The sequence below is a fragment of the Schistocerca nitens genome, chromosome 4, assembly GCF_023898315.1.
Source record: "Schistocerca nitens isolate TAMUIC-IGC-003100 chromosome 4, iqSchNite1.1, whole genome shotgun sequence".
NCBI lineage: Eukaryota > Metazoa > Arthropoda > Insecta > Orthoptera > Acrididae > Schistocerca > Schistocerca nitens.
In genome coordinates this window covers 591,293,484-591,365,572 of record NC_064617.1, presented here as the reverse complement: position 1 = coordinate 591,365,572, position 72,089 = coordinate 591,293,484, and positions in this window count along the sequence as shown.

The following is a 72,089-nucleotide window of genomic DNA, read 5'->3' as shown; positions in this document are numbered from 1 at the left end:
ACAAATATTAAAACAATTACAACATTTAAAGACACAGAAATGTTATATCTTCAGGTAACAAAATAAGGAAAAAATTATGGTACAATAGATGGAAATTGGAGGATATGCATTTCCGGCGTTACACGTGCCCCACATTGTCTGAGGATGTTCGTGTAACCTAAACAGACTCAGATAATGTCCCAAGAAAGAAACAGCGGAAATGCATATGGTCAAAACATATGCATTCGTCTAATTAAGCATAAATCAATTTTTATACCATAATAATTGAGTGGAGACACTCGTAATCTTATTCCACTCTGTCATCTTGCACAAAATAAAACAGGTTGACAACATATTAAAATTCATATAAAATAGAAAATGGTTTAGCTATTCTAAAATCGTCAAAATTCGTAACACTATCAAGAAACGGAATATCATTTACAAAATTAATCAGAGTATATGGCCATAAAAACAGGTATATCAAAATACGCAAATTAATTATTAATTACTTAGAATACACATTTTTATATAACCTTTTCATAATTAATATTCTCGTCATGAGAGTCCAATTAAAGCTAAACAAGAAAATAATATTCAGCAGATCGACAAAAACATAAATATTGAGAGCAGAATTCTTTCACATCAGCTGTCCGGGAAGAAAAACTATTCCGCCTTTCGTACCCGCAAGTACAAAGAATGCCGAGAGCGGCACAAGAGCCGACAGCGGTTCCGCCTCGCCAGTATTGTTGCGCTCGCCTGTGCGGCACGCTTGATCTCACTCGCCTGTGTAACGGCATTTCCAGAACGTCCGTTTCACTGAATTCTTTGGGAAAAACTCACTCCTGAGTAATCTCAAGGAGTCCATTAACACTATCACAGTGGATAACTCGGAACTGTCCATCATCACACGCATATACTAGCCTGAAACGCAAGACAGCGTCTAAGTACATCGGCAATGACTAGTAAAACACATATTCATGAAATCTTACAGCTAGTTAGAAAATCATATTTACATTGCTTATCTACTGTGACTCAGCTGAAAACTTAAACTAGCAGCTTGGATGTTTCAATTGATAAATAATCACTCTCTGTTAAATCACTTAGTACAAGTTAATTACTTATTAATTACAACTTGTTTAATGTCCTCTTGGTCAGGCAAACGCATGGCAATCTAGCAAATCGTTTAAATCTTACACTCTATATTTACATACTGTACAAATTACCCATTCTGTGGTATTAATCAATCCTATGTTGGTACAATTTCAAGTCTACAATGTTCCGCATACCTAATCGTTTTCCAGAGCTTGGATACTATAAGCAATAAGCATTTGTGTGAGGTATACCAATGACGTTATATGGTCCATTATAAACAAACTTAAATTTAGAGATTTCGTTGTCTATCTCGCTCGATTTCTCATGAGCTTTTACAAGTACTAAGTCTCCGATTGCAAACTTAGCAAAACGCGCTTTAGCGTCATGACGACGTATGCGAGCATCGACTTTTAGCTTCATTACTTCTCGCAAACGATCTTTTTTCACACAAACACTAATGTCAATCCGTGGAGGGAATTTGATTCTCTTCCAATTCACTTTCTACACTTTTGTCAATGCCGAAATTCCTCACGTTACGGCAGTTCAAATTCATTCCTACGTCAATGTCATCCGGCCTGTTAACAATGTGTATAGGCTGGTATTGCCTATGCACACCGTCTCCTGCCTTGTCAAAACCAACTACCATTGTTTTATCTAGTGACATACATGTCAAAGTTTTGCTTTCGCAGTTAATCACTGCACGGTACTTTAATAGCCAATCTAACCCGATAATTACTTCCGTAGTTAAGTCTGGCACGACGACAAACTCTTGTTCAAATCGTGCCCCACATATCTCGAAGTGGACAATAATCTGTTTTGTGACCGGTTTACTGGCCTTCCCAGTAGCACCGATAATTTTTACTCCTGTTACTGGCATGAGTACGATACCAGGTCTGTCTTTCAGTAACTCAAATATTTTCCTAGATACAGCACTCAATTCTGCACCGGTGTCAATCAACACTTTTAGTTGTAGGTCGTGCATATTAACAGACACTACTATCTGTCTACACTTGTCCTCGACTGTTTCTTTATTTTCCCACAGTAAATTCTCGTCTATATCCAGGTCATTCCAGAAAAAACCATCCGGCTTTGATCCTAAATCCTGCTTATCTGGCGGCTTTTTCAGCCTCTGTTCACATATAGTTTTAATTTCAACACGATTGTCCTGAGGCTTAGTCTGTAGTTTCGCCTCCAATACCGAAACCTTTTCCTGTAACTCGTCATCTAGTGAGTGTTGCTTTGCTATCAATTCACTAATTGTCACCTTCGTTGATTCCTCTTTGGCTAGATTGATCTCATCTGCCAATCTACCTGGAGGAATGTGCCCAGTAGTATCTGCAATTACTCTCTCTGGATCTGCGCAACCCACACTGCTACCGTCCGACCGTATAACGTCAGCTCTAACCTCATACATGCTGTAATCTATGTGCTTTTCTGCAAATCGTGTCCGGCTATCACTAAAATTTTCGTAATCTTTCTCCTTAATACTTTCGCAATTTTTAAACTGGGGTTTTGCGTCGGATGGGTCGGCCACTATAACTTTCGGTAAAGTCTGCCGGTCAGGGCGAGAACTTTCCGTTACTACTTCAACATCCAACTCCTGCGGGACGAAACACGACGAATCTTGCTCGTGCTCCCCATTAACATCAACTATTTCTGGTAAAGTCTGCCGGTTAGGGCCAGAACTTTCTATCACTTCACAAACACTATCTTCCTGCGGGACGAGACGCGGCAAATCCTGCCCGCGCTCCCCATAAACACTTCTCCCGTACAGGCCCCTATAATCTCTTAGTTCGTCGTATAAGCGACGGAACTGCCTGAACCATACCTCATCCCTCTCTGCATCCCCTCGCTCAATGACGGACATGTTATCCGACATCTGATCTTCTCTCAACAATTGCGAATCATTCTTAAACTCAATCTCCAGTTCCGCTGTGGGTGTTACAGCTGCCACTTTATAATCGTTTTCCGGAACACTACTTAAATTGTTCTCACTGACAGTGAATGTATTTTCTACCGCCGTGTCTACAGCTGATCTACTACTTCTGGGCGCACTCCTTTCTCCTGACACTGGCACACTCTCCCGCCGTTGATTATTCCATACGGAATTTTCATAACGACGACATCTCGGTTTTCTACTGTTATTGGGCCGCCAAAATTTCTCCACGCCTGGTCGGCCCCTCACCGGCGCGGCTAATGGTTTCCCTGTCTCGTCCCAGCAGATACGCTCCCCGGATGCTGCTGAGACGGCCGATCACACCATCTGGCTTTATTACTATTCCGCGAAGCCCGTATCACGCTAGCATGATACTGGTTTCCGTCATTCCTGTTATTATTTGCATTGCATCGATTGTCATTACGGCCCGAACCACTATTGTTATTGCTGCCAAGATTGCGGTATGCATAATTCCCATAGTTGTCGTTGTTGTGGTTGCTGTGGTACCCGTTGTTGTTACCACGGCCTGTACCACTGCCGCGATTATTGCGCCAATTGTCCTCGTCCTCAACTCTTTCCAGGAAATCATTGATTGTCCTGTAATTGCTTCCTACGTAGCGTTTTGTATCATCTGGAAGCTTCTTGTAGCGTTCCCAAACTATTTCGGATTCCGTGCGGCGATCACGCAAATATTCCAACTTGCGGATCCAGCCGTCACAAAACTCTTTCATCGAGCCGCGCGAATTCGCATCGAAAGGTCTCGATACGACAAATTCGCGCCAGACACTTTGCTGTTTTTGCTCTGACCAGTATTCAGCCAGAACTACTCAAACCTAACTAACCTAAGGACATCACACACCATCCATGCCCGAGGCAGGATTGGAACCTGCGACCGTAACGGTCGCGCGATTCCAGACTGAATCGCCTAGAACCGCGCGGCCACACTGGCCGGCTACAACGTGTTCATCGTTTACTTTTTGGTTCTATGTCTCTTTAGGGGAAAAAGATACTTAGAATGAGCAATCTCTTCAAAAAGCCACGTACAGCTGTCTAGGCGAATAAAATAATTTCTAGTAAATAAAATCCCACACTTCAAAGCGTTTGACCTTGTGTTTTCTTAATGTTCAAGGCAAAGGCTACTTTTATTAATATCATCTCATCATTTGGAAAGGCATGGTTGGATTAGAAGGTGTGAGGTTAACCAGAGTCAATTAATTTTTCGTCTAAGCAAGTAGCTACTAACGTTGCCCCATTAGCATTAAGATTAGCGTTAAGATTTGTGGTAAACGTAATAATATCATTTTTCTTGAAAAGCAATTGATGAGGTGGTAAGTAGGATGAAATTATAGATTTCAAGAACTGTACAGAGTACAAATGAACGCTGTCCATTTCTTCACGTTTGACGGAATCAGAACTGAAGTAAACCTTTGCCTCTCCAGCTAACAAAATCTGAATGACATATTCATTAATTATGTACAATCAACACTTTTTTGAATTTGAATCGCCATTGAATTGAATTGGGAAATATTCTGTCCATTGATTTCTGTGCCACTGGAAATGGTGGACATAAAACTATTACAATTACAATAACAATCCAGAATGAGATTATCACTCTGCAGCGGAGTGTGCGCTGATATGAAACTTCCTGGCAGATTAAAACTGTGTGCTGGACCGAGATTCGAACGCGGGAACTTGCCCGCGAAAGGCTAAGGTCACGAGTTCGAGTCTCGGTCCGGCACACAGTTTTAATCTGCCAGGAAGTTTCATTTACGATAACAATGTTTAGATATTTTGTTCGATTCACGAAGTAATCTATTTGATTTTGTAAATTACTTTATCCAATTGAAGTAATCAATCTGTGAAACCGGAATCACCGTTTTTCATCATATTGTGCGTAAATTTATGAGTTTTAACATGAGACTATAAGTACGATGCATTAACTGTAGCTTCAACAATAGTTATTCTAAGAATTTTTAATGTTGTGCAGCCCTGTTAGCAACCGTGATAATCGAACACGTAACGCGTCAGCCTCAGTTGCAAATAGAAACCAAACTTTAGCCAGGTTTGGGCCAAAATAACTTGGCCTTCTTCAGAAGCGAGTGACACTAAACTACTGCATGCCAAAGTTTGGCGTAGCTTATTTTGTCGAAGAGTTCACTGAATGTTGTGAAAATATGATGTATACCATCTTGAGAGCCGTTAATTATAAAGAGTAAGTCGCCTACGTATCTGGCATGAGAGATACTTTTACTCGCTAAATGTGCATTGTTTTGAAAGAAAAGGCGTTCCATAGAATTTACGAAGGTTTCTGATAAAATACCTGGCAGAGGGCTTCCCATTGCTAGACCAAATGGTTGAGAGTACATTCTTCCATTAAAAGAGAAATAGTTACACTTCAGGGTAATGCGCAAGAAGGTCATTAATTCATTTATTTCAGTGTCGGATAATTTTTTGTGGAACGCAAGTTAGGTTCCAAAATGTCTAAAGTTTGGTTTACTGGTTAGTTAGTGTTCAGACTTGTGATATCAAAAGAAACGAGTTTAGAAACATCAGAGCAGATTAAAGTTATCAGTATTCTAGCTAGGTCAACCGAGTTTTTAACTGAGTAATTTTCCCCGAACACGAAGTTTTCTTTTTTTTAATAATGCCGACATCTTGCTAACTTATAAGCATTGTTGGTGCTATCCACTATCGGACGGATCGGGTGACTAATCTTATGGACCTTAAATTAACTCCTGAAGATTGCCGGTTTTGGATTCATATTTATGAGCCATTTTTTACGAAATTCCGCTACAAGTTTTTTAGTGTTGCGAAGTCCTACTCCTATCTGTTTTGCAAAATGGCGGTGGGGTCTATTTCGATAGGTACGATACCATTTTCTTCAAAAAACTTTTTCTGTATTCTCTATGTAATTATTTTTACTGGACATAATCAAGGACTTGCCTTTGTCGGCCTTAGTAACCAGGGCGTCACTATTTATCAGTTTGCGATTAATGCTTTTTACGGTATTAAGTACGTTAACCTCCGTTTGCATGGTGGTCAAGTCTTTTTCTAAAATTTTGCAAGTCTCGTGCGCTATTCACGTTTGAAAATTTTTTGCGGTTTTGGAGCAGTCGAGGCCTAATTTTAGATCCTCTATTAGACTTTCTCATACGCCAGCTTCGCTAACTGTGGGTTCTACGTTGTATTTGAAAGCTTTAGACAACAGCTTTTTTTTTGGAAGACGTGAAACTAACATGTTTTATTAACTATTCTCTTATAAAATCTGAGTTTGTATATTGAATTAATATAATTGGTTCGCTTGTTAGCGCATTCAGCCCTATTTGATATAGTTGCTAGTTTTTTAGGATGCCTCTTTCCAATTTCGTCTTTACGATTCGGGAGTCATTCATTAGCCTGCGACCAAAAGGAGTCTACTTGGAAATTGAAAGAAGTCGCATAAAACTTAGATATTTCAAGGTAAAGCATGTAAGCTCTTTCATTTACATTATGCTTTTTTGCGTATAATTCCGCAATTCTGCTTTTAAGAATCTCTGCGGTGAGCTTCTTTTCCAGGGTTGCGGATGTATTACATAATTTAACAATGTATCCATTAACGAGTTTGGGGGTGACATTTAATTGTTTGCATTGCTTGATGTAAGAAATAGGCATGCTTATTTTTGCGATTTTACGCATATTTTCTAGATATTTGTCGGCTGCGTTAGACACCTCGGCAGATATTTATAAATTGTGCAGCCCTGTCGGCAGCTGTGATAATTGAACATGTAACATGTCAGCGTCAGTTGCAAATAGAAACCAAACTTTACCCAGGTATCAACCCAAATGCGCATGACTATCGGCGACGCTCGGTACACAGCAGCTCGCCGCGTTTAGTTCCGGTGCAGCTCTCGCGGCCTACCGACCTCGTCCGCGCAGTGGGGCCTGCTGTTTTTCTTCAGCTCAAGTAATGTAGTTAATGACTAGTTACTACGGTGCTACAGTTTTATACTTGGCATGGGCGAACTTTGGCATGCAGTAGTTTAGTGTCACTCGCTTCTGAAGAAGGCCAAATTATTTTGGCTCAAACCTGTGTAAAGTGTGGTTTCTGTTTGGAACTGAGGCTGACGTGTTACATGTTCAATAGTTATTCTTTTAACATGTCTAATGACAATTTATACTTGAGAGAAAACTCCACAATACAGAAAAATTTAGCCTCGATAAGAGAGATTATTATTTTTCAGCTTCCTGTAAAGACTATCGACAATGCTTGAAACGTCCCCTCTTAAACAACTATACACGACTGTGCTTAGGCTGAAACACAATATTTTTTAGCGCAACGCAATCTGACTTTCAAAAATCCATACAAAAAAATGGCCCTGACTAACATTAACCTATACGTTTCACAAATCACTTACCTCACAAAAATCTTGGTTACTCGAGCAACTGCAATAAAGCCAGCGCCACTACTGCCAGCTAAATAAAAGATTCAAACTACTGAAGGTACTAACTACTGATAGGCTTAGTTAGCAAATGAAAGATTTTAATAGAGAACAAACAATGTATTTACCCTAATAGTCACAATATACACTGCTGGAAATGGAAAAAAGAACACATTGACACCGGTGTGTCAGACCCACCATACTTGCTCCGGACACTGCGAGAGGGCTGTACAAGCAATGATTACACGCACGGCACAGCGGACACACCAGGAACCGCGGTGTTGGCCGTCGAATGGCGGTAGCTGCGCAGCATTTGTGCACCGCCGCCGTCAGTGTCAGCCAGTTTGCCGTGGCATACGGAGCTCCATCGCAGTCTTTAACACTGGTAGTATGCCGCGACAGCGTGGACGTGAAACGTATGTGCAGTTGACGGACTTTGAGCGAGGGCGTATAGTGGGCATGTGGGAGGCCGGGTGGACGTACCGCCGAATTGCTCAACACGTGGGGCGTGAGGTCTCCACAGTACATCGATGTTGTCGCCAGTGGTCGGCGGAAGGTGCACGTGCCCGTCGACCTGGGACAGGACCGCAGCGACGCACGGATGCACGCCAAGACCGTAGGATCCTACGCAGTGCCGTAGGGGACCGCACCGCCACTTCCCAGCAAATTAGGGACACTGTTGCTCCTGGGATATCGGCGAGGACCATTCGCAACCGTCTCCATGAAGCTGGGCTACGGTCCCGCACACCGTTAGGCCGTCTTCCGCTCACGCCCCAACATCGTGCAGCCCGCCTCCAGTGGTGTCGCGACAGGCGTGAATGGAGGGATGAATGGAGACGTGTCGTCTTCAGCGATGAGAGTCGCTTCTGCCTTGGTGCCAATGATGGTCGTATGCGTGTTTGGCGCCGTGCAGGTGAGCGCCACAATCAGGACTGCATACGACCGAGGCACACAGGGCCAACACCCGGCATCATGGTGTGGGGAGCGATCTCCTACACTGGCCGTACACCACTGGTGATCGTCGAGGGGACACTGAATAGTGCACGGTACATCCAAACCGTCATCGAACCCATCGTTCTACCATTCCTAGACCGGCAAGGAAACTTGCTGTTCCAACGGGACAATGCACGTCCGCATGTATCCCGTGCCACCCAACGTGTTCTAGAAGGTGTAAGTCAACTACCCTGGCCAGCAAGATCTCCGGATCTGTCCCCCATTGAGCATGTTTGGGACTGGATGAAGCGTCGTCTCACGAGGTCTGCACGTCCAGCACGAACGCTGGTCCAACTGAGGCGCCAGGTGGAAATGGCATGGCAAGCCGTTCCACAGGACTACATCCAGCATCTCTACGATCGTCTCCATGGGAGAATAGCAGCCTGCATTGCTGCGAAAGGTGGATATACACTGTACTAGTGTCGACATTGTGCATGCTCTGTTGCCTCTGTCTATGTGCCTGTGTTTCTGTCAGTGTAATCATGTGATGTATCTGACCCCAGGAATGTGTCAATAAAGTTTCCCCTTCCTGGGACAATGAATTCACGGTGTTCTTATTTCAATTTCCAGGAGTGTATGTAGCAGTTCATGACAAATTACAAAACTCCGCCATCTCTCTCCCCACATCCACCACTGCTGGCGGCTCACCTCCAACTGCGCAACGCTACGCGCTGTTCACATCCAGTTGCCGCTGACCAACACTACAATGGCAGACAACAATGCAAACTAGACACACACTGCACACAGCACAGCAAGTGATTTTTATACAGAGGTGGCGTTACCAATAAAAAAAACCTAAACAGCCTACTTACATAGCCCCCATGCTCCCCACAAAAAATTTTACAAATTGTTTTGGGCAGTTCACCAATAATGATTTGATAAAATTTTTTATAATTACAATAACAAAGATATCAATTGCACACACTTATTGATACAATGTTGGTCAAAAGCTAAACTTTCTCACAGTCCATAAAGACAGTCCTAATCGTTCATCACAGTAAAATAGCAGTGTTTTTCTCAAAGTCTGAGCAGTAAAAGAAAATGCACACGGAAGTAGTGGATTTCCATGCAGTCTTGAAGAAGTAGCGTTGTCCTTCCAACGGAAAGACAGTGCTGACTCTCGACATGCAGACAGGTCATGGGCCACAACAGAGCAAACCCACAGCGGAGTCAGTCGAAGTTTTGAAGAGTATTGGTGGGTAGGTCATCACAGAGCAGACCCACTGTAGTCCTGGTAGAGAGTACGGTATTGGTGTGCCACCAGAGGTGCAGACCCGCTGTATTCCTGGTAGAGATTGTGGTATTGGTGGGCCACCAGAGGTGCAGACCCACTGCAGACCTTGTAGAAATAATGGTATTGATGGGTCATCAAAGATGCAGACCCACTGTAGTCCTTGTAGAGATGGCCAGCAGCCATCTGTTGTGGCTATGCAGGTGCACAATCACCATTGAAGAGTCTTGCGGATAATATAGCAACTCCATAACCACCACTTGTGCACTCACAAAGTTTTTAGAATTGTCCTTAGAACCAGCAATGCTGTTATCCAGTCCCTTGCTGAATTATTAACACACGTGTAAACACTAACAGTCCCAATTTCTCACATACTGTGCATATATTATTACCAACAGAAACGTGTGCAGTGAAATGCAACTTACAAGTTACTTAATTTGATGAACTGGTGTCAATTTCAATTTTATAACATAAGAATACAATAACAAAGGTACAAAATACGTCATTAAAGAACATAACAATACAGATAACATTTGTAGTACAGGCTTTACAACAGAATAGAAATAAACATATATATATCAATGTTACAGGAATTATGAGATAAGTAGATACATAAAAGATCAGAATAAATTTTGAAACATCAACTTCACACATGAGCATTAAAACAAAACAGAACAAATAATGTTTAAACATCTTTACAAAGTAAATAACATGGCATTAGAAAAATTCTACAACATAACAACATCAGCTAAACACATAAAGACAGGAAAAACACAAATACACAAGGGAACACAAACACATAGTGAGATAACGCAAGGAAAGGGCAGGGTTTCTTTTACTGCAGTATTTTGCAAACAAAACTTTCTTTACTTCTCGGAGATCTCCCTTCATTCCTCATTATTTCCAAAAAGTCCTATCTATACCTGCTTTCTGTACCTTTTTCGTATGACTTCTCAATGCATTTCATCGCAACTCATTCTCTTATATAGTCTACCCCTGTTAAGCTAACTTAAATCTACTGAGCGCAGATACTAAACTAAGGAACGAGGCAATGCAGCAGCACAAAACAATTAATACAAATAGCAATGAAAAAAATGGAAATTGTCAAAGTAAGCAGCAATATTACAACTAATATAAGGCAATGAGCAGCAAACAAGAAAAATAAATCAGTAGTAAACTGGCTTAGCAGAGTAACACAAAGTCAAATTCAGTAACACTATGCCTGGCAAACATCAGCAGAAAATGAAATACCCAAACAAGACATAGCTCAAGCAGAAAAAATAGTACACTAAAGATAACAATGCAGATAAGGGAAACGTATAATCACATCTTAATGTCTAAGCAATTAAAGTGGTGCACCACAACAACTTATTGTAAAAATAATATTACCATGCACTTGAAAAGAAAACTATGATTGCAGTTCCTGTGAAGGTAAATGTCTTTTTGTGCTCCCTCATTTTTTTGAAAAAAATTATTATTTACTCGATCTGTAGACAGAAAATATTTATATTAGTACATCCATAAAATTTTATTTTAACCAATGCTGCAGTGCAGCTAGAAACTAGATATTAAACAAAATAGGCAAAGCAAGGCGTGAAACGTCATTCATTAGCCATATGGCATTTCATAAGTTAGTAGAAATTCTCTCAATTCTCGTAGAAAGACACTTTTTTTTAAAAAAATTCTTTATTATCAAAACCATTATAATAATACAAATTTAACCCACTACCTTAGTACATTAGTGGGTCCTAACAGTGATACATTTATTTTAAATTTTTGCAGCTTAGTGTAGTTATTAGTGGGTGAGCTACAGTTAACATTAGCAACAATGGGCATTTAATGTCTACTTATATTATTTATGCCTAATTCCTATTACTAATTTAATTTAATTTATATATGTATTCTGCAGCGTCACATATGTGCCAGTGAAGATATAAACCTACTTTTACTTGCCCTGCTCTTCGAGCTAACCCCGAAGAGCATGCCCCTGGCATTGGGCGGGCCTCGATGTTAAAATTCGCTGCAGTCCCTATCTTAATTTCCTATAACTAAGTTCTACAAACTAACCTATCCTACGTCATGTCCGGTGTGTGTGTGTCGCAATCGGTAGTTGTTCCCCACTCCCCCTAGTCCTGCACGTGGCGGTTCCCAACTTAGAGGTAGTCGGCCAGTCCTCGCACAGGCGGTATGGGAATAGGGCTCTAGGACTCAATTGGTGGTTATTGTCGCTCATTTCTTACTGTATCTCTCCTAAATAGTCGATTAGAACCTTTCGAGATACCTCGTCAGCCAGGGTGTTCAAGATCTGAAAAGTATCCTCTCGTCTAAGTAGTTGGTGTGTGTCACGGTTGGGTAGTCTGTCTCGTAGTCCGTTGGCGATATCATTGAAGAGGGGACACTTGTAAACTACGTGCTCGGGCGTGCCTTCCGGATCGCCACAGTCGCACGCTGGTGTTGCCCTTTTCCCAAATCGACATAGATATGTCGGGTAGGGTCCATGGCCAGTGAGAAAGTGGATCAACCCTCGCGTAGGCTCAAAGTACTTCAGTCCAAGTCGTTCCCTTACATCAGGTAGGAACTGGAAGGTTCTTCGTCCAGTCTCTTCTACCTCCCAAATCTCCTGCCAGAGCTCCTCCCCTCTTTTCCTTATCTCTCTTTTATCCCTCAATCTAATACCCATGATATCGGCAATCTTCTCATAATTTCCCTTCTTGGCCCAATACCAAGCCGCCTGTTCTCTTATTTTTATGTCCAGAGGGCAGAGCCCCATTATGACTAATAGGGCCCCCCCTGGAGATGTTCTATAGGCACCTATGGATCTTAATATCATGCTTCTCTGGACCCTTCTCACTGCCATGGCGGGCACAACCCTCGTGAGCCTGTGCGCCCAGACTCCCGAGCCGTAGCCCACAACTGAAGTTAAGATACTGTTGTGATAAAGTCTAATTAGGTGTGGAGGAAGATGAAATCTTTTGTGGCCTATGGAGATTAGGTTATTTAATATCTGAAGGGCTCTCTGGGTGACAGTTTCAATGTGCTTCCCGAAGCTCCACCTCTCATCAATGATAACTCCCAGGTAACGTGTCTCTCGTCGTCGGGGAACTGGTGATCCGTCTATTCTGACAGTCGGGTTTCTAATAAGATTTCCTTTTAGTAGTAAGTAGGTGGATTTACTGGGTGATATCGTCATTTTTGTCGCGTGGCACCGCTGCCTGAGTTTGTCTAATGCTGTCTCTATTTTTGGTTCGATGTCTTCGCGGCTACGGCCGCCAACCAACAGGAGGAGGTCATCCGCGTAGGCTATCACCTCTAGCACCTCATCGCTTTGTTGTAACCTATCTAATAAAGGCTCCATATGTATGTCCCAGAAAAGGGGTCCTAAGACGGAACCTTGGGGACACCCTTTGGTAATTATCTTTCCGATTCTTTCGCTAGATGATGATAACCAGACCTCCCGATCGTTGCAATAGCTCCTCAGGCAACCATATAGCGGCCCTGGACACACTTTCTCCCGCAAGCAGGAGAAGAGCGAAGGCCACCAAAGGTTGTCGAAGGCGCCACTGATATCAACCATGATGCCAACCACGTATTTGTGCGGGGTCGAGTCACAGACCTCGGCCGCCAGGGCGATTGCATCAGATGCTGACCGCCCCGGCCTGAACCCGAACTGCCTGTCGCTCACCCCGCACAACACTCGGTGTGCCGTCAATCTGTCAGCCAGCAGTTTCTCCAATATTTTGCCAAATATGTCCAACAAGCAAATCGGCCTGTAAGACTTCACTTCTGCAGGGTCCTTGTCCATTCCTTTCTTTATAATAATTACGTTTGCCGTTTTCCATCTCTTTGGAAATTTTCTCTGCCAGAGACATTCGTTGTAAAGATGTGTTAGTGGCGCAGTTAGCTGAGGCGCCAGAAACTGCACTACCTCCGCCACAATGCCGTCCGGCCCAGGTGCTTTTCCTCTTTTTAATGATCTTATATGGGTTGCCACCCCCTCCTCTGAAAAGGGGTAGACAGCTGTCTCATTACCATATTCCTCTTGATCTTCATTTCTAAGTTGTTTCTGTCCCTCTGTTTCCCCTTCCGCATTGTCGTCAGGCAACAGGGACCGGAGGAGGACCCCCGCAGTTTCCTGCCAGGACTCCATCATCCTGCCCCCGTACCTGACTGTTGATAACTCCAGAGGAGAGCGGATTTTTTCCCTTACCAGCTTGTATGGAAGCCCCCATGGGTCCGTGACTAACTGGTTAAGCACGAAATTTTCCCAGCTTCTCATCCTGACTTCGCGTAGTTCCTTTTGGAACTTCTGCTTGTCCTCCCTGTATAACATCTGCCACCTTTGGCGTTCCTGCCAGACGACACTGCGCTGGTAGTGCCTCCTCAGCCTTCTGACTGATTGACGCATTTCACCTAGTTCAGCAGTCCATGGTGACGGAGAGGCTGCCATGGCCCTCCTCCTTGTAGGTACGGCTGCCTTCACCGCTCTTGTCACTGCATTCACCAGTTCCTCTGTTCTCTGGTCTACGGTAATGGAGGAATGTTACACTCCCTCGCTAGGCGCTTCCAGTCAGCTCTTCTATAGTTTAGTTGCACCTCCCACCCCATGGCCCAGCGGCACTCTCTTTCTCCCAAGGTAAAAGATATCAAGTTGTGGTCGCTTGTGGTGGCATTCTCTATGACTCTCCAATTATGAATAATGTTAGCCATATTTGGTGTTACAAGAGTCACATCAATATTTGTGCCCTGTCCTCCCCCTGCAGCGTAGGTAGGAGGATTGCCAGGCCTGTTTGCCACCACAAGTTGTGATGCCATTATGAGTTCCTCAACTTTTTCGCCATTGGCGTCCCTTGTGCCACTGTACCACAGGGGGGATTTTGCGTTAATGTCAGCTGTTACTACAACATTTCTTCCCTGCAACGCCGTGGTGACTCTAGCCAGATGGTCTATGTAGAGTTCTATGTTGTCCCCGTACTGGAAATACATGTTTATGAGAATTATTGTTCCCATGGGGGTTTGAAGCTCCACGACGTTGCTCCCATGGGGGTTTGAAGCTCCACGTGTTGCAGTGGCTAGTTGTGAACTGTGTTAGTGTGGTGACTCTGAGGAGTTTATTAGTGATTATGATCGCCGCCTTCGAGTCATCTCCTCTGCTGACTATTTGCCAGCCCGCAGCAACAAAAGCTATTTTTCCAGCCAGGGAGTATGGCTCCTGTAGACAGAGTACATCTAGTCTCCTCTCTTCCACCTCCCTTCGGAGCTCCTGCATAACGAGTCTGCTGTTGTGACTGTTAAGCTGTCTAATAGTTATTTTCGTCATTAAGGGAAGTACGTATGTATTCGGTCATGTGGCCAAGTCTTACTCCAGTCGAAAGCAATTCGTCCATGTGCTACTACTGATTGTTCGTAAATGACATTAAGGTCTAATTTCTCTCCTCGTCTGTCGAAAACTTTCTTGAGCAGATCACGCAAGGCTCCGAAGTCGGTGGGGAGATTCACTGATTTTAGCTGGATTCTGTCAACAGCATCCATAACCGAGAAGGTTATCTTTCTGCCTTTTTCGTGTCCTACTCGGACCACATGTCGTAAGGCAGTGGTCAGGGTAGCCGGCTGCTCCAATCTGGATAGTTGCATAGTATACTCCTAGTTGGGGTATACCCTAACCGGATCGACTGGTGGGACTCTGACAATTGGAGAGCTTTGTACAGTGGGGCTTGTGCATGAGCTTGTCACTGTATTTTCTTGAATGGGTAGTTGATCTATATGATTGATATGATTGTCTTTTGACGTTTCCACAGTCGCAGGATGCCCTTGCCGTTGTTGATGTATTTCCGGCTTTGTTCCCCGGCTTCCAGAGGAGAGAGTTTCAGCCGTGAGGGGGAGATTGGTTTGTATGCCAATGTCCATTGTTGGAAAATCAGTCTGTGTTGCTTTGTCTTGTATTTCAGTTCCAGTGGCGCCGGAGAGCGACCTCAGAAACTCCTTGAATCTGTTTGCCCTCACGGCGTCCCTCCTCCTTTTGCTCGGGGACTTTCGTTTTGGCATCCTATTCGGTATGCCTGGCTCAGCCATAGTCTGTTCTGGAGATTAATCTTTGCTCCAGCATTCTATATGTCGGGAAATTCCTGCCTGTGGCTCCGCAAGACTTCTTTCCTCGATTCTTACATGGTATGCAGACTGCCGCCGCCTTGCAATCTTTGCGGCTATGACCATGTTCCCCACATTTAGTGCATGCCGGCTCCCTGGTGCACAACCTTAAGACATGATCCAAGTCACCACAGTTGTGGCAACGAGGTACCACGACATAATCTCTTGTGTTAATGGCATGAAAGCCGATATATATTCTGCCCATTGTTATAATGTTCCGCCACATCTGCGCTGACACCTCGGCGACGTGATGAACAACATCACGACCCCGTGGCCCAGTCTTATATTTTAATTTAAAACAGTTCTTGAGTTCTTCTTCATTAATTTCCTCAAAATTGTGCTGCCTAATTGTTTCTAGTAATTCTTCATTATCCATTATTGCGGGAACGTCATATAATATGACTAAAGGATTACGTTTCCTCGGTGGTTCGCATTTGACCACCGAGTTCAGTTTTTGGTTGTTCAGCAGTTTTTCTTTATCATCCTCAGAAGCAACTTCAACTATGACAGAATTTCTACTTGGTTTTACTCTTTTAATTCTTATTTTGTCTTTAACAGGGTCTATGCTTTTTGTGAAAAGTTCTTGGATCTTCTTGACACTTGTGTCCTGCCCAGGTAGTGTCCTGAGGAATACTGCCGTGTCAGTTCTTTTTGTAATTTTGTCTATTGTGTCTTTGGTCGAGTTTTGTGGGCGCTTCGTGGGCGCTTGCGCGGCCACAGCTGCCCACGTCTTTGCTGGTTGTCTCCTTAATCTGTCGTTTTCCTTTTCAAGTTCCTCTGCCCTTCCTTCTAGTTTGGCGTGGGCAATAGCCCATGCTGCCAGCTCATTCTTAATAATGGCTAGTCCAGCTTGGCTTATTTTGCCGTTTTTAATTTGTTGCTCGATGAGCGACGTGATTCGAGTATATCTTTGCATAACAGTCTCATTTTCCGCCTGTCCCTGCTCGTCTTGGGGAGAGGGATCAGGCGCAATGGAAGCTCGTTGAGGCGCACACGAATCACTCGTATCGTTTGTAGCCATGATTGACGAGTGATCAAAAAAAGAGGTGGGAGCCCGTCTCTTTCCCCGGACTGGCTCCTCTGGCATGGGGGGGAGGGACTTCTGCTGCTCGCCCACCGACCTCGCCCCTAGGTCAAGGGCACTTCCGAGCTGCCAGGTTCAGCGCACCGTCACCAGTGCACTGGTCCTCGTCGGTGTCCCCGTCATCGACGATTTCACGCGACGCTCCTCGGCAACTGCACCCCGCACTCCGGAGAGGCGGTTGCACCTCTCGCCCTTCGCCGCCTACTTGCCCGAGTTTCCACCATCAGGCCAAGGACCCACTCCTACACAGGTGGCGGGCCGGTCCCCCAGACGTTCGGCGGTCTGGACCCATCTAACCTGGCCCAGGTGATGTCACCACCTCCTGGGTTTGGCAGAACATGCCCCGGTTACCCAGGGGCGCGGCGAAGCACCCTTGCCGACTCGCGCCACGATCCCACGCCGACAAACGAGGTCGCCGGCATGCAGAGCACGTGCTGGTCTGTACCCTGCGAACAGAAGGGGACTGATGTTCGGTCCCTCGACACAGCTCCCCCTGTGCCACGCACCCTTCGCTTTCGCATTGGGTTGGGTCGCAGCTCTCCCTTTTGTCGCAAGGCAAAAAGCCGAGCTTGACATCTGGCACCACGGGAAGGCGGAAAGAGCCACTTGGGAAGGAGAGGCTATGAGAGACGCTTCACTTCCCCAAGCGAGGACTGCCGCGGCACACTCGACTGAAGAGCGATACACCCCAGTGCGAGCTTCCGTGCCTTACGGCGCGCCGGCAACGGGCAGGCCCGCACCGAAACGCGCCGTCAAGCGACTGACCACACGCCAGACTAGAAAGACACTTGTCCTAATCAGGTGTGCAGATGTAAAAATGTCAAGTTTGAGCGTGTCGTATTTGCGATGCTTTCTACAAAGGAATGTCAATAGCGAGGTTAATGGCCTCTTTTTTCTCCACATAATAGCTGTTTCTCCAGGTGGCTGGCACAGGTGGCTGCTCAAGACGCATTACGTCAAGGTCACTTACCTTTCTTAACGAAATATTTACGACAGCAGTTTCCGCTACAGTGGCAGTCTCTTATAAAAAATTTCACAGGTCAAGAATTTGGGTTACAAATCTGTAGAAACAAAATCCTATGAATATAACAGTGTTCAAAACGTTTTCGTCGGCATTGTGATACATTCATGCATTTACACACATTTCATAACTCTTAAAGTACGATTGTTGGTTACCAACAACCTTTTTCACAAATCAGCGTCCCTAACCACTACTCATTATTTCTTACCTTATTCGTCGACACTTCTTCAATATTTCATCATCACAGATACGTAGTATAATCAAATAACTCATACAGCATCAGCTTATTGATCATAAACATACCTCAGCAGCATAATACACGTCGTCGTCATAAAAATAACATCATAACACCTCAGTCAAATCTCAAAAACGTCGTAGCTTTCTGCAATAATTTCAAACCCTAAAAAATATTCTCTGCTCATTTCAATAGTGTCATCTACCTCAAACGTACCTTAAAAATCATGATCTCACACCAAATACATCATTCAAAGCTCTCATAGTATCACAATGGTTCTGAAAAAATATTAACAGTTCACAAAGTACAGACAAAATACAATTTCGTAGGATTGAAGTTATCCAACAGTGTAATTACGTAAACATCTGTCACTGCCGTAGTAAAAAAGTTTGTCTCTCTCAGTTAAATGATCAGATAGCTGTGTAACTATGTGTTAGAGAAATATGGTACCGATGTGTAAAGTTGTGTAAGCAAATACCATATTAGCTAGGGCTCCTTGTGCTTGCCAAACACATGGTACACAAAGTAAGCGTGTACCTCCCTGAGGATTAATGTAATTATACCCTCAGGTGTTACAGATTACAGCAATGGAATGAAATGTATCACGGAAAAACTTCGTATCATTGTACTTCAAATATCTTTAAAAATAAATGTTTTAAGTACAAAATTAATCACTCAAATGCGTGTCCTGTAGTGCTAAATGTACGTCTTGCTGTAAGATAATTCTGTGGAAGTGTCGTAATTATCGTCCTCCGAAAGCTAAGTTCTGCAGAAGTCAATGTACTTACCTCATGATAAACAAAAGTGAAATGCTTTGTGTATAGATATCGTAGTTATTACGCTTATTGTTATGATGAAGAAAGTACTGTACTGTAACGTATTGTTGTGCGACGGAAAAGGCTGTCTCATTGTAGCTATACCACAAAAGTTACTACTAAAACATGTTTTTCTTTCCAGAGTAATGCAGAAAAACTGTGCAGATATAAAACAGATACACCGCAAAAGCAACATTGTAAATTGTCACTCATTAGTAGTGTCGTCATAAAACCGTGTAGTTGTCACATAAACTAACCTCTGTGTCATCTGGTATCTCTCAGAAAGCACTTTAATTTCAGAATGTATTTTCTAGTAAACCAAAATGTTGCATTAAAATCTCATTAGCAGTACCAGTATGTGTCCTAAGTATGTAATCCTGATAGTCGTTACGTAATCGTGCAACTAACGAGCAAGAATGTACAAATAACAACACTGTGTAGTCTGTTCACTATAACAATGCATTTGTAATTTCTGTTTAAAAATGTTCCCTAGGTTCTAGACTGGATATTTAACTTCAAACATTGTTGCATGTTAACAGTTTCTTAAGTCTGACAAAGCATACTAGAAATGTGAAGTGAAAAGTTTTACGGCAAAGACAAATTTAAAAAGCAGATTATCTTTCAATAAATGGTTTTACATGTGAAATGTGGTGTAAACCTTTACTCCTCATAGTACTCAGACTTTCAACTGAAAAGCAATTGTCATGTTTTATACATCGGTAAAGAATGCTAAAATTTTTCTCAAGGCTAGCGTCTTATGTTATTTTTCTCGGAGCCAGCGGGCGCACGCGGCTGCCTGCTGTGCGAGTCATTGTCTGTCTCTTTGTTGGCGCGCTCCGTTATTGGGATTAGGAGACCTAACTTCTACAAATTCACTCTGACGAGAAGGCCCTGCCCTGTTTAAATCCCGCCAGTTCTGATGCAATTCAGGTCTGTCGTTACGAATATATCGTCTGTCGTCATGTCGGTAGGTTCCGTAGTTTCTTCCTTGTCCGTCACGTGGTGGAGAATTTCTCCCTGAATCGTAACTGTGCGCCGAACTGTTGCGTCTGAAGTTATTCTGTCTCCCTTGATAATAATTGTTTTGGTTCCCATGTTGTCTGTTTCTATGGTAATCTCTATCATGTTCATTACTATGGAAGTGCGATCTCTCTCTGTACCTATTATTCTGCCAACGGTTGTCATATGGGTGGTGTCTTTTTTGGTTACGATTTGTGTTGTGAGAATAGCCTTGTCGCGTCCAGTTATTATTTCTTTCATCGTCGAATTGCGACGGATATGACCTGTAATTGTTGTGTTCCTGTTTCCGCGTTCCGCGATTGTCAGTGTCAATTTCTAATTCTTGTAAGAGTCCCTGAAACGCTTCAATGTCGTCTTTGCAACGTCCTGCCAAAATAATGTGTCGTAAATGTTCAGGCAATTTGATTAAGCAAATGCGGATGAGTTCTGAGGGGCTGAATGGGTTTGACAGGTACTGATTCTTGTGCAACATGTCTTCAAAGTATTTCACAAGACTGGAGAATTCAGATTGTTCGAAATGTTTCATCATTATGATGTTATGTTTTACTCGGTCTTGTGTGGCTTGAGACCAATATGCTGAGAGGAAGGCATGGTAAAATTCTCCTTCACTGTGACAATCGTGAATGACCAACCGCATTCTTACAGCTGGTTCATTCTCCAAGTAGCCACACATAAATTCTGACCTGTGCTCCAATGACCAGTTGGGAGGAAAACAATGAGAGAATTGATGGAGCCACGCTTGTGGATGAATGTCGTTGGCAGAATTCTTAAACGTTTTGAATTTACGTGTAGTAATGAACAGCTTATAGTCAAAATCATCGTGTCGGCGAGTAGCATATCGGTCATTGTTACGTCGTGTCGGCGGTTCCATCTCAAAATCCAATGCGCCTTGCCAATTTCTTTCATAATTTCCGAAATGTCCTGTGTTATTATTTTGTGGCTTTTCCGTATTTCTAAGTCCCTCTTCCCGTGTTGGAGCACGAGTGTCCTCTGAAATTTGTAATTTTTGTATTACTTGTGCCAACTGATCTTGTAATTCCCGGATTTCTCTTTTGTACTGTATATTGATTTGATTTTGATTGAATTTCCTAATTTGTTCGCACACTTCTGTGTCATTAAAGACTACCGGTTTTGTGTCATTCAGATTATCGTCTACCTTCGTAGATAAATTAGTGAACTGATCCGAAAGTTCGGCTACTTTCTCCGATAGTGAACACATTTCCTCAGTGTGTTTTTCTGAACCAAGTTTCAGAGTGTCCATTTGTGTTGAAATCGAATCTACTGTGTCTTTTAAGTTTTCTTGAGTTTTTGCAAGTTGCGTAACCGAATCGGTAGATGCAACTGAGTCAATTTTAGCCGACAAGGTCTCATGATTTTCATGAACAATGGTTTGCAGTTCTTTTATGGCTGCTTCGTGATTCTGTAATGCATTTTCATGCCGCGAAAAAATAGGTTGAAAATGCTCCCAAATTTGTGTTTTTACGTCATTGCAGACTTTTTGACATTTCGATTCAATGTTATGTAACTCAGTAGTTAAATCTTCACGTGTTTTTTTCAAGTGTGGTGTCTAACTTTTGAAGCTTTTGCTGTGTTTGTCTCTGATTTTGTTCCATTGTGTCTAACTTTTGAAGATTTTGTTCCATTGTGTCTAACTGTTGCTGTGTTTGTCTCTGATTTTGTTTCATTTGCTGCATTAATTGCAATAATAATGTGTTAGTGTCTGGAATCGGTTCCTCTATGCTTTTCGGCACTGCATTTGCACCGGCAACATTTACATTTTGACGAGCAGAAAATGTCTCTTGACTTATTTGAGAGAACGGTGAGGACCCAAAACCTGAATCTGCAGTATTTGCAAGATTGTGTCCTGTCATTTCGTATTCCTGAGGCGAGCTGTTGCCGACCGATCGATCGATAATGCTTCCCTGTTCACTACTTGTTTCATTGTCTACGCCATTATTTGACAACCGCTCCATTTCCCTATGCACAGTTACCAAATTACTACTTTGAATGTCTGTTAATTCATTACACAGTGGTGCTGATAAGCAACGCTCGTCGTCACTATTATTTTTCAGTTTACTTTGTAGCCTAGTGTTACGTTTTTCACACGCCATTATTGTCACAATATTTCACACGATAACACAGAAAAGCACAATTTGAAGAGAAAAATAAGAGAACACATTAACATAACAATGAAAATAATATCTAGTTAGTTGCAGCTGCGATATACTTGGTGCTAATCTAAATGCATGCCGCAACTGTGTACAACAATGAAAAACTACAACTACAAAGGAAATTCTCTCTACAATTACGCGCTAGCAATAAACAATAGCTACACTAATTACACAAACTACAAGAAAAAATCAGAAGATTCCAGTGAGGTATCCTCGGCTAAGGGTCGACATATGAAACGTACCCTTTTAAACAACTATACACGACTGTGCTTAGGCTGAAACACAATATTTTTTTGCGCAACGCAATCTGACTTTCAAAAATCCATACAAAAGAATGGCCCTGACTAACATTAACCTATACGTTTCACAAATCACTTACCTCACAAAAATCTTGGTTACTCGAGCTACTGCAATAAAGCTAGCGCCACTACTGCCAGCTAACTATAAGATTCAAACTACTGAAGGTACTAACTACTGATAGGCTTAGTTAGCAAATGAAAGATTTTAATAGAGAACAAACAATGTATTTACCTTAATAGTCATAATATATAAAGCAGTTCATGACAAGTTACAAAACTCCGCCATCTCTCTCCCCACATCCACCACTGCTTGCGGCTCACCTCCAACTGCGCAACGCAACGCGCTGTTCACATCCAGCTGCCGCTGCCCAACACTACAATGGCAGACAACAATGCAAACTAGACACAGACTGCACACAGCACAGCCAGTGATTTTTATACAGAGGTGGCGTTACCAATAAAAAAAACCTAAACAGCCTACTTACATGCTCAGCGCGTCTTCGGGAACAACTAAGATCTCGTCTGGAATGGTGATATCACAGTCACGGTGGAGTTGTGTGTCCTTGGTGCGAGTGCGAATTGTGAGATGGGTATTGGTAGGTTGAAAATTGAATGTGTTGTGCGTTCTTCTGGTATGAGACTGGTAGCAATGCTTGTCGATGCATCTGAAACAACCTTGTTTTTATATCGTAAAATGTGATAGAATGTGGTATTTCTGTTTACTCCTGCAGTGCACCACGTTAGCTTAAAAAAGTAAACAATTCCAGCCGCTGTTGTGCATAGTAGTAAAATTAGTTTGTCAATAGATGGCACCTTCTAAATTCTTCACATGCACGTGTATGATCGAAATCCGGTAATAGATTACGCTTGATTTATGAATCTAAACAAACGAACAGCTGTCATGCATGTTAGTTAAACAGAATGTCAATAAAAACCACCTTAGAACTTGTTTTATAAAAATGTTTCCAAAATAATGTTTTTATCAAAAGCAGTAACTTTTAAACTTTAAATTTTTTGTCATTAGTGGCGAATAAAATCTTGAGAGTGCTGTTTCAAACATTAAGGAATACAGAAGATATGTCACATCGACGAAAAAAGAGCGTTGAGATATAGTAATCTGACGCAAAAAATTAATACACCCATTTGCAGATTTCAAATTCACTCAAGACTTATTTTAGCAATAGTGCACATGGAGCACATAAAATGGTTACATTTAAAGATCAAAATCACAAGCAATTCTGACGTATATGGTATCGACCCATGCTGAAACACTCGTATTGTTACGTGGCGTAGCCTACACCGGCGGCAATGCAGACGCTCACTGGCATACTGTCGATCGTGTGCACGCCAAATACCGTCCTGGGATACGTTATGCCACGCCTGCTCGACCTGTCCACGAATTCCCGTAAGATTTGTTGGCGGACGAATTGCACGAGTCACTTCTAGTCCCTTTATATACCACAAGCGTTCGAGTGGGGGTAAGTCCGGAAATTGTGTTTTCCCGGAAAGTTGATGCACATCTTGCAGAACACTTTGAGTTTCACGGCCAGTGTGTGAGTGACCATTGTTCTGTTTTCACTACACATCAACTTCCTACAGCAAGAACTGCAAAAGAACGGTTGTAACAACTTTCTGCGCGTGCATATTTTTGGTTAGCGTCCCCTCCAGAAACTCCAATGGTGAATGAGAGTTGTAGTCAATCTCACCCCAGACCATAACGCCCGTGACGGAACAGTGTGTGTTGGACGAATGCACTGTACGAGACAACACTCACCAGGTCTACACCGCAAGCGTAAACGACCATCCCTTTCGTGGAGGCAGTATCTGCTTTCATCGCTGAAGACCACGGCGCGCCATTCCACCTTACGGGCAAAAGCTCTGCATGCCCATTGCGCTAATAACCAGTTCGCAACTCTCGGTTGACACGTTTGAGCTCAAAAGGTCTCTTCAGTCTGTGCTGTGGTAGCTGTACGATCTGCCACTGATGTCCTTACAATACGAAGACCCTGGAGGGCGTCTGAACTGCGTGGACGTCCAGAAACTCCTCTACGGGTGTGAGAATGTCCACGTTACCTCAGATACCAGCGTCATTGCACAACTGACGCCGCACGTCCTACGTGTGTGACAGTTCCCCGAAAGAACCATGCTGCCACTCGAAAGGCCACAATTTGACCTCTTTCAAACTCATTCAGTTGGCTGTAGGAATCATGAGTACGTCTCCGTGGCATAACTGCCTGCGTGCTATGCACGTTTAGACCACACCGAGCTTTCTGTCTGTGAGCTTTCCCCATTAAAGGTTAGACACAGATGGTGCTCTGGTAGCTATGCCACTATTCTACCTGTTGGCGAACGGCATTGAAACCAGTTTGAGACATGTACTACGCCGCAGGGGGCATATTGCCATCTTAGGATCAAAATTGACGGCGTCTTTCCACGTGTACATTTTTTCCAGTAGTTTGTATATGGTAACTTGTAGAATTACTTCTGGAGCTGGGGAAATGTATCCATAGATATTAGGTTATTTAACTAGTCATCATGAGAACACACAAATAACATTGTGTAAACTAGATAACCGCACCTCTAATAACTTTGAAATTCTCAGACAAGTACATTTACTCTTAAGTGGGATTTGCTGCTGATTAGCGCAGTCACAATGCAGGCCATAACAAAAATTTACATGAACACTTGGCCTACATTTACAGAATCCAAAGTAGTGTAACATACCCCGAATACATAAGGCATTTATTAAGGTCACAGCCATCATTTGCGCTGATATCTATATTCTGCTAAACTGTGTGATATTCGCGATATGGGGTTCTTCCCTTTGTTGCATGTGTTAGTGTTTCCTCCTGTTGCATGCAGAGTATGGAAAGACTGCGTAAGTGCCCCTTTTCTGACTGTTAGTGATTTAAGGTTGACTCCAGTTGGCTGTGCGGTTTAGCGAACTATAGTATTTTCTTGGACTCCAATGGTTAATATAGTTTCTGGAGACTGGGTCTGTATAAAGCGTCCCCGGCTCAAATTTTGCAGCATTTTCGAGACGCACTCGCTATGCATGCTGCCCATAACAATATACGTTATACACTCCTGGAAATTGAAATAAGAACACCGTGAATTCATTGTCCCAGGAAGGGGAAACTTTATTGACACATTCCTGGGGTCAGATACATCACATGATCACACTGACAGAACCACAGGCACATAGACACAGGCAACAGAGCATGCACAATGTCGGCACTAGTACAGTGTATATCCACCTTTCGCAGCAATGCAGGCTGCTATTCTCCCATGGAGACGATCGTAGAGATGCTGGATGTAGTCCTGTGGAACGGCTTGCCATGCCATTTCCACCTGGCGCCTCAGTTGGACCAGCGTTCGTGCTGGACGTGCAGACCGCGTGAGACGACGCTTCATCCAGTCCCAAACATGCTCAATGGGGGTCAGATCCGGAGATCTTGCTGGCCAGGGTAGTTGACTTACACCTTCTAGAGCACGTTGGGTGGCACGGGATACATGCGGACGTGCATTGTCCTGTTGTTTAACAGCAAGTTCCCTTGCCGGTCTAGGAATGGTAGAACGATGGGTTCGATGACGGTTTGGATGTACCGTGCACTATTCAGTGTCCCCTCGACGATCACCAGTGGTGTACGGCCAGTGTAGGAGATCGCTCCCCACACCATGATGCCGGGTGTTGGCCCTGTGTGCCTCGGTCGTATGCAGTCCTGATTGTGGCGCTCACCTGCACGGCGCCAAACACGCATACGACCATCATTGGCACCAAGGCAGAAGCGACTCTCATCGCTGAAGACGACACGTCTCCATTCGTCCCTCCATTCACGCCTGTCCCGACACCACTGGAGGGGGGCTGCACGATGTTGGGGCGTGAGCGGAAGACGGCCTAACGGTGTGCGGGACCGTAGCCCAGCTTCATGGAGACGGTTGCGAATGGTCCTCGCCGATACCCCAGGAGCAACAGTGTCCCTAATTTGCTGGGAAGTGGCGGTGCGGTCCCCTACGGCACTGCGTAGGATCCTACGGTCTTGGCGTGCATCCGTGCGTCGCTGCGGTCCGGTCCCAGGTCGACGGGCACGTGCACCTTCCGCCGACCACTGGCGACAACATCGATGTACTGTGGAGACCTCACGCCCCACGTGTTGAGCAATTCGGCGGTACGTCCACCCGGCCTCCCGCATGCCCACTATACGCCCTCGCTCAAAGTCCGTCAACTGCACATGCGGTTCACGTCCACGCTGTCGCGGCATGCTACCAGTGTTAAAGACTGCGATGGAGCTCCGTATGCCACGGCAAACTGGCTGACACTGACGGTGGCGGTGCACAAATGCTGCGCAGCTAGCGCCATTCGACGGCCAACACCGCGGTTCCTGGTGTGTCCGCTGTGCCGTGCGTGTGATCATTGCTTGTACAGCCCTCTCGCAGTGTCCGGAGCAAGTATGGTGGGTCTGACACACCGGTGTCAATGTGTTCTTTTTTCCATTTCCAGGAGTGTATATCTCCTGTATACTGCTCATCACAATATACGCTCTATATCTCTTGTTAGCCACTTTAAGCATCATTGTAGACTGCGTAGCTAGAACGTTTTGCAGACGCTCTCATTTGTTGACAGACAGCATTTCCACTTGGGATAATTATATTTCATATTATCTCTGTTACTGTATGAGTTAACTGGTTCCAGTAGTGACTCATAGTCGTAGGGTAATAGGTTTTTGTTTTGTTTCAAGTACATGATTGTACGTTTCTGAATATTTAGCCGGCCGCTGTAGCCGAGTGGTTCTAGGCACTTCAGCCCGGAACCGTGCTGCTACGGTCGCAGGTTCGAATACTGCCTCGGGCATGGATGTGTATGATGTCCTTAGGTTAGTTAGGTATAAGTGTAGGGGACTGATGACCTCAAATGTTCAGTCCAATAGTGCTTAGAGCCACTTGAACCATTTTCTGAGTATTTAAAGCTACGTGATTCAGGTCTAACTGGATGGTTGCACAGATGTTATGGAAATTACGCCATTCCCCACAGAGAAAGTATGTGGTTCTAGTAGAAGAAAAGTAGCCTATTCTCTAAACGTGACTGAATACTTGCTTACGACCGAGTATTCGCCACTTTGTCCGCTACTCGTAGCTCAGTGGAAACCACACATCACTATATTTACCAAATGGTTCAAATGGCTCTGAGCACTATGGGACTTAACATCTGTGGTCATCAGTCCCCTAGAACTTGGAACTACTTAAACCTAACTAACCCAAGGACATCACACACATCCATGCCCGAGGCAACTATATTTACCCACTGTGTTTTGGTGGCCTGCTTTAGCTGTCTCAGGCTGTATAATCACATTACCTGGAAAACGTCTGAAGTTATTATTAAACCGTCAGCTATGTCTTTAACGTGTGATGAACGCAAAAGATGGCAACAGACTTTCCTGAGAGAGGCCGAAAATTACTTGTAAATCTGTCAGTGACTCTTTATCCGATATAGCATATGGCGTACTGTGTACCCAGATATCCACAACCCAGGCACATATTTCTTTTGATACTTACGTAATCATGAACAAAGGAAATGGGATAAGCTACTAAATTTAATGAGTACCTATATGCAATGGCTGAAAACGTTTGTCAGCTACATGGCAGACATGACTACAGACACTGACGTATTAGCTTTAAAGGGTCCCTTTCTGTGAGAGCAGTTATTTAATCGCGTCAACAGCATAAAAATATCCTATGTAACAATAAAGGCACCGTGGCCTAGGGCAGTCGCCCTTGGGCTGTGGTGAGGCGCGCACCTTGTTTGCGTCTCACCTGCTCTGCTGCTTGCGAGTGAGCGCGCGTTTGTTTACTTCTCTCAGAGTCCGCTTGTCTCAGAGTCCGACTTCATCGGCCATCATGGCGTTTTCTCACCTCCAAGTCACAATTATACTAACTTTCCCATCAGATCACTAACTACAAAGGCGTATGAAGTAAAGCCTTTTATGCGGGATGAATTGCGTCTTCCGCTACAAGATATTCTCGAAATTCATTTTTCGATCCTTAGTACCACTGTGTACATAAAGCTGGCGAATGAAGAACAGTGCGCCGACATTGTGGGGCGCCACGCTAACTCCATCAAGTCCCGATACTCTGCCGGACATATTGGGACTGTCGTGGTTGATGACGCTGGTTTTGGCCTCAGAACGTTGAGGGTCTCCGAACTCCCGTTTGGAGTACCGTCGATCGTTGTGGTGGCCGCCTTTAAACCTAACGTTAACGCCGTCAGCGATGCAGCTGAAACGTGGAAGACGTTGGAAACTTACCGTGTCCTCAATGGTGTCCGTCAGATAAAAATTGAACAACGGAAACAAGTACCTTACTACTTGGTTATTGCCGGCTGCAGGGCTGTCGTCATGCACGATGGCCAGCCGCGCACCTGTTCAGGCTGTGGCCAGGAAGGCCATGAATGTCACCGACGTAGAAATGTTCAGACTCTGATCGGAGACGTCGCTCTTCCTACGGCGCTCATTGTGTTTCCTCCGTTTAACGCGTCTGCGGCGATGCTGCATGCTAGGTCCCATCTGAATCATTCGTTACCGGCGTCGACTGCTCTGGACGACGCGACGAACGTTTCCCCTGTCTCTCCCACACTCCTTCCGGAGGCAATATAAATGAGCGATGACCGATAGTAGGCACAAGCTCTTTGTCCCGACCTCATGATTGTTGTACATGGAGGTGTACCTACATCCGCTTTTCTGCCATCTGGCCACATGTCGGACTACAGCCACCCGCCATCAGACACGGAACAGCATGTTAGGAAGCAACGGTCGCCGTGAAGCCGGAAGAGACAACGCCGTATCCCTATCCGTCGGAAGTCTGCACACGATGACGACCCAGGTACTGACGGTGCGCTGTCATCTGACGCCCTGACACCTGACGACGCGACGTCCTTCCCCACGTCCATCCTCAGTCAGCGTCCACCTCCAGACACCGACCTTCCCCCGCCTGCGTCTGATGCAGTTGCCTCCCTGTTTATGTCTGACTCTACCTGTGCTCGCACCTTGCATAGTGTTGCACTGAACCAGCCCGTTGCATAGTGTTGCACTGAACCAGCCCGTTGACACGTCTGTCTCCTGGGCGGTCGACGTAGATGCTGAGGATGGACATTCTGGAAGTATACAGAGCGATGGACCCCTGTTCGTGGGGTCAGCTCCCTCCCCATCAAAGTGATGTGGCCTTCCACAGGGCCTAACAGGTACTTCCTTGAGCTTCCCCCGTGTTGAATCGAATCGCCCGTTCTCCTGGCAATGGCAGCTTTCCAGACTTATCGCATAGCCACGGTCAATGCCAAAGTCATTCGCGTACGCCACAAACTGGCTTTACTCCATGACATGCTGTATTCCGCGAAAGTTGACATTGTTGTCCTTCATGAGTTGCACATTGCAGCTTCCTGTGCTCCCCGCGGTATTACAGCACATGTTTCTCATGCTTCCCCTACTGGAAGTGGAGTGGCAATTCTCTTATGTGATGAAGTTGCCTATCTCCCTGATGCCTCTCATGTTTAGTGGCGTCAGGATCGTGAGTGTCTATACGCCATCTGCTTCGGGTTGTCACAGTGAACGTTCCACATTCTTCTCAGAGACAGTCACGCCTCTCTTGATGGATCAGCAGGATGCATTGATGATGGGAGGCGATTTCAACTGCATCCACGGAACCAAAGGCTTACTACCAAGTCACTCTCCTTGCGCGGCGCCAGCGGCAGTTCCCCAGCACCTCAGCCTAGTGGATACTTGGGAGCAAGTTTGTGGGGATCGTCCAAGGTTTACGGATTTCGCCAGCTAAAATCGCTCTTGCTCAAGCTCGTAGTATGCCTAGACTTTTGACAGCCCTTGACTTCAGCCAGGCGTTCGATGTGGTCGATCACGACTACCTGGAGGGGGCGCTCCGCAGTATGGACTACCCTGATATTACCGTCGACGTCGTAATGCGTCTCCTTCGTGGAACTACGTCTCGTGTACTCTATATTGGTCGTCTTACTCCTACCATCTCGATCCGTCGATCAGGGCGTCAAGGCTGCCCGCTCTCTGCACTGTTGTATGCTTTCGCCAGTGAACCATTGCTCTGCAGCCTTCGTCAACGCCTCTTTGGGATGTCTCTCGGTGACCATGCGTTCAGCTACACTGCTTATGCAGACGGTCTCGTTATCATTCTTAGTAGCGGTGTAGATGTCAGGGAGTCACTGTTAAGGGTTACCACCTGCGACAAAGCTTCTGGTAGCCGCCTTAACGTCCGAAAATCTAGCGCCATGGGTATAGGCGCTGGGCTTCCTGTGGATAGTGCTGCTCCTTTGCATGTAGCTGATTCTATCCGATGCTTAGAACTCTATTTGGTAAGTGATCTGCGGTGGAAAATTTCCCTCAGCTGCCGACGTCTACTTTCCTAGCTACGAGACGGGCCCTTAGATCACCGTTTACGTGCACTTGATCTTCCTCATCGGACACAATACATAGATGTATATTTGGCGTCACGTACACCCCACGTGGCACAGATTCTTCCTATTCCTAAATCTATGCCTCGATGCATGCTAGCGGCATTGGGTTTATTTGTTTGTCACGGTATTCTGTTAATGATAAGGTACAGTACGAGATCCTCATCTCCCGCGGTGCAAGGTCGGTTTATGTCTGTATCATATGCCTGACAGAGCGGTAGCCCGGGCCCTCACATGAGGCCCTGGGTCCTACGTTCCTTATTTGCTCGAGGCCCTTGCGCCACACTCTCTCTCAGCACCTGTCCAGCTTTCGGAAGTCTCGCCACCAATATTTAGCTTCCACCACCTTTTCCTTGAACTGAGCTACGTCCGTACCGTGATGCTACCTGCGCACTTCACATCAATGAAGGTGATCTATGGTTTCCTTCAGCTTCACAGGTCACCGAATGTGGTTGAGGGAAGCATCCAAACGTCGATTGGTATGCCGTTTGGCGATTGGTGAGCGCCCTTATCTTGACACGGACGTCCAGTTTGCATGGTACCTTACTGTCAACGGGAAGTAATTATGCTGGTCACGCCGTCACAGGATTCACCTCGCAGACAACTCGTTGTGTGTCACCTGTGATGTTTTGGACACAGACGAGCACCGCCTGGTGTGCAGAACGGTAAGAGGTGTCTGGTTCTTGATGTGACATATGTTGTCCCTAATTACCATTATGACACCTCATCACAGACCTACTCAACTGTTTATCTTTCCGGACGTGGGATACTTCCCACAAACGAAGAAGAACTCTGTGAAGTGGATTTGTGGACGTGCAGCTTACAGGCTGAGAGATCGTGTTCGATCCATAAGACTTCTTCTTCCTGACGTTTCGTTGGCAACTGCGGGCAACATCTTCCGAGGTGTGTCAGTCGTTGAAGAACTGATGATAGTCGGTGAATTTGGGAGGTGGTGCTACAGACGAATTTTGAATATTATTGTTATCTGTTAAGGTAACGAACGAGGATGTTCTCCACAGAGCTGTAGAGGGTAAAAACTGAAGAAAAATACCGAGATCGAAATACACTCAACAGGCATTTGAGGAGGTAGCTCGACGAAAATGTGAGATCTTGACCACTCGTTGCTAATAGGGTGTCTAATGGATGCAGCGTTCTCAGAATGTAATGCAACAACTCAATCAAATAACATTAATAGTTTTATCTATAGAAAGCAACTGACAATACTTTGGAAATGAATCGGTGTTGAAAGTGACATGCGAACAGTAATAGTCTCTGCTTTAGTCCAGATGTTGTTGTTGTGGTCTTCAGTCCTGAGACTGGTTTGATGCAGCTCTCCATGCTTCTCTATCCTGGTGCAAGCTTCTTCATCTCCCAGTACCTACTGCAACCTACATCCTTCTGAATCTGCTTAGTGTATTCATCTCTTGGTCTCCCCCTACGATTTTTACCCTCCACGCTGCCCTCCAATACTAAATTGGTGATCCCTTGATGCCTCAGAACATGTCCTACCAACCGATCCCTTCTTCTGGTTAAGTTGTGCCACAAACTCCTCCTCTCCCCAATCCTATTCAGTACCTCCTCATTAGTTATGTGATCTACCCATCTAATCTTCAACATTCTTCTGTAGCACCACATTTCGAAAGCTTCTATTCTCTTCTTGTCCAAACTATTTACCGTCCATGTTTCACTTCCATACATGGCTACACTCCATACTAATACTTTCAGAAATGACTTCCTGACACTTAAATCTATACTCGATGTTAACCAATTTCTCTTCTTCAGAAACGCTTTGCTTGCCGTTGCCAGTCTACATTTTATATCCTCTCTACTTCGATCATCATCAGTTATTTTGCTCCCCAAATAGCAAAACTCCTTTACTACTTTAAGTGTCTCACTTCCTAATCCAATACCCTCAACAACACCCGACTTAATTCGACTACATTCCATTATCCTCGTTTTGCTTTTGTTGATGTTCATCTTATATCCTCCCTTCAAGACACCATCCATTCCGTTCAACTGCTCTTCCAAGTCCTTTGCTGTCTCTGACAGAATTACAATTTCATCGTTGAACCTCAAACTTTTTATTTCTTCTCCATGGATTTTAATATCTACTCCGAATTTTTCTTTTGTTTCCTTTACTGCTTGCTCAATATACAGATTGAATAACATCGGGGAGAGGCTACAGCCCTGTCTCACTCCCTTCCCAACCACTGCTTCCCTTTCATGTCCCTCGACTCTGATAACTGCCATCTGGTTTCTGTACAAATTGTAAATAGCCTTTCGCTCCCTGTATTTTACCCCTGCCACCTTTAGAATTTGAAAGAGAGTATTCCAGTCAACATTGTCAAAAGCTCTCTCTAAGTCTACAAATGCTTGAAACGTAGGTTTGCCTTTCCTTAATCTTTCTTCTAAGATAAGTCGTAAGGTCAGTATTGCCTCACGTGTTCCAGTATTTCTACGGAATCCAAACTGATCTTCCCCGAGGTTCGCTTCTACTAGTTTTTCCATTCGTCTGTAAAGAATTCGTGTTAGTATTTTGCAGCTGTGGCTTATTAAACTGATTGTTCGGTAATTCTCACATCTGTCAACACCTGCTTTCTTTGGGATTGGAATTACTATATTCTTCTTGAAGTCTGAGGGTATTTCGCCTGTTTCATACATCTTGCTCACCAGATGGTAGAGTTTTGTCAGGACTGGCCCTCCCAAGGCCGTCAGTAGTTCCAATGGAATGTTGTCTACTCCAGGAGCCTGGTTTCGACTCAGGTCTTTCAGTGCTCTGTCAAACTCTTCACGCAGTATCGTATCTCCCATTTCATCTTCATCTACATCCTCTTCCATTTCCATAATATTGTCGTCAAGTACATCGCCCTTGTATAGACACTCTATATACTCCTTCCACCTTTCTGCTTTCCCTTCTTTGCTTAGAACTGGGTTTCCATCAAAGCTCTTGATATTCATGCAAGTGGTTCTCCTTTCTCCAAATGTCTCTTTAATTTTCCTATAGGCAGTATCTATCTTACCCCTAGTGAGATAAGCTTCTACATCCTTACATATGTCCTCTAGCCATCCCTGCTTAGCCATTTTGCACTTCCTGTCGATCTCATTTTTGAGACGTTTGTATTCCTTTTTGCCTGCTTCATTTACTGCATTTTTTATTTTCTCCTTTCATCAATTAAATTCAATATTTCTTCAGTTACCCAAGGATTTCTACTAGCCCTCGTCTTTTTACCTACTTGATCCTCTGCTGCCTTCACTACTTCATCCCTCAAAGCTACCCATTCTTCTTCTACTGTATTTCTTTCCCCCATTCCTGTCAATTGTTCCCTTATGCTCTCCCTGAAACTCTGTATAACCTCTGGTTCTTTCAGTTTATCCAGGTCCCATCTCCTTAAATTCCCACCTTTTTGCAGTTTCTTCAGTTTTAATCTACTTCCTAAATCTCTGTCTTACCATTATATAATCTATCTGAAACCTGTAAGTATCTCCTGGGTTCTTCCATGTATACAACCTTCTTTCATGATTCTTGAACCAAGTGTTAGCTATGATTAAGTTGTGCTCTGTGCAAAATTCTACCAGGCGGCTTCCTCTTTCATTTCTTCGCCCCAATCCATATTCACCTACTATGTTTCCTTCTATCCCTTTCCCTACACTCGAATTCCAGTTACCCATGACTATTAAATTTTCGTCTCCCTTCACTATCTGAATAATTTCTTTTATTTCATCATACATTTCTTCAATTTCTTCGTCATCTGCAGAGCTAGTTGGCATATAAACTTGTACTACTGTAGTAGGTGTGGGCTTTGTATCTATCTTGGCCACAATAATGCGTTCACTAAGCTGTTTGTAGTAGCTTACCCGCGTTCCTATTTTCCTATTCATTATTAAACCTACTCCTGCATTACCCCTATTTGTCTTTGTGTTTATAACCCTGTAGTCACCTGACCAGAAGTCTTGTTCCTCCTGCCACCAGATAAGTAGCTGATAAGGATCACAACTAGTTCTTGTAGCACGCTCCTCAAATATGTTCCACTAATGTGAGTACTCTGAGAGGATCTGAGTGAACGAAGCTGGCAGGAACGGTGCTTATATTTACTTCTTCCAGGTATCGATCTCGGCCTGGTGTGGTTCAATTCTGCGCACCATTGGCCGTCGTTTCCTCACTGCCTTCTCTAGTCCTCCGTCGGTCTGCATTTTCATTCCGGCGCTTGTGGTTACACCAGAACATTCCTCCCCTCACCCCCCTCCTCCCCCCGCACCTCGATGGGCCGGAAGCTGTAACTGCAGGAGACGTCAATTTTCCGGGCGTACCCCGCCATTCGGCCTGCGCTCTGGCGGAAACGTCCCCCGGTAAACGACCAGAAGGGTACGCGTCCACCTCCTGCTGCCATGAACCAGGTGAAGAAGACGGCGATTGCTGAGGTGTGGGCGGGTCCAGCTCCATTTTCAGGAGGAGAGGAGACGGAGGAGGAGAAGGCTCTATGGGGTTGTCCCACGGTGTCGTGATGACACCTTCTGGCCGTTGCTGCGGCCTTGCTGTCCGCTGAAACCGTGAATATGTACGTGACAGAGGCGAAGTTGATTTTGATGGCGGCGCTGCAAACCATCTGGACCTGAAATAAGGTACGTGCAAGTCCAACGGACGATTTTGACTCGTGCCCACTGTCTGCTGCCACTAAATACCCTGTAAAAGACAATATAATGCGGCGCGAAGCGATACTTGCGACCTCACTTCGGCGCCGGATGCTGAGGAGGCTGGAGCAGGTGGAGCAGTGCGATGGCGGCTGCCGGGAAGCAGTTCCCATCTCATGGGTGCGAACGATATGGGGAGAGAAACAGTATCAATGCTTGATCCCTGGTGTGTGTGGAGTGAAGTTTCGCCATCAGCTGCTTGAATGTTCAGACAAAACGTTCCACTTCGCCGTTTGACTGTGGATGGAATGGTGCACTAGTTAAATGCTGATGCCATTGCGTTCACTGAATGTTTCAAATTCATTTGACTTGTACTGATGTCCGTTGTCTGACACTATTAGTTCGGGTAAACCTTCGAGGCAAAAAATAAATGACAACACCTGAATTGCGGTATGTGACGTTGTCGACTTCATTGGCACAGCAAAAAGAAATTTGCTGTGTGAGTCAACCTCAATTAACGAACGAGTGTTCCAAAAAGATCCCGCAAAGAGTATGTGCACACGTTGCCATGACGATTGCGATTTAGGCCAAGCAGAGAATAGAGAATGTTTGTGGTGGAGCTGACTGATTTTCCGCACATGCGTGACGCTGTGACGTCATGTGTTCTATTTTGCGTCCAGACTCTGCCAAGTACAGCGTCGACGCGCTAACTGCTTCGCACGATCGATCCCCCAGTGTCCTCTGTGAAGTAACTGAAACACCTCTTTTTGCAAAGGTTTAGGGATGAACACACGTGACTGTCGACTGTCATTCTGGACAAGAATCACGCCATACTCTACAGCGAGGTTATGCCGACGCGCAAAGTACCGGCGCACTATTGAGTTCTTTACGTTATTCAAGGAACGAGGCCAAGATGTGCGAATATAATTAAGCAAAATATTCAAATCTGAATCAGCTTCCATGGTCTGTGCAATTTTCTTATAGTTGAGCGGGAAAGAGTGAAGTAGTTCAGTATCCTGAGCATCTATGTGACAACAAGATGCAGCAGAAGCGTCAAAGTCGGTATCAGGGCCAATCTGAAGACGTGAAAGGGCGTCCGGATTACCATGTTGAGCAGTCAGACGATACACAATCTCGTACTGGTATTGAGATAACGACGAACCCCATCTTAGCAATTTCTTAGCAGTTCTTGCAGGAACTGGTTTAGTATGATGAAAGAGGGCCTGCAAAGGCTTGTGATCCATTACTAAGTAGAATTTTCTGCAATACAAATAGTGGTGAAATTTGGTGACACCGTACACAACAGCCAAATCCTCTTCTTCAATTTCTGAGTAGTTACAATGAGCTTTGGACAACACGTTTGATGCGAGAGCAATATGTACGTCTTTATCACCAATTCTGTGTGAAAGCACTGCACCGATTCCGTATAGGAAGCGTTAACTTGCAATATAACTGGTTTGTCAGGATCAAAGACAAGTAAGCACCGATCACCGAGCAATGCATCTTTAAGTTGTTGAAAAACTAGTTGGCACTCGTCTATCCCAAAAAAAGGGTACATTCTTGCGAAGCAAGTGGTGCAACGGAGCTGCGATTTGTGTAGTTTTCGGTATGAACAGAATGTAACAGTTCGGTTTCCCCAAAACTGACTGCAATTCTGTGACACTGCGACGAACTGGCTAATTGGTTATGGCTAACAAATGCGACTGCAGAGGATGTACACCTTGACTGTTTATGACATGACCAAGAAACTTCAATTCAGGTTTAAAAAATTCACACATCTCCAGTCTGCGCATTAGTCCTGCTTCAGATAACACTCGAAACATATTAAAAAGTAAGTGGCCACACACACACAGCAGAAGGTATCAGACGCCAGGAATGGCAGTAAATAAGTGTTTAAGGCTTACTACTAAAATTAAAATACGGAATTATTTTTTTAAGCAAATGACAACAATTGCGGCTGAAAACCTTACACGCCAGGAACGGTAATTATATAAAAAAATTTGAAACCTTGTGTAAAACAGCAAATACAAGTCAACGTTAATTAAAAGAAACAAGCAACGGATCTCCAAACGGGTGAAATAAGATGATGGTACCCTTGTAACACAACCCTTACACGGCTAGATTTATTCCAGAAGACGACCGGAACTATTGACTAGACATGCATAACCTTTAATGTAGGCATTACAAGGTATGGTAATAAACAATACAATAAGAAAACACAAGGACCTGTCACATATGGTGCTCCAGGAATCGATATCTGAGAAGGTCCGGCGACAAACATTTTCGCGAGCGGTGAGATAGGCAACGAAAAGTTGCAATCACTTTACAAGATGGTAACTCCGACTAGTGGCAGTCTAACGAATGACTAATGATAATTTGCTGAAGCTAGCTGACGTCCAATAAACCAAATGCAAGAATGGAACAACATGCCGAAATCGGAACCGGCGGACTGCACTATGCCCCCAGAATAATGTGCTTAGAGCGCCCGGAACAAGAAAGGAATCACTACCACCAGAATAGAAGAATCCCAAACGGCCTACAATCAAGGAAGCTGTCAAAACTATACAGCTTACCAGACAGCACTGGCAACGCGAGGAAACGTACACTGCCGTTACATATACTAACACCCAGGGCAGGGAACTGTGACTTTTGCGGACACCAGGCAGGAAAAATACCGCTGGTTGAACTTGACAAACTGTAACAAGCTGAACGCAATAAATAGTAATATGAAGTCGAGGGAAGCTAATCAGATCTTCTTTCTCCAAACTCTCCACTCGCTGCTCTTCACAAGCAGCAACACGAACCAATGTCACTGGAGAATCGCGAGATGTCACAATTGTGTAGGTTTCTCTACTTGAATTGAAATGCACTTATCTTAAAGCCTGCAGGATCTGGTTTACGGCGAGGTCGTGCACCCTCGCGACCACAGCCCTTCCATCCGGCAGTCCATGTGCGCCACCAGTGGTCCTGGCGTATTCTCACATTGCGTGTACCTGGCTCCTCCTGAGTTCCCAACTGAACTGCCACACACTGCCACACTCACATTACCCGGAAAAACAACGACGTCGCCCCAAAGACAGGGGAACAGTTACTACATATCGATAACCGCCACTGCTACCACTAGCGGACAGGCAACGCTTGCAAAACGAGTGGCGCCAGTCAAGACGAGAAGAAGACAAAAAACCGCACCCGTACCAACTAAAGGATACAGTCTAGCCTCCAGCAGTGGACGGAAACCTACAAACAGCACCAACACGAGCCGCAGCATGGCTCACCTCCTGCCTGCTTCCATCTTAGCACTGTTGTCTGTCAGCCACATCATGCCTCATATCTCACATTTCAGCCTGTTTTGTCGACTACAGTTATATACATACCAGTTTCCCAGATACGTGTCCACCCAGGCCTAAAGATTTTTACAGCCCACTATTACGCCCTGTTCCCCGCAATATGATGGAGATGAAACATCCCTCCATCCAGTGGCCCATAGTGTGGACCAACATCCACCAGCTCTTCCTCCCTATGGATATCAGGGCACTGTGGTACTACACAGTCAACAGGAAATTTGCCGCAAAACAGTGACTGCAAAACACTGGTTTGTCCGATCCCCTTTTGTCTCCTTTGCCAGCAACTCGACACTGATGACCACCATCTGTCATGCGCCTCTTCGCAAGATGACTGGCGCTTCGTAGAGCAATCATTGCCTGCTATCTCTGTGTGCCACCAGACATGATGGAAACACGAATGTTTCTAAACCCAGAGGGCAAACGTTTTCCCGCCACCAAATATCATCCGATTATCTAGGTCAAGAGGTAGGCGGTCGGTTACCTCTTCCATGTGGGACCTAAATCCCATGTCTATTTCTCAACCTATTAAGAACATTATTTGCTAACTAAGTTCGAGGGGCCTTCGTTAGGCCTCCACTAATCGGGGGGGGGGGGGGGGGGGAAGGTGCCTGGAGTTGAGGGCACCTACACCTCCCTCCCCCTCCACCCCTGGAGGTCTCTGAGTTCGAGCCACCTATGATTCTACCTCCAACATCCTCGGATATGAGAGCGTGTCGTAGATTGTGCAGAATTTATCTATTTCTGTCTTCTCTGTTTCTTTTATTTCCTTTATTCCTTATTTATATATTTTTCTCTCTTCGCTGACGTACATCCCACGTAATTTCATAAACACAAGTGAAAATTACGAAAACAAAATGAAAATAAATAAACAACAATAAAGCCTTTCACTTCTGAAGACTCCTGTGTCTCCCATTTTCCTGTGTCCAACAGGCTTGGTGGCAGTGACGGGGACACTGTGGCCAGGCCTCAGGTTTCGACTCCTAGCCACTTTGCCCCCTGAGCCCCCACTGGCCCACTATCCCTAAAAAAGTCGGTAATAGAAATAAAGGGAAAGAAAGAAAGAAATGTTGGTAGAGCAGTTGCCGGTTAAAGGCAAAGGTCCCAAGTTTGAGTCTCCATCTGGCATACAGTTTTAATCTGCCAGAAAGTTTTGGTAAATCGAAACTTCCTGGCAGATTAAAACTGTGTCTTACCGAGACTCGAAATCGAGAACTTTGCCTTTTGCGGGCAAGTGCTCTACCAACTGAGCTACCCAAGCACGACTCACGCCCCGTCCTCACAGCTTTACTTCTGCCAGTATCTCGTCTCCTACCTTCCAATTAATCGAAAATGCCACTTCTGAATAATTACAAAAAAGGCTTAAATCTAAGAAACACGACAGATATCCAATCACAGATGAACTGCATAAAGGTCTAAATTCAAGCAATGAGATGGTGCCCATGAAGAACTAATGAAGGACAACCTCTTACGTCTACAAAAGGAATGAACAGACGAAGGCACTACGGATGTGCAGAGCGAGAGTCAGCGGAAACTTTGAAAGAATCACAATATTCATTTTACCTTTAAATGTCCCATTCTTATCCAGTCACAGTAAGTGTCTTCCTGAGCTCAATATGAAATATATCCCTAGTGATGCTTCAAGTGTGAAAGATTTTGACACAAGATGGTCGTTTGCAATGGCAGCGATGCATGTGCAAACTAGGACCAAGTAGCTCATCAGCGACGTCAAGGGTGCATATTTACGCCAGCGTGCGTCCAATGCTCAAAAGAGAGATCTGCTTTGAAGTTGGGAATGTCCAGTCTACAACTAAGAAAGAAATTACAAGAAATCAAAATTATAAAACGTGTGCCACATTGTGAAGCAAAGAATTGACTAAATCCATGCAGCCTTCATCATTCGTTACCTCACATGAGCTACTCATGAGATGGCCGACAGTTCACGTACAGTGTCTGCAGAGACAGAGGTTATAAATGACCCTACCAGTACCAGCTCATGCTGCTACACACGCCAACGATAAGCCTAAACCTGTCAGAGAACCATTTACAGAGGCTTCTAATACTGACAACGTGGTACCAAATTCCCCAAAAGAAAGATTTCATGAGGAACAAATTGGTTCACTTAGTTACAGACCATCCCACATTTCTACCAAAGAAGGAACGGTTGACGCAAAGAACAGACCAAGTGCTATAGAATTGAACCTAAAACAACAAAAATGAAATCAGCAGCCACCTCTGACGATGAAGTTTGGCTATGGCCACTTGAAACTACACACCAAGTCAATCTAAAACCGCCAACAGATTTACTCTTCCTAGAAAGGTACAAAGAAAAAGAAAAGGTAAACTTTACCAACAGGTAATGGACATAGTACAGCGAAATTTAAGTGGCTTTAAGAATTACGGGAACATTGAAGCCGCTACCAAATGCTTCACATACATGTATACGCCTCCAAGGAACACGTTTTGAGTCTTCCGGTATGCCTGAGCTATGAGGCCCTCTCTAACATAGAAAGGAATACGTAAATGGCGAAAGGGCTAAGGGATTACTGGTAGTGATCGCCACTGACACACTGCAAGCAGTTGCTGATAATTTACATGCTTAATTAATTTACCTTTTTTTGCATAGGTCGTATCCAAAGTCGTGCCAAAAGTCATTTAACCTCTTGGTTTTACAGTTGGCAAATATACATAATTTAAATTTTTACAATATATTGGAGCCACGTAATGGATAATACAGATCTGAGTACATACTGTAAACTTAAAATTTATTCCTACAATTTAAAGCATGCACTAATTATTTTCGTGCATGAGAAACTGAATAACACGGCTTCAGTCATTTGTGCAGCAGGTAGGTTATCACAGTTTTTAAAGATATGTAGTTTGGAAGGAGGTTATATACGCTGCGGTCACTTTAATTTGACCACCGCCTATGTTCGGCGTCAACGTGACGTAACCATTCACAGACGGCAGATATCAGTACTAGCAGTGGAGTGAATATAAAGTCAGTGTCGTGATGCGGAAACCGAGCGATGTATTTGATGTCCAGAAAGGGCATGCGCATTGGCTTCACGGCCGAATGGGGGAAGCATTCTCGAAACGGCAAAGTTTGTAAACTGTTCGCATACCGCCGTGGTTGAAGTATAACGTCCATCAGAAAATGGCGGAAGTGGGACAACAGTGGTATAGTACGGCGCTTAGATTACAGGTGAACAAAGGCTGTGGCGGAGTGAACAGGTGACTAGACGAGCAACTGTGAAGCAACTGACCGCCCAGATGAACCAATTGGCTACCAACAGTGTCTCCTCAATGACCATTTGGTGTAAGTTGCTGAGTAGTGGTCTACATAGCAGGTGTCTTGTTTATGCATCCATGCCAAATGCGGTTCATCGTAGATGAAGGCTGGGATTTGCCAGCAACTATCGGAACTGGGCATCCAATGAGTGACGAAAGATGGCATTTTCAGGTGAATCACGTTCAATGCCCCATTGGACAGAATAACGTTGGTGTGTATGGCGTAAACGTCTATAGGAATCACACTGCAACATTATGGTCTGGGGAAACTTTAAGTGGCATTTCCTGGGTGATCTCGTTATTCTGGAAGGCACATTGGATCAACACATGGAGTTTGTTTCCCAAACTACGAAAACCAGAAAACTAAGAAATTAGAGATTGCAGGGCATACCTAATAGCCCTCCGTGTATGATGTCAGACCCAGCATTTTACACCAAAACATGTAAAATCCCTTTGTACTGTGACAGCAAGAACTATTAAATCCTGTAGCACTGACCTAACGGAGTATTTGACATCACAAATGGAATGAGCGAGTATACAGGGTGAACATAAAGAAAACCAACAAAGTACGGGGACGTATTCCTGACAGGAAATGGAGGAGAAAAGAACTGGTAAACATCAGTCTGGAAATGCATCATTGCCATGTTAAATGACGTTGACAAGTGAAAGTTACTCTGTCACATTCCGTCTTTTCCTGGAGTGACTGAGACAGCATACTGTGATCAGCAGAATGCTCCAGTATTCATATCGAGAACAAGTCGAGATGGTGTTCGTGTATGGCCAAGCAGACGGAAACGGTCGAGAGGCAGCACAGCTTTACCAAAACAGACACCAACCACATCACACAACATTTCTAGCCAGTTTTGGGTGATTGTGTGATCATGGGTTCTCTCAGACAGACGAACGAGTGCAGGTAAGTGGCAGATTGTGCGTACACCATTTCTGAGGACTAGGTTCTACATGATATTGAGGAGAACCCTAGAATAATAAAGGAAGCGTTTTGTCGATTGTTTTTGCATCAGGCCATCACAACTATGGGATTTCGTTCTCTGCCTGACAAACAGCAGCAGCAAATGCAATAACTTATACCTAAACATGGCAAAGCTCGAGCAGAAAAAATACTACAGTAAAGATAGGAAATCTCCAATACCTTGTCACATCTTAACACTAGAGTAATGCATCACATAACTTAGTCTACCAAACAAGTTACAAAGTCGTTGGAAAGGTTATGAATGCAATTACTGTGAAGGGAAATGTCTATTTGTGCTTCCTTTTCTGAGAAAGTAGATCATAAAATTATTATTTAATTGATCTGTAGATGGAAAATATTTCTATTAATACATCTACTAAATTTTATTTTAACCAAGGCTGCAGTGCAGCTAGAAATTAGATATTAAACAAAATAGGTGAATACATACATAAAGCAAGGCATGAAATGTCATTAATTAGCTATATGGCATTTCATAAGGCAGTAAAATATCTCTCAACTAGACAGACAGCAGTCATAGGTGTGTAGGCGTAAGATATTTGTCATCATTTCATTAGTCATTTCAGTAAATATCAGAATGTACGAGCTCCAAACTGTAATCATATGTTTTCAAGTATGAGCGTGTTGTATTTGCGATGCTTTCTACAAAGCAGTGTCAATAGCCAGGTTAATGGTCTCTTTTCACCTATACCTGTGGCTCTGACAGGACCACTGTGATGGCTTTTTTTTCGAAGCAACTGTCGTGCAGCAAGGCGCCCACAATGCATCACATCAAGGTCACCTACCTTCTTTACTGAAATATTTATGACATCAGTTTCTCCTACAGTGACAGCCTCATTTAAAATTTTCACAGGTTGAAAATTTATTTTAGAGGTGTGTAGAAACAAAATCTCATATTTAATTGTGTCCAAAATTTCTGTTAGCATAGTGGTATTCACATTCACGCATCCACACACGTTTCATAACTGTTAAGGTACGATTCTCGGTTTCCAACATCCTTTTTCACAGACAAGAGTCCCTAACTTCTACTCCTTATTCGTGTACATATGAACATGTAATCACATTCCTCAAATAGCATGATCTTATTGATTGTAAACATACCTCAACAGCATAATACACATGATCATCATAATAATATCATCATATCAGGTCAATCACATCTCAAAATTGTCGTAGCTTATTTCAATAATTTCAAAACCTAAAAAAAATTCTCTGCTCGTTTGAATAGTGTCATCTACCTCAAACGTACGTCAAAGATCATGATCCCATACAAAATAAATCATTCAAAGCTCTCATAGTATCACAATGGTTCCGAAAAGATATGAACAGTTCACAAAGTACAGACAACATACAATTTCATAAGTGTGAATTAATTGAACTGTGTAATTATGTAAATATGTGTCACTGACACAGTAAAAAAAATGTTTGTGTCTCAAAAACCATGACAGCTGTGTAATTCTGTGTTAGAGAAATATGGTACCGATGTGTAAATTTATATAAGCAAATACCATATTAGCTAGGGCTCCTAGCGTTTGCCACACGCTTAGTACACAAAGTAGGCATGTACCCCCTGAGGATTAATGTAATTATACCCTCAGGTGTTACAGATTACGGCAACGGAGTGAAATGTCTCACCGAAACCTTCTTTGTGTCTTTGTTATTCAAGAATCTTTCTAAAAATGTTCCAGGTACAAAAATTAATCACTCAGATACGAGTATTGTAGCGCTAAACTGTGCGTCTTGTTGTAAGATAATTTCTGTCATTACTTGACGGTAAAACAATGCCAAGTATCGTAGTTATCGTCGTCCATAAGCAAAGTTCTGTAGAAGTCAATGTACTTACCTTGTCATAAACAAAAGTGAAATCTTATGCATATAGATATCATAGTTATTATGCTTATTGCCATGATCAAGAATGTACTGTACTGTAACGTATTGTTGTGTTACAATAAAGGCTTTCTCATTGTAGCTATGACACAAAGGTTACTACTCAAACATATTTTACTTTCCAGAAGAATGTAGAAAAACAATGCAAATATAAAACACATACAGCACTAAAGCAGCAATGTAAACTGTGTCCCTCATTAACAGTGTCATGATATAATCGTATAGCTGTGAAACAAACCAAATACTGAGTCATCTGTAATCTCACAGAAAATACTTTAAATAAAGAACGTCTTTCCAAGTAACCAAAATGTTGCATTAAAGTCTCATTTGCAGTATATGTAAGACTTATAGTAGTTACGTAATCATGCAACTAACAAGCAAGAATGTACACACAATAACACTGTGTCATCTGTTCACTATAACAATGCATTCGTAATTGCAGTCTAAATAAGTTCCCTAGGTTCTTGCCTGGATAAAGTACTTCAAAACATTGTTGCAAGTTAGCAGTTTCTAAGTGTGACAAAGCGTACTAGTAACGTCAAGTAGAAGACTTATAGCAACGACTAATCCAGAAAGCAAATTATTTCTCAATAAATTGTTTTACATGTGAAATGTGGTACAATCCTTTACTCTTCCTAGTATGCAGGATTTCAACTTCAACGCAATTGTCATGGGGTATACGTCGGTAAAGAATACTGCAACTTTTCTTAAGTTTAGCTTCTATGTTATTTTTCTCAGGGCCGGCCGGCACATGTGGCTGCCTGCAGTGCGAGTCATTGTCTATTGTCTCTTTGTCGTCGCACATTGTTACTGAGGGTTTGGATATCTAACTTCTACAAACTGACCTTACCAAGAGGCCCCTGCCCTTTTTGAATACCGCCAGTTCTGATGAAATTCAGGTCTGTCATTATGATTACAATCTCTATTGTCATGTCTGTAGTTTCTGTAGTTTCTTTCTTGTCGGTTAAGTGGTGGAGAATTACTCCCTGAATCGTAACAGCGTGGTGGACCATTGCATTTGAAGTTATTCTGGCTCGTTTGATAATAATTGTTTTGGTTCCACTATCGTCTGTTTCTCTGATTGTCGCTGTCATAGTCATTACCACAGAGTGGTGATCTTTCCCTGTAATTATTATTACTCTGCCAACGGTTGTCATATGGGTGGTGTCTTTTGGTCACAATTTGCGTTTAAGAATATCCTTGTTGTGTCCAGCTATTATCTCTGTAATCATGGAATTGTGACAGATGTGACCTTTTGACAGTGTTGACTGGAATACTCTCTTTCAAATTCTGAAGGTGGCAGGGGTAAAATACAGGGAGCGAAAGGCTATTTCCAATTTGTACAGAAACCAGATGGCAGTTATAAGAATCGAGGGACATGAAAGTGAAGCAGTGGTTGGGAAAGGCGTGAGACAGGGTTGCAGGTTTTCCGCGGTGTTATTAAATCTGTATATTGAGCAAGCAGTAAACGAAACAAAAGAAAAATTCGGAGTAGGTATTAAAATCTATGGACAAGAAATAAAAGCTTTGAGGTTCGTCGATGACATTGTAATTCTGTCAGAGACAGCAAAGGACTTGGAAGAGCATTTGAACGGAATGGACAGTGTCTTGAAAGGAGGATATAAGATGAACATCAACAAAAGCAAAACGAGAAGAATGGAATGTAGTCGAATTAATTCGGGTGATGCTGAGGGAATTAGATTAGGAAATGAGACACTTAAAGTAGTAAAGGAGTTTTGCTATTTGGGGAGCAAAATAACTGATGATGGTCGAAGTAGAGAGGATATAAAATGTAGACTGGCAATGGCAAGGAAAGCGTTTCTGAAGAAGAGAAATTTGTTAACGTAGAGTATAGGGTTAAGTGTCAGGAAGTCATATCTGAAAGTATTTGTATGGAGTGTAGCCATTTATGGAAATGAAACACGGACGATAAGTAGTTTGGACAAGAAGAGATAACAGGCTTTCGAAATGTGGTGCTACAGAAGAATGCTGAAGATTATATGGGTACATCACATAACTAATGAGGAGGTTTTGAATAGAACTGAGGAGGAGTTCGTGGTACAACTTGACTAGAAGAAGAGATCGGTTGGTAGGACTTGTTTTGAGGCATCAAGGGATCACCAATTTAATAATGGAGGGCAGCGTGGAGAGTAAAATCGTAGAGGGAGACCAAGAGATGAATACACTAAGCAGATTAAAAAGGATGTAGGTTGCAGTTGGTACTGGGAGATAAAGAAGCTTGCAGATGGTAAAGTAGCATGGAGAGCTGCATGAAGCCAGTCTCAGGACTGAAGACCACAACAACTACAATGTGACGTGTGACAACTACAATGTGACGCGTCCTTCGAGTGTCAGTGTCAATATCCAATTCTTGTAAGGGTCCCAGAGAAACTTCAAAGTCATCTTTGCAACGACCTACTAAAATAATATGTCTTAAATTATTCGGCAATTTAATTAAGGAAATGTGGATGAGTTCTGAGGGGCTGTATGCGTTTGACAGATACTGATTCTTATGCAACATGTCTTCAAAATATTTGACGAGACTGGAAAATCCAGATTGTTCAAAGTGTTTCATCATTATTATTCTATGTGTTACTGGGTCTTGTGTGGCTTGAGACCAATGTGCTGAGAGGGAGGCATGATAAAATTCTCCTTCACTGTGACAATCGCGAATGATCGACCGCATTCTTACAGCTGGTTAATTTTCTAACTAGCCACACATAAATTCTATTCTGTGCTCTTATGACCAGTTGGGAGGAAACAATGAGAGAATTGATGAAGCCACGCTTGTGGACGAGTGCCGTTGCCAGAATTCTTTAATGTTTGAGTTTACGTGTAGTAATGAAGAGCTTATAGTCAAAGTAATCGAGACGGCGAGTCGCATATCGCTCATTGTTACGTCGTGTCTGCGGATCCATCTCAAAATTTGGTTCACCTTGCCAATTTCTTTCATAATTTCCACAGTACCCTGTGTTGTTACTTTGTGACTTATTTCTGAATCCCTCGTCCCGTGTCGGAGCTCGTGTCTCCTCTGAAATATATAATTCTTGTATTACTTGTGCCAACTGATCTTCTACCTCTCGAATTTCTCTTCTGTGTTGGATATTAATTCGATTCTTATTTTGTTTGAATATTCTAATTTGTTCGTATTGTTCTGTGTCAATAAAGGCTACTGGTCTTGTATCATTCAGATCATCATCTACCTTTGTAGACAAGTTATTTAGCTGATTCGAAAGTTCGACTACTTTCTCTGATAATGAACTGATTTCCTCCGTGTGTCTTTCTGAACCAAGTTTCAGAGTATCTACTGTGTCCTTTAAGTTTTCCTGAGTTTTTGCAAGTTGCTTAACCGAATCAGTAGATGCAACTCATTCAGTTTTAGACCGCAAGGTATCGTGATTTTCATGGACAGTGGTATGCAGTTCTTTTATGGCTGCTTCGTGATTCTGTAGTGAATCTTCTTGCCGCGAAAAAATACGTTGAAAATGCACATAAATTTGTGTTTTAAGTCATTACAGACTTTTTAACATTTCGATTCGATGTTATGTAATTCAGTAGTTAAATCTTCACGCGTTCGCTGAAGTGTTTCTTTAATTTGTTTCTGATTTTGTTCCATTTCTTGCTGTGATTGTTTTTTATTTTGTTCCATTGCGTCTAACTTTTGAAGCTGTTGTCCGATTTGTTGCATTAATTGTAATAACAATGCACTGGTGTCTGGAACTTGTTCCTTTGTGCCTATCGGCAGTGAATTTGCTCCGGCAGCATTCGTATTTTGAAAAGCAGAAAATGGGTCTTGAGTTAATTGAGAAAAAGGTGAGGACGCAAAACCTGAATCTACAGTATATGCAAAATTTGTCTTGTCATTTCGAATTCCTGAGGCGAGCTGTTGCCGACAGATCGATCGACAATGCTCCCCTCTTCACTAATTGTTTTATTGTCTACACCATTATTTGCTGCCTAGTCCATTTTGCTATGCACAATTACCAAATTACTACTTTGAATGTCTGTTAATTCATTACACAGTGGTGCTGATAAGCTACACTCGTCGTCACTATCATTTCTCAGTTTACTTTGGAGCCTAGTGTTATGTTTTTCATACACCATAATTGTCAAAATATTTCACACGATAACGCAGAAAAGCACAATTTGAAGAGCTAAATAAGAAAACACATTAACATGCACTGAAAATAATATGCAATTAATTGTAAGCACAGCTGCGAAATACTTGTTGCAAATCTACATGCATGCCACAACTGTATTACTGTACAACAATGAAAAACTACAACTACAAAGGAAATTCTCTCTACAATAAACAGTTACTACACTAATTACTCAAACTACAAGAAAAAAATCAGGAGATTCCAGTGAGGTATCCTCGGCTAAGGGTTGACATATGAAACATACCCTTTGAAAAATTAAGAATGACAGTGCTGGAAAAACTCTTACGTTATTTGATTTTCAAACAGCTGAGCAATGCTCTACCTTCTCAAACAGTTTTCTCTTTACTTATTCTTATCATCACTAAACTGACACACAATATTTATAGCCCAATGCAATCTGACTTTCAATAATCCCTACAAAAGAATGGCCCTGACTAACATTAACCTATACCTTTCATGAATCACTTACCTCACAAAAATCTTCGTTACTCGAACTACTGCAATACAGCGAGCGCCAATACTACCAGCTAAATAAAAGATTCTAACTACTGAAGGCACTATCTGCTGATAGGCATAGTTAGCAAATAAAAGGTTTTGATAGAGAACAAACAATGTATTTACCTTAATAGCGTTCAAAAGTCATGGTATACAGGGTTTTACAAAAAGGGTACGGCCAAACTTTCGGGAAACATTCCTCACACACAAAGAAAGAAAATATGTTATGTGGACATGTGTCCGGAAACGCTTACTTTCCATGTTAGAGCTCATTTTATTACTTCTCTTCAAATCACATTGATCATGGAATGGAAACACACAGCAACAGAACGTACCAGCGTGACTTCAAACACTTTGTTACAGGAAATGTTTAAAATGTCCTCCGTTAGCGAGGATACTTGCATCCACCCTCCGTCGCATGGAATCCCTGATGCGCTGATGCAGCCTGGAGAATGGCGTATTGTATCACAGCCGTCCACAATACGAGCACGAAGAGTCTCTACATTTGGTACCGGGGTTGCGTAGACAAGAGCTTTCAAATGCCCCCATAAATGAATATCAAGAGGGTTGAGGTCATGAGAGCGTGGAGGCCACGGAATTGGTCCGTCTCTACCAATCCATCGGTCACCGAATCTGTTGTTGAGAAACGTACGAAAACTTCGACTGAAATGTGCAGGAGCTCCATCGTGCATGAACCAAATGTTGTGTCGTACTTGTAAAGGCACATGTTCTGGCAGCACAGGTAGAGTATCCCGTATGAAATCATGATAACGTGCTCCATTGAGCGTAGGTAGAACACGGGGCCCAATCAAGACATCACCAACAATGCCTGCACAAACGTTCACAGAAAATCTGTGTTGATGACGTGATTGCACAATTGCGTGCGGATTCTCGTCAGCCCACACATGTTGATTGTGGAAATTGGGCCAACTGGCGGTGAACTGAGGAAGTACAGTACATACTGACGAAACTAAAATGAGCTCTAACATGGAAATTAAGTGTTTCCGGACACATGTCCACATAACATCTTTTCTTTATTTGTGCGTGAGGAATGTTTCTTGAAAGTTTGGCCGTACCTTTTTGTAACACCCCGTATATATAATTTTGTGATATCTAATTAAACAAATTTCCTTTTTCTGATGGACACACATCCAGATCGTCCTCTCAAAGCTCTGTCATCTCTCTCCCCACATCCACCACTGCTGGCGGCTCACCTCCAGCAGCCCAACGCTACACGCTGTTCACACCCAACTGCACAATACTACACAATGAGTCCAACCAGTCACAGACTGCATACAGCTCAGTCAGCGATTTTCATACAGAGCACTACGTGGCGTTACCAACATAAAAACCTAAACGGCCTACTTACAAGGTTAATGAAATTGGAGAAAATGATAATATAGAAATTCATTATGATGACTGATGTTTTTAATCAAATATCGGTAATGCTAGGAAAAATGAGTTCCTGTATGTATAATCAGTACTAATGTGGTATCTCGTAACAACTATAACAAAATAATGATGTATGAACCGAACTAAATCCTATTCTAGGAGATCCACTAGAGAATTAATATATGATAAATGATGCTCTAAGCAAGACAAAGAATAGTTTTGTTCTAAATTTTTCTTTGCCAATGATGTCATCTAATGTATTTGCAACAAATGTCACAAAACGTTTTCGTACTGAGTGCTATTTTTTCATGAAATATAATTTGAACATTTTAAAAATTATTATTAAGATAAAATGTATGAAATCCAAAGTTAGGTTTCTAATAACTGTAGAATAATAATGACGAACACCTTAACTTTTTCTGAAAGACATATCATTGAGTACCAGACAAACTGTTTGTCAACTATAACTAGCATAAGACAACTGTTGTGGCTAGAAGCAATATTTCTGTTTTAGTCAAAAATTTATCCAGGTGGTCTTGGTACCTCTTAGAAACAAGCTCCACAAGTGCCTTTATCTATGCAGACTCTATTCATCCCTAGACGCAGTCTGTTTTTCATCTGCACGATGGCTTCCGCCAGCAGGACTACGTTCGTGTCACACAGCTTACAGTGTACCTGCTTGATCTGAACGGCACAGAGATGAGTTTAGCATACTGCCCTGGCCATTAGACTCCCGGGATTATAGCCCAATCGAGAATATGTGGCACCGCTCGATCGTGCTGTTCGCGCTTTGAATCCTCAACCGAGAAACCCATCGCAACTGGTCATGGCACTAAAGTCGACATGGCTCCACATCCCTCACTGATCGTCTTCCCGCACATCTCGTGGCGCAGCGCTACAAAAGGTGGTTATTAAGCTGTTGAGAGATGGACGAATTAATGTGACCTGACAGTGTATACGTCTCGGTAATCTGTCGTATAGTTTTGTTCCTGTATGCTATACACCACACATTTGGTACAGTATGGTGTACAGTGGCTACTACGTATGTTACTGTTTGAGATGGTGCGCTAATAAATATGGATATTTTGTTTTCTTTCCTCAGTACATATGTGACTACTTCCAACACATAAATCCAAGAAAAGACAAAGATTTTTAAATGTTAGGTAATGGGTTTGCTTAGTTCTCTGCTGCTGTATGTTTCATTAACCATATATTTTCCTTTTGTTTCTTGGAAACAGGATTGAGCCGTCGTCTTCCCGGATGCGAGTCCAGTATGCTAACCACTGGGCCACACTTCGCGTTGCATACGTTTCTGAAAGATGAACATGGAACTCCTTTCCTTACGTGTGCTATATGTCACTACCTGAGAGCTAATTTCTAAATAGGACATAATTAGCTGCTGGGAAGCCTTGTTACACCACGTCGTTCAGAGTTTCTCTGGGACACATAATGATCAGTTACATCATATACTTACGTTGGGTCTTTCATTTCTGGTAATAATGTGTTCCCTTTACCACACAAAACAGTAACCAGCAGATAGACAGTCACTCCTTGAACTGGTGAACCACTTCCCCACATCTTTGCTTTTATTAGGTGGTTTTAGTGCAGTTATTTTCGTACTGGGCTGCAACTTCAATTGTCCAAAGGGTCGATCAGTTGAAAGTTAATTAAAAACACAAATCGTAAACCTGCAGAGCTCTGGATAAATAACATATTTTTACACTGTAACACTGTCAGCCTCCACCACTCATTTTCAGCACTAAACTCCTGTCCTCGTAGATTCTCCTCAGTGGGAAGTCGTAGACGACCTCTACTCCAGCAATAACTTCCTAATTTCTGTCTGCCTCACAACATACTTCAGGAAACAACAACCCAAGCGGATACTCAGCATCCCAAACTCAACGCTGTACTGTTAATTACCTGTACCAGAGCATCGATACAGCGTCCCCGATTGTGTGAGTCACGTTAAAAATGCGTCAGAACCAAAATCTTCTGCCAGCGGAAGCAGGTAACACCTCCATCAGTGTGACAGTCAGCGGCGTTGTGCAAAAAGAGATGAGTACACAGAGATACGAAAACTGAAGCTCTTTTATCTGTATAAGTTCTTGAAGCCTTATAGCTACTGAGAGCAGAAGCCCTACTGACAGTGAAAGAGAGAAAGAAGTGATCCTGACGCCAGTTTTAAAAGTCAATTGACTGATAGACATCTGCCACTTTAGAGAGGGTTTCAGGAAGAAAGATATCTGGGAAAAGGATGCCATGTCCATTATCTGCCACATGGGAGAATGGAATGCTAAAGGTCACGAGGTAGCGCAGACGGAAGTCCGGTGTTTCAACAAAATACCATCATCCAACAGTTCCTCCAGGTAACAAAGATAAAAAATCTTCTTTGTAATGCTAAGACGATCTACGTCTACAGAGGTCAGGTGTGTGTCGCATACCATGCGACTGCAACATGTCTTACATGGGAATCACTACTAGGACAGTCGAGGATAGATGTGAGCAACATCAGCGACACTGTAAACTAAAATAACCAAACAAATCAGCTGTCAGCGAGCACTGTTGAGAATATAATCATTTAGTGAAGTACAGAGAGAACAATGACATGATGCAAAGTACAAGCGACCGAGTATTATGGATTATATCGAAATAAAACTGTAAAAAATCTAATAATCAGGGACGGATTCTTGAATTTTAACAATGCTTTAGGTCCGTTACTTATCTTATTAACATCTCACCGACCATCATATTCATCAGAGCAGGGTAACCCTAAGAGAATGTATGTTTTACATCAGTACAACTCTGAAAAGCACCATGAAAGGGGGCACAATGCATCAGCAGTCGAACTCAGTTACAAAATGCAGTGCAGGACTAACAGTAGTTCTCAGTTAGACTGGAGTCAAGGAAGCGAGTACACGTAACAGTAAAACTCGCAGCACCCGAAGAGGACAGCTGCGTCGACCTTCGAACCACTGTGCGCAAAATGGAAACAACAAATCTACTGTATATCTGAAAGCACACCAGGAATACCAATTTAAATAAAAATAGTCCTAGACATCACGCATCTTAATCCTGCTATGAAATACAAGTTTATATATCGTTCTGCGACCTTAGACCCCTTAAAGCCGTAGTGACTGGGATGGATTTAAATAGATTTTAGAGAGAATCCAACCGTCCGTACAGAGTGATTTGACGTTACGATAGATCATGGAGACCCACGGTATGTTCAGTTTTGTGAATGCCATCAAAAATTTGGTGGGCAACAGACCGTCTTTTCCACATCGTTGGTCAGTGTCAGCTTCAGTTTTCTGACTAGTTTGATGCGATTCATTGTGAAAAAATATTTTGTGAGATAAATGTTTTTCGCTGAGGACACATTTTTATTGATTTTTTCAGTATATCCGAGGTGCACAGTTATTGAAACATGACAACACACGTGAATTTTGGGACCACAGGTTTGAACTACTACAGCCATTAATATCACAAAATTATACTGATGAACTTAACAAGCCGGACTTGTGGCATGTGTGAATGTGGCCTTAGAATTCAGTTTTAACGATACCATGCATAGGCAAAGTAAAAATAAACTGTGGATCATATGAGGCATGACCAATGTTTGTAATAACACACATGAGTACCAACGACACACTTCTGCAGCTGCAAAGACGTGGTTAGCTGAAGTTGTTATGCTGGGTACCACAACGCACGGGAATGAATTTTGCTGATATCGCGGCCAAGGAGACATATGCTCTATCGTATGGTATGCACTGTCCTATCAGTGTGCATGTCGTAACGTAGTTGCTGAGAACGTCTACAATTAACCTACTGGACGACTGTAACAGACGTGACAATGTTCAGAGCGCTGAAGTGCGGGCTGTAAATGTAGCAGGGCATTTAAACATTATACTTAAGTTCATGAATCGCCTCGCTCGTGGAGTATGCTGATAAAATAATAGCTCCACTTTCTACAACCAAGTGATAAAATGGCTCTGTAAGCACTCATTATGTGAAATGTTCACTGTTTTCACTTCAGTGTGCTATTTGTCGCTTGGCAATTTCTTTTGCAAAGAGACTGTTGGTGTTAAGTTAAGAATGTTTAATTTACCTACATATGATGCGATGGATATTCGGAAGAATGACACTGCACTGCTGGCGAAGTTGTTTTGTCAGAACAGCAGCAGTAGCAGCGCTTGGCTTCGGGGACATCTCCGACAGAAACAGCAGTAAAGAGGGCGCATCTCAATAAATTGGCTAAAGGATATGCTGAAGAAACTTGAAGAAAGAGGTATATTAGGTCTTGTAAGAGGGAGAAGGCAGGCGGCTCGTTTATATGGCAGTTCTTGTTGAAATAGCTGTAGCTATAGCTGAACATGCAGCATATACTTCAAATTCTGCAGCCAGGGCTCGAGCTTTGAAAGGGGAACAATATATCCCTTTGCAACAGATTCAAAAGATTCTGAGGTGTATTTTATTCTGATATCTCGACAAGATTCAGAATGTGCACCAAATAAAGTTCGAGAATTGGCATTTAAATTGATGACTTGAGACCAGGGAATGTTCTTTGGATGGACGAGTCATAGTTTACTCTGTACTGTCATGTCACGTGTCGATACCATCCCATGAGCGTCCAAATTGGCAACAGAACTACAAGTTTCCTTCAGACGCTGATGTCGGTTAAGGGGATCCAGTGGACCCAATTTTGCACACCCGCTAAGACACTCTCCCAGTTATTCCGGAATCCGAGCGCCATCTGTTGCCGCAATATAGGATGACCGGTGGCAGCCACACAACCCACTCGCATTTGCAACCTCTTTCCAATGTTACATTACGCAGATGTTGCCTAATCTCGACCCTGTCACCATCGATTATAGTATAATACAGATTGACTCATAGTTGTTGACATTGAGAGCTGCACCCTATTCTTTGCTGCGTTATTTGTAATTAGTCTTTGTACGCCTGGAGAAATACAAGTTGTATAAATCTTCTGTTTGTTGCGTTATGTTGTCAGCTGATCTTTTCTGCTCCTGCCCACTTTCCTACGAAGACAGTTGCCGCACCACTCTGTATCCCACCTCTCCGTACCACAGTACATGAAAAGGCACCCAACTTACACCTTGCCATGAATGCAGAGAACTGTCACTTATGGGGCTCTAATCCGCCACGTGATGTGCGAGAACGTCCAGAGCGTTTAGCTTATGTGACTGTGTGGTGTGGTGTCCCAAGTTCTTTCTCTATCGATCCTTTTCTCCTCGAGAAGGTGATATCTCGTGGGCCGGTTATGTGCACTCTCACATCTTTGCATTATTAGGACCTCCTTAAGAGTGCATTTGATTTCACCTTTGCAGGAGAGCAACATTGTACACACCACTTTTGTTATGCAAGATGGCGCGACACCATATGTTGCTTGTCAGGGGAAATATTTGCTTCGAGAAACCTTCAGTAACGACTAAATCATCCACAAGCAATTTCAAAATGTGTGGCGTTCTAAATCCTCCGAGCTAAGTCCACGTTACATTTATTCGTTGGGATATCTGAATGGTCGTGTCTATCAAGGACGTATCTAGACTCTTCCTGATTTGAAACTTATGACGACATCCCGTTCTGGTCGGATATGCTGCGACCAACTAACGACCATGTTACGGAAGCAGAAGGTTAATGAATGAAAACATTTCGAACACATGTTTTAACTTGTGACCATATTCTAACAAATGTGCCAAACCGTCAATATCATGTGTTTGATCGTTTCTCCTCTCTTCCTCCACTGACGCCACATTCTGACTGGAACTATTATTAGTTACAGCATTCGAGAGCGCATCTATTAATGAACGTTTCAACGTTCTCTGATGTGTACAGCCCTCAGTGCAGCATTCGGTACCATCAGATTCATTATTTTCACCCGGTATGTTGTGAAGAGTGGTTGGGAATGATGGAAGGCTGCAGAGAGTGGTTTATCACACACTGACCGGCTACAAGTGACGAAGTTTGAAAGTTTACCGTCTTACCTCCTGGCCTAGGGATTGAAAGTTGATGTCAAGCCCTGAATCAAAATTGCGCAACGGATAACTGGGGAGAGGAGCTTGAGAGCGCTACCTATAGAGCGTTCCCTATTCTGTACGATACTAGGCAAGGGGCTGGAGGGCTCACACGCTGATGTGTGGGTCCCTGCATTCTATATCTTTTATTTTAAATAAATTCCTTTAACTTGACTTCTTGGTGATTTTTAAGGTATGTTAAAGATTGATGTCAGTTGATTACGTATTTATTTTAAATATTATCACTCGATTTTACAGAGATTGCAACAATTGTTCCAGTTTAGAGATATTACGATTTTACAACTTATAGCTCGGGTATATTGTATAGGAATCTGCACGCACGTTTATACGGGCAAGACGGAATTGCGTTGGCCAAATGTATTCCACGGAAGCCTCCCAATATTTTACATAGGACATCCACTACGTGAGGAGGATAACAGGCAAACTGGGGACCAGATACATTAACACAGGGGGTCAAATTTCCTAAATTAACGAAATCACTCATTTCCTTACACAATACGAAGCTGAAAATAAAAGAATTAGCACAAATATTCAAATACCTCTCTTCCATGCGTGAACATTGAGACAGACGCACTGAGGGCACGTCTGCTCACTTACCCGTCTTCTGTAACACCCCCAGAATATGGCGGGCACCCGGAGGTCTTCCTGGGCCCCGGTGGAGGGCGTGGACGAACCACTTGGCCGTGACCAACCTCTCCACCCCAAATCTTGTGACACTGGAAAGTCTTTGACTTTTATCTGCCTGTGCTGTCTCTCTGATCCCCTAGCCAGGAGTCAGGTTGGCACTACTATACTACAGAACTACTTCGCAACAAAGATTTGGCCACGCTTTACGGAAAGGTGTGAGGAGGATTAGGAAAGTTCATGTGCATATTCACATCCACGTACAAGAAATGCATAATACACGACACATATAAATACGTATTATGAAGCCTGACACATTTCTTTCCACCCGTCCACATGGGTTCTGTTGCACCCGCGGCCGGCCGCGTCGTGTAATAAAATTAGCTGCGGAGTCGCCTCTGTTTCTATTTCCCGGTGGGAGCGAGCAGCAAAACGTGCTGCTTATAGAGCGGAAACTACTGTACCGTTACAAGTTTGCTTAACACATCGTCCAGTTGGACAAAACCTACTTCCTTATTTCTCAGGCGTGAAGACCCGGCAGTTCGTGATACTTGTGGTGTAGCGTGTACAGTTCATAACATTGTAACTGAGTATATATTAGATCATGACGAGAGCAGAATCTGATTTAAATTCTTTTTGTTATTTAGCTGCATCATCTTATGTAATACTTAAAACACTGAAGGAAAAAATACTCCCGTCACAACTGTTGAAGTAGCTTTCCTCAGAGTATGATGTGGCAATGGCAGTACACCTGGAAATATTTGGGTGAGGGCTGGGAACTGTACGTATTTTTAAGGTGCCAGAATACATTTAATTAGAAAACCGCCTATAACTTTCAGTTGCGATAAGATGAATGTGCCACATGGTTTCGTATTTTGTGATTTGTCGGACCTTTTATTTACCCGTAAGCTGTAAGATAGCAGATTGTGTGCAGAGAATCGTTTGCTCGCCCATTTATTACGTGACTTATTGCCCAACCACCATTTACCGACTTCCTATCTTGTGCTTTCATGGTCTGGTAATAATGTTTTAAAAACCCGTCTCAGACTGTGCTATTTAGTTTTCAGTTTTAAGAATGAAAGTGTGTTAATGTGAGAAAGAGTGATCTTAACTAACTTAACCATGAACGTGGGGCTTGTACGTTTACTATTTGGTGACACAGCTGCATGTTATATGGAAAAATAATACGAAACATCGATTACAACATATTGTATAGGGTGCAGATGAAGTTGGGGCAGGGAGTCCCAAAATCCATCTTAACTTAAATAAATAATGATACCACCATTGCTACCAGAAGCTACTTTATTTACAACTCCTAACAGCTGTAAATACTTTCATGTGTCACCAATATCTTTACACCTAATACAGTTCATGTTACGAAGACTCCTCCGTTGCGAATAAGTTTGTAAATACTTTTTCATCAGATACTCACCCAGGTATCAATAAACAATATAATCTCTGATTCATTTTCATTGTACGTTTTGTAGAAAAAATTGTGAACTATTTTATTATATTTTCATGTTTTAAAATCTCTTACAAGAAATGTGTGTGATTCGAAATCACTGGGACACTTCAGGTCAAACTGTCTAGGGTTGTAAAATATCGGGAGTAGCATTTCTTCCGAACAGTTACTTCGGAAAGCAAGAGTGCCTGTGTGAACTGCTGCCAGCAGCACGTATTCGATCGCATTGCTGCCGTTCGAATGAATGGTGAAGGAGATGACGTCATGAGTGGTAGCTATTTGCAAACTGGTATCATGCTAGTCAGAATTACTCACTTGTGTGGCGCTTTGTTGGTTACAGTGATTCAGGAGAAGAAATATCGGTAGTGTTTGCCACAACATGAAATTAATGTGCTGATTCCAATCTATATAGGGATTGCTGCTTCTAGTCTATTGTCACTGTTAACCGATGCACCCGCAGAATTACGACTTCATCGACGTCAACATCGCCTGAGTGGACGATCAGGATTTAAAAGATCGTTTCCTTCCTCTAAATCGGAAAGGCTTTTTGATGAGATTGTTTCTGCAGATATGCAGATTACTGTCTCATCGTGTAAATATGGACTATTTTCAGTAGTTTATTGACATGTCTTGACATGCGATGATATTACCTGGAACACATACACTATTTACATGGGCAAGAGTTGCGTATTTAAAAGACATCTCAAGAATAATTTTATGAACGAATCATCTGTTTCTCATGAAAGTTGGGAACATTTTAATACAAGTTGTTAATTTGACCTGCTTTACAGTTGTAAAACATAACAAGGTTTCTGGTTAGTGAGGCAGTACACAGAAAACATTTGATAATTTTTATTTAATGACAATCAGGTTCTAATTCTTTTTTTTTTTTTAATGCTTAAATATTTTAGATATTTGTATTTATCGGTGTCCTTTTTGCCCTTTCTAGCTTGGTGCTGCTGTCTGCGAAGAAAGTTATTACAGAATTCGTTATGGGTTAACAAAGTAGATCTACTTCTCATGTTCAAATTGGGACTACTGATGAAACAAACATCTATATTTGCCTACGTCAGCGAGAGAATTATTACGCGTAAAGTGAAGTTTGTATCTGTGTAAGTAATTAATATCGTTTTCCAGTTATTGATTGTAGGGTGTTTAAAAAAAAATGTGAAGTACTTGTAACCATTTTCTTTAAGATTCTGTCTGGAGCCATTGGACAATCATATCATGTAATTAGTGTGTTCTTGAGAATTGTTTCAAAGTAATTAGTGATTATAACTTATTTCATTTTTGTTTATAAATATTACACTTAACTCAGCGATAATTTAAACGATAAAATCTGTCAGGTATATTACAGCCTCTTAAATTTGTTGGAAGTGGTCGGTCCGATGACGCAACGACTGCACGCTAAAGCGCACTACCGTTTCTCCGTAATACCACGTACATCTTTAGAGCGCGCAGTCTATAATTTTAACTAAGCCCCTTTATCATTACCATTAACATGCAAATCATTTCTTTATGTTGAAACCTGAATCAAAACATAGTTTTGTGTCACTAAGCTCCCCGGTTTTTCAACGACTTCTGAGCCTGAGGTGTTTCGTACAGAAATGAAGTATTTAGTCAACTGAAAGTGATGCTCTTGGAGAACTTCTATTTTTCAACTCATTAATTCTAAAGCATTTGTGTTCATATATTTTCATTATCGTTCTGGTGTCGTTAATCTGATACTGTCCTCCTTATTGAACATTTCATGTTGTTACGTTATAAATTTTTGAACATTGATACCAATCAGAAGGATGTAACGTTTCAGTACCTCATGTTAATCACTTTAACATGTTAGTTGGATGAATCACTATCGTCAGTGATTATGCCGATACTAATTTTGCTGTCTGTAAAAACATCACAACATCTCTCTGAGAAATATTCGTACAGGTAGCAGAATGTGTAAAACTTAACTACTCATTAACACGTAGGTGGGTTTAACACCTCAGTGGCTTACTAAACCTAGTGCCCTTTTCGTTTCCGACCTTTTAACTGTCTTGTCCAACTGGATATGGGGTGACAACAAATTTGGCCTGGAACCATTTCGTATTTTTCACATATACTGACCATTGACGGTTGTGAGTGAAGGCGTTATTCTATATATCGCAGAGTAGACACAAATATAAACAGAGTTGTTGATTAAGAGTACCTACTGAAAGAATGGTGCAAATGGCTCTGAGCACTATGGGACTTAACTTCTGAGGTCATCAGTCCCCTAGAACTTAGAACAACTTAAACCTAACTAACCTAATGACATCACAGACATCCATGCCCGAGGCAGGATTCGAACCTTCGACCACAGCAGCAGCGTGGATCCGTACTGTAGCGTCTAGAACCGCTCGGCCACTGAAAGAGTATACGTCAGTAAACCAAAGAACGGAAAACCGTTATCACTTAGTGGTTTATGAATTTACGACGATGATATTTCTACAGTCATTTGCCGTCACGTATTTTTATCAGTATAGTGTGACCAGTTTACCTTGTATTGCATAGAAACAGAAAAATATGTATAATGTTTTGTCTCCGGTGTAGAATATTTTTATAGATGTACTTATTCCAGTGTTCCATCTAGAATACATCGAATATCTTCTGGGACTTAAGCAATTAGTGAGTTGGGGCTAATAATAACCGCTCATTTACGTTAAACTTCACTGTCTGTCGGAACAATTGTCATTGAGTTATAATTTTAACTCCGAAATCCGAAGTTAATTATTTTTCAGAACAAGTATTTTTTTTTATGTAACCGGTGCTTGTCATTATGGTGGACTGTGTCAGTATTTCAGTTAAGTGTTTTCATTAATTTGTTGTAGATTTGATTGGTAATTGTGATAATTAGTCCACGTGTGGCTACAAAAATCTGATTACATTAGATAATTCACATGACTTGGTGAGTCCCGAAAGAGTAACTTTGTCTGCATTTAAAGAGCTTACCTGTAACAGACAATATGGGTGGGAACAACTGGTTTTTTGGCTTGTTTGAACGGATACAGTTTTGTGTTTGGTGTCTGTCAGCCCCTCATAAGAAGTTATGATAGTGTATTTTATAGGAGCTGGTGGTGTTTTGTGCACGTACCGTTATAATAGACTAGGATTTTTGCTGACTAGTGGGCTAGTTTAACGTCATGTGGGGGAAGTTAGATGGGTAGATAGGTTGGCATATACGGATTTGTTCACCACCGTACCCTTTGGGTGGTCCTTGGTGATACAATGGTTTATTTGATTGATTTTAGACTTTAAAGTTTTAACACCTTTTTTTGTTTTTTAAAAATCTAGAGCTCTCCAATATCCGGATAGCAAAGGTAGGATTCGAGCAATTATCGTGCCACTAGTTTATGTAAGGAATGTATGAGGTGTAACCCACGTGTGTGTTTTGGGATTTTATGAAAATGTTCTTCCTCTCACCATTAAACATTTTTCCATGTGGTAGAGGGGTGTAAGCTGTTGTTTGAAGGCTTCTATTCGGGCAAATATGGCCCATGAATATCACTTGGCTGTTATTCGATAGGCCGCTGGCTGCCGCCGACGTGGCTGCCTTTAGCTTTAACAGATGGCGCTGATCACAGGGTTTTAGTTTATGATGGATAATGTTGGTTATATTGAATTTGGTGGTGTTCTTTTAGAGGTCTGGGAAGCTGAAAGATTTGTTCACTAAGGAACTCCCCCCCCCCCCCCGCCCAATTATTTATTTTATATTGACATATGGTTTGAGTTGTGCTTAGTGCCACTACTGGCCATAGGTGTAGCATGGCAATGTAGAAATGTTGGAGTTTTTTAAAAAATTGCAAATTCCTTTAGTGTTAATGTGTACGGAAGTACCATTCCGGTTGCTAGTCGTAATTACACCCTGTTAGAGGTTATGTGCTGAGTACATTATTAATAAATTACATGTGAACGCATGGAGCACGCAGTGTCCCCTACCGAGGGCGCTTCACTGCTAGTTGACGTGTTTAACGTCAGTATAAGCTCTGCTTCAAGACTGCTTGTGTCGCAGTTACATGTTATTGGACACTTTCTTTGAGTTGTCAAGGCTGTACGCCTGGTTGGTTAGGAAGGAGTTGAAGTTTTTGGTATGTACCTCATATGAACCGATCTCATTTTCTGTAACGTTGAGACGTGTTGAATGTGCTGTTCACTTGTGCTTTGTGCTTTTTTGTAACAGATGTCTGAAGATGGGTGTAATACCGAAACGCGTAACATGTTCTAATAAAAGAGTCAATTGAACATCTCATGACTTTATAGCGATTCTACAATTATTTACTGAAATACAACGCATGGAAAATGGCAACTAACTTAAAACCCAAAAACTTGTAAACGATGTACTGGATATTGTTTGTACAACTCACCTATTATGATCTGTGTAAGAGGGTGGATAATTTTACATACTGTGTAAATAATAATAGTTATCTAATGCTTTACGGGCAGTGAAGCTGTCTGTTCAGTTCCTTTTCCTGCAAGGTGTGGAACGGTAGATAAGGTTACTAGCTTTGTTGGAAGGACACTTTGATATTCAGAGGGTGAACGCCATGGGACAAAGGAAGCTGTAAATATTCATTTTTATTATTAGTCTATTGTTCAAAGACGACGAGGGTGATTCATACACGCAGGCTTGTGAATGTAGTGATATTTTGTCTTTGATGAGGATTTAAACAAATATTACTGTTTATGTCGTTACTGTTTATAAAGATGCCTGCTACACCTTATGTGATACAGTTTGTCGTTGCCTGAAATTCCGCTACTTAACATTTTTCTTCTTTTAGTCAGTATAATTAATGACGTTGCGTTCTTTGCAAATACCTATTTATTTCTACTGTAATACGGGACTCATTATACCTTTGTGATAATTCTGTGTTGACGGTGGACATACGATTACACAAGGCATACAGCACACTTTTTAGGGCTCCTGTAGTACGAAGTGAAGTTCTGACAGACAGTAACACGGGTAGAAATTGCATCCTCTTTAAAGGTCAGGTCAACGATATGTTACCCCCTGACGTGAAGCCTCTCATAAGTTCCAATTTCCCTTCCCGGCTAATGGAAGAGGACGCACAGCATTAGATGAGAAAAACATGCCTTTACCCTACGAGCGAGACCAGGAGAGTTTTCTCCCAGCATATTATGCAGTGGCAATACTCAGTATCAAACTGCGTCTTCAAAGTACAGGAAATTTCAGTGTGCTTTCATCTACATCTACATGATTACTCTGCAATTTACACTTACGTCTCTGGTAGAGGGTTCATCGAATCACCTTCAGACTATTTCCCTACCGTTCCACTCTCGAAAAGAGCTTGGGAAAAAGGAACAGTAAAGTATTTCCGCGCGAGTTCTCATTTATATTGTTTTATTACGACGATAATTTCTGCCTATGTGGGTCGGTGTCAACGAAAAACAAGGGGCAATACAATAACAGGGTGACTTTTTCGAAACTCCGTAAATGTGTGCCGTTGCGGCGCAGTAATTTTCAAATCTGGGTTTAAGTTGCCTACTATCTCTGTATAGGACCAAACTCGTGACACCCTGCGATATCGTCCTTGGGCTCTGCAACACTTCAAATACTAAATTGTTGACACATGCAAAAAAGGGTGGGTTAATGATGTCACGTTGCCACCAAATTTCACCAAACTTCTGCCCCACGTCACCGAGGACCTGTTAAACGATGGTAAGGTCGTCAGTCCCGTCTTACTAATATTTCACATCTTATTGAGAAAACTGCGATGGTGAGCAGAATCGCGGTTCCCAGCGTCGAAATTGCGCAGTTTTCTTGAGAGTGGAAGAGCAAAACGTTTCAGAGACACGAAAAGGCCCCATGTGATGTCATAACGTAAAGGGTCTGAATGGAAACACCGCTTCCCTTGGGACATTAATTGCCAAAAGGTTAAGAGGCATAAGAAGACACTGCATAGTGCAGTGAGAAACAGTACGACATTCTTGACAACCTCTGGCACAGCTGACCTCCTCCATACCGCCACACCACCGGCCGGTCAAACCCTTTTCTATAGAAATCGGGAGCCTGGGACGCCATTGAACGTAATCGCACACCTTTGCCGTGTAGCGTGACAGTAAATTTTCTTGTGTACAGGCGAAGTAGCGAAGGGTGTTTATGCTTTTTCAGTCCCCTTATCTCGTCCCTTCGTGTGGCTTGATGGTGCGCGACAGGAGGCGGGTATGACTCTTCAGTCCAGCAACATCCTCAGTGCCCGCAGCTTTGATAAACAGTATAAAAACGTGTTTGTACAGAAACAGCCAGTCTCCAATTACTAGAAGCCGGCGTAACAGGCATTCCTGTCGACATCTCAAAGATTTGCATGCGGCCAGTAGCGGGTCGACATAGTCCGACTCACCTCAGAGATGTCGAAAGGTATGCCTGCCACCTCGGCGCCTAATTATCAGTGTCTGGCTGTCACTCATGTTCAAAATGATCAAGAAAGCTGAGCGTGTGGCACCGTGGTGTTGCCGAAATGGGGGAACGAGGAAGAACCCTGTAATGTCTTATTCATACTTGTGTCAGTGACGCACCGTCGCGTCACAGGAAGGCTCAGAAAGCGTAAACACACTTTACCGCTTCTTATAACGTTATAATTCGGTGTTGAATGGCCCCTCCTGGTCCCACTCTGCTCATTATTATTATTATTATTATTTCTTTCCTCTCTCAGACGTTATGTCTGGTCAAAAATGAAGAGTGACGCGGACCTTGATCAAGCGTGACTTCCTTTTAACTGTACGGTATATGTTATATAGCATTTAGGAACTTTCGGGTAATTGAACATGTATCAATAATTACGGATTTCTGTAGTTGTATATATAAGTTTGGATGTAGCTGTATTGCGTTGATGTACTGGTGGATATTGTGTGGTATGACTCCTGTAGTTGATAGTATAATTGGTATAATGTCAACTTTACCCTGATGCCACGTGTCCTTGACTTCCTCAGCCAGTTGGATGTATTTTTCAATTTTTTCTCCTGTTTTCTTTTGTATATTAGTTGTATTGGGTATGGATATTTCGATTAGTTGTGTTAATTTATTCTTTTTATTGGTGAGTATGATGTCAGGTTTGTTATGTGGTGTTGTTTTATCTGTCATAATGGTTCTGTTCCAGTATAATTTGTATTCATCATTCTCCAGTACATTTTGTGGTGCATACTTGTATGTGGGAACGTGTTGTTTTATAAGTTTATGTTGTAAGGCAAGCTGTTGATGTATTATTTTTGCTGCATTGTCATGTCTTCTGGGTTATTCTGTATTTGCTAGTATTGTACATCCGCTTGTGATGTGATCTACTGTTTCTATTTGTTGTTTGCACAGTCTGCATTTATCTGTTGTGGTATTGGGATCTTTAATAATATGCTTGCTGTAATATCTGGTGTTTATTGTTTGATCCTGTATTGCAATCATGAATCCTTCCGTCTCACTGTATATATCGCCTTTTCTTAGCCATGTGTTGGATGCGTCTTGATCGATGTGTGGCTGTGTTACATGATACGGGTAGTTGCCATGTAGTGTTTTCTTTATCCAATTTTCTTTCTTCGTAACTGTTGATGTTATGTGATCTAAAGGGTTGTAGAGGTGGTTATGAAATTGTAGTGGTGTAGCCGATGTATTTATATGAGTGATTGCTTTGTGTATTTTGCTAGTTTCTGCTCGTTCTATAAATAATTTTCTTAAATTGTCTACCTGTCCATAATGTAGGTTTTTTATGTCGATAAATCCCCTTCCTCCTTCCTTTCTGCTTAATGTGAATCTTTCTGTTGCTGAATGTAATCTTCTTGTTTAGTGTGTTTTCCCTTGACTATGCTATTTTTCTTACATTTGTCTGTTCCAAAAGCCATATTTATATCATTGCTGAATACTTTTGTTATCTTTAGTAATTGGTTGAGTTGTTGATTTGTTGCTGCCAGTAGTTTTAGATCATCCATGTATAGCAAATGTGTCATTTTGTGTGGGTATGTTCCAGTAATATTGTATCCATAATTTGTATTATTTAGCATGTTGGATAGTGGGTTCACAGCAAGGCAGAACCAGAAAGGACTTAATGAGCCTCCTTGGTATATTCCACGCTTAATCTGTATTGGCTGTGATGTGATATTATTTGAAATTGCTTGGATATTAAGTGTGGTTTTCCAATTTTTCATTACTATGTTTAGGAAATGTATCAATTTAGGATCTACTTTGTATATTTCCAATATTTGTAGTAACCATGAGTGGGGGTACGCTATCAAAAGCTTTTTGGTAATCAATGTATGCGTAGTGTAGCGACCTTTGTTTAGTTTTAGCTTGATATGTCACCTCTGCATCTATTATCAGTTGCTCTTTACATCCTCGTGCTCCTTTGCAACAGCCTTTTTGTTCTTCATTTATAATTTTGTTCTGTGTTGTATGTGTCATTAATTTCTGTGTAATGACTGAAGTTGATACTTTGTATATTGTTGGTAGGCATGTTATGGGGCGATATTTAGCTGGGTTTGCTGTGTCTGCTTGATCTTTAGGTTTCAGATAAGTTATTCCTTGTGTAAGTGTATCAGGGAATGTGTATGGGTCTGCAATGTAACTGTTAAATAATTTAGTTAGATGTGAATGTGTTGAGGTGAACTACTTTAGCCAGAAATTTGCTATTTTATCTTTTCCAGGGGCTTTCCAATTGTGAGTAGAATTAATTGATTGGGTGACTTCATGTTGCAAAATTATCACTTCAGGCATTTGTGGTATCATATTGTATGTGTCTGTTTCTGCTTGTATCCACCGTGCATGCCTGTTATGTTGTACTGGGTTTGACCATATGTTGCTCCAGAAGTGCTCCATGTCTGTTATGTTTGGTGGATTGTCTATTTTAATGTGTGTGTTATCTATTGTCTGGTAAAATTTCTTTTGGTATGTGTTGAATGTTTGGTTTTGTTTCCTTCTATTTTCACTTTTTTTGTATCTTCTAACTCGTTTGGCCAATGCTTGTAATTTCTGCTTCTTTTCATCTAATTGTTGTATCGCTTCTTGTTGTGAGATTTTACCTAACCTTTTTCGTTTTTTTTCTGACATTTCATTTCTTATAAATTGTGTTAGCTGTCCGATGTCTCTTCTCAGTTTTTCTATTCTGATCTGTAGCCTGTGTAGCCATGCTGGTTTTGTGGGTTTCTTCTGTGTGTTGGTTGGTTCTGATCTCTGCCTAGTGTGTATATTTAGTGTAGTGAGTGCTCCTATATTATTTTCATCTTGTCAATGTTTTCCGTATATTCTTTCCTCGTCTATTTTGAGGGGAAACTCCTAATTCCACACCTTACCAGGCCGTCTACGTTTTAACGTTTTTCTGTAGCATACATCTAAAATACCTCTATTCTCTTCTGTTCCTGTTTTCTCGCAGTCTGTGTTACACTACCTTAAAATGCTATGTTACACACGTACATCCTTAGAAATTTCTTCACCGGACTGAGGGCTATGTTTGGCATTAGTGGACATGCAGTTTTTGCCACTGCTAGCCTGCTTTCTATGTCTTCCTTGCTCCGTCTATTATGGATTATTTGCGGCATAGGTAGCAGAATTCCTTCACTTCGTCTACTTCGTGATCCACAATTCTAATGATGACTGTATCGCTGTACTCATTTCTGTTTCCTCTTATCATTTTCGACTTTCTTAGGTTTACTCTCTGTCATTTTCTGCACTCTTTAGAGTATTCCATTTAACAGATTTTGTTACTTTACTTCACTTTCATGGAGGACAGCAATGTCTTGAGGGTAACTTATCATTATTACCCTTTCACATTTTGTGTTACTCCCACTCTTGAGCGTTTGTTATATTTTCGTCATTTCTTCTTCGATGGTTAGACTGAACAATAGTAGCGGAAGATTTCGTCCCTGTCTTGCAACAGTTTTCATCCACGTACTTCGTTCTTGGTTTTCCACTCTTATTGTTCGGTCTTTTTCCTTACACATACAGTATATTACACGTCTTCTCTTATAACTTAATCCTATTTTTCTCAGAATTTCGAACATCTTGCACTGTTTTATATTGTCGGATGCTTTTTCTAGGTCGAGAACTTCTATCAACGTGTCTTCATTTTTCTTCAGTTTTACTTCCATTATTAACTGTAATGTCGGAACTGTCTCTATGATACCTTTCCTAAAGCCCAACTGATCGTCGGCTTACCATCCCCATTTTTTCCATCCTGATCTTGTCAGCAACTTCGATGTGTGTGATCTTCAGCTGACTGTGGTATAATTCTCGTAGTTGTCGGCTCTTCTTATCTTCGGAATTGTGTGGAAGGTGTTTTTCCGAAAGTCTGATGGTATATGGTCAGTTTCGCACATTCTTCAGGATAACGTGTCGTTTTGTTGCCACTTCAAAACAATGATTTTAGAATTTCCTGTGGAATGTTACCTATTTCTTCTGCCTTTTTGATCTTAAGTAATGGAAGGCCCTTTTAAATTCTGCTTCTAATTCTGGATTCGCTATCTCACCCCTGTCGACTAGTGTTCCTTCTTCGGTCACGTCATCAGACAACTCCTTCACCTCCCAGAGGATTCCGTATACTCCTGCTACCTGTCCGCTCTCTCCTTTCCATTTAATATCAAATGGCTCTGAGCACTATGCGACTCAACTTCTGAGGTCATCAGTGGCCTAGAACGTAGAACTAGTTTCACAAGCTGCGACATCGTCGCGAAAAAACACAGTGACCCGTATATGTAATAAATTTCCTTTAATTTACGTCTATGGTCACAATCTTTTCTGTTTAACAGATTACCGGTTTCGGTCTCTAACGACCATCAACAGATCTGCAGCAAAAATGGGAAAAAATATAAACACACTCGCAAACTGTATACAGCTTAAGAACGATACATAGAGCATATTGAAAAGTAGTACTGACAAAATTTACCTTTGTGCGCTTTAAATGTGAAGAGGCATACCTGTCTCATAAAAACAAAGTCCTAATGCACTGCAGCCATAGTGGCATCGTCAACTGTTAAATGCAGAATCAGCACCAGCACCGTAAAATACATATAAATCACATCACATGCACGAGTCATGTTGCCAGTAAAACTACTGTTTAAAACAAGCTGCCGTACAGTAGCCACAAGATGTTTGTGTAGTAAGTTGACCAGATGTTGTGTTCTTCTTTTTATTGCTTTTTATTACTGTAACACTTTTATACTTTATAAGCTTATTACAGACTTTAACTATGGTACCCCCTTTGATTTTCACTGTTTCAATTAATTATTGAAAACTAGTGGATGCTGACATTAGCGACATCTGGTCTGTCGACATTTTAGGGTCCAGTCATTTCTCTTATCTATCTTTGACATCTACATTTATTCTTCAGGCGGAACTCACTGTAGTTTCCTGTCTCTTGGGGCAGAGCTGGCCGTTGTGAACTAGTGCGAGGTGGGCGTCGGGAGCGAGCGAAAGTGAAGTCCGGCTTGTGTTGACTCGCTGCGGCATGGCCCCGGCGCGTGCTGTAGCTGCCAGTGTGGCTGTTTGATGACAGCCTCCCTACCCGTGTGTTCACCAGTACTCCGAAGAGCCGAAGAGATATGTAACTTTAGTTTCTTGCCTTACTCCAGCATAAATTGGTGACAGTTAAATCATTTTGGAGTGTCATTCTATTTCAGCTAATTTGGGGATGGGGACTGCCTCCTCTTCTCTGAGCAATTCTGTAACCGCTATCAGAGCAAGCTTGGGCATTAACAGAGAATGTTTCATTCTTACATTTTCAGAAGGTTCTTATTTTACTTACATTGTAATAGTTTCTATATTGTCACCAATTTTAACCTGTAAATTTCTTGTAATTGATGGTGCTTCTTTGTTAATTATTTCAGTGTTATGATAAACTGAAATATTCGCTCGGTTCCTTGTAATTGTCCGTAATTCCTCTATTGACGTTAAACTAGCTGGGTTTGAGTAATTATTCTGTATCTGTTTTGGGGACTTATTAATTGCTAACGATATTTTTTTGGGCGTTTTACTCGGCGCTTAGTTAACCCATTGAGCACTTTAACGTCTGTTAAACTAAAACTTTTCTTAAATTTATCTGCTAGACCTATCCTCCTATTGTACTGGAAGTTCTACATGTCTACTGATATTGCCTTGTTACAAGTTTTATTCATTGTGTCTACTGATGGTTTAAAGGTTGCTTCTTTACCTTATAGCAAGCTTGCAGATATGTGTGAGTAAGTTGTCGTATCAGATTGTTGACATTCTAGTAACTGAAAATACATGCAATTATTGTTGTTGATGCAGTGGACAATATTTTATTGGGGCCCAGACCTTTCACGGGTACACGGAATTCTTCTGATTTCGTATGCTGGGGTATTCCACTACTCTTCATCATTACTGAGTTGTGATATGGGTATATATCTGTTGCTGGGTACGCCTTACAATGGAATTTCTGTTTTCAGAATCTCTGCCTGACCATGATATTATGTAGCAGGAATCGTTCCGTATCCCCCGGTCTTTTCCCAATGTACCTTCTCCTCTTTTGATTTTTGAACAGGGTATTCTTTCTTAATAGCTGAAATTTATGGCAGATTTCTATTACTCTTTTACCTCTTTCAAACCTATTGCCACGTCCATTTCCTTCCCTAACCTTTTCTTCTTCACCTCCCCCTACAATCGGATTCCCATCCCCCACGACTATTAGATTTCCCTTTACTTACTGAATTACCGGTTCAGTATGCTCATAAACGGCCTCTATCTTATTATCTTCTGCATGGGAAGTCGGTATGTACATCTGAACTACTGTTTTCGGTGTTTTCTCTATCACTGTTCACATTAACTCACACAATGTCCTGCCTTCCTATTTAAACTGAATCCTATTTCCGGTGTACCAATTTCTGTTGATAC